The sequence below is a fragment of the Lactuca saligna genome, chromosome 2, assembly GCF_052625555.1.
Source record: "Lactuca saligna cultivar CGN05327 chromosome 2, ASM5262555v1, whole genome shotgun sequence".
NCBI lineage: Eukaryota > Viridiplantae > Streptophyta > Magnoliopsida > Asterales > Asteraceae > Lactuca > Lactuca saligna.
This window is the reverse complement of record NC_136418.1, coordinates 171,691,317-171,763,405: the sequence shown is the minus strand read 5'-3', so window position 1 is coordinate 171,763,405 and position 72,089 is coordinate 171,691,317. Positions and strand designations below refer to the sequence as shown.

Genomic DNA, 72,089 nt, shown 5'->3' with positions numbered 1-72,089 from the left:
GGACAGAGGAGTGCTAGGTCGTTGAAACGGGCAGTATAAGTTTCAAGATCAGTGCCTGTCATCCTGAGGTTCCAAAGTTCTTCTTCAAGTTTTTGTATTTCGCCCCTCGGGCAGTATTCCTTCAACATTAGAGCTTTCAAATCCTCCCAGCTGATCGCGTTAGCTACTGCAGGAGTAAGTGACTTAACTCGGCCATTCCACCAAGTGAGTGCTTTTCCAGTGAAAATGAATGCCGCATACTTGACCTTGCTCGCTTCGGGACAAGCGCAGATTTCAAAAACTGCCTCGGTCCTTTCGAACCATTGCACCAGTGTGATGACGCCCCCGCTTCCATTGAAAGGATCGGGTTTGCCATTCGTGAAGTCTTTGTAAGTGCACTCCCTCGTACGCCCCGTGCTGTCCCCATGAATGGAATTGGTAGCTCCGGATCCAGAACCGCCGGAACCATGGGTTCCCATTTGCGACATTGCTGCCGCCACGGCTGCCGTCACTGCAGCCTGGAACATTGCAGGATCAAACTGCGGAGGTGGTGGTGGAGGCGGCACTGGGTTGTTGGAAGGCCTTGGTCTTTTCCTTGGTGGCATGGTTCTGTCATAAAAAAAAATGACTAGTCGGTAAGACTTCAATAGTGATAACGAGTCGAGTGTTACTGGTTTCATCCCTCTTGTATTTTATCATAACTTTATTATTCGTAATTGTTTGTGTGATCAGGTTATGATGTATAGTGTCCAACATTCAATAAATAAAATACATGCCAAATTTCATTGATAACTTTTAGTACATAACGCTTAGAGAGAAAAGTTTGACCTCATAGGGGTCTACATTACATCGTTACAAAAGGTAGTTTTTTTTTTTTTTTTTTTTTGGCATTACAAAACCCCTTTGAATAGTGTAATCACATAATCGCAGGGTCGACCTACATACGAGGAGTAGCACCAACGCGTACTCATAAAATTCTACTACCTAGACGGGAGAATAGCAACGAGCTCTAATCACTGCGACCCTTCTTTGACGGAGGCTGCGATGATGTCGATGCGCCCTGTAGTTCCGCCAATTTGCGTTCGGCTGCAACCATTCTCTCTTCGAGTGCCATGTATCTTTCCCGATACTCTCTTGTTTCTGCTTGAGCCGCGAGAAGGTCTCTAATGAGTTGGTCTCGGTGGTGGGAGTCTCGTTCCAGGTTTCTGGTGCGATCCGTAGCAGACTGTACAATGGCACTTAACTCCCGGACCTGATCTGTCGTTGTCCTACCACGATCATCCATTCTTGCCATTCGTTGTATCGTGACGGGGAGAGCCCTATCAGCCGGTCCACCATGAGTGAGATCATAGTAACCTCGTTGGTAGCCATATGGTGACCGTTGGCGTTGTTGTCGGCTCCATCTTTCGATCGTTGTTACCCAAGGGGGTTCAGGTCCATTGTAACCAAAACGGTGCGCGGGTACCCTCGCGATGTAGGGAGGGTTGAATACTTCTGGTGGTTCCTCCGCTTCGTTCCCAACCATGACTACCTCATCACCTTCCTCTTCTTCCTCTTCTTCCTCTTCTTCCTCTTCTTCTTGGTTGTCTTCCTCTTCTTCCTCTTGTTCGTCTTCCTCCTCGGGCTCCTCCTCGGGATCCTCCTCGGGATCCTCTTCGGGATCTTCCTCGGGTTCCTCTTCGGGATTCTCCTCGGGCTCGTCTTCAATCCATCCCGCGTTTCCCTGATTGGGAAAGTAGGGGTCCCCGGGTATGTGAAATCCTGCCATGTCGTCTGCACGAGAAACGGGGTTAAGAAGTATGTATCGGAAAATAATAATTTGGCGCTATAGAAACGTACAAATACTCCTATAGTATTTTTAAATGTTTATATTTGGTTCTTAGCGTGTTCTTTATGGAGTGTTATTAGGTTTTCAGATTTGTCGCTCATTACGACTATTCCTTAGTGTGCGTAAGTTACTTCTTGGACGGATATAGTTGATCAGGCTATATCCTTCCCAGAACTGATTACACATGCTAAGGCGTATTAATAATGTTCGACTCCTCCTCTTTCAATTTACGTTCTCCTAAGTTATGACACCATGCTAGTATAGAATGCATGCAAGTATACTTTAAAACAAGAAATTATTTGTTTTCTAAAAGTACAACTCTTTAAATCACTTTAAGAATCAGAGACTTTTAGTCCCTAATGTGTTTATAGTTTGTATATCTTATGTGGTTGATATACTGAATTCACTATAAACCGTGCTCCGATACCAATCTGTCACACCCCCAAACCAAGGATGGCGGAAACGTCCGGGGGTGGAGGACTTCATGTATAGCATCATAACCACAATTTCAATAGTAATTCAAGCAAACACAACCAACATATATATAATTGAAAAGTTACATCACTTGCATGAATTACATGTTTCAAAATCAATTACAATATGTTGTCAAAATATGAAAAGTTTGACGCCTCAACGTCCCATCCTCAAAAGCACTTGGTAACACGATTAATGCTTTCCTGTGAATACAAGTTGTTTGAAAAGTGTCAACACAAGGGTTGGTGAGTTCATAAGCTTTTATTAATAATCTTATTAGAAGTCTTTCACATGTAAATGTCGCGTTGTTTCAGAAAAATCCGATATTTTCCTTGAAATCCGAAAAATGTAGCCTTACAACCAAAGACTAGAATGTATGAAAAGTCATCGTTTCTTAGTAGGAATGTTGTGAGTTTAAAATGAATTGGAAAGTAAATTTATTTTATCAACCTAAAACCTACTTTGGTTTTTATGCAACCCCGTAAACTTTATGAATTGTTGTCTCCCTAAGTGAGTCGCTATAATCATACTGTGACTATGTGAACCTGCCACAACGTTTCTCAGGCGTCGCGAAAATGAAATGACATTTGTCACCCGTAGACCTGCAGGTCCCACTGTAGCTAGCAGCAAGGTGTGGGGTGTCAAACCCAATATAGATCTATATACAAGTATCACGTTCTCCCTCAAGGAGATTCTGATTATAACTACCAGGAATTATATCCCGCACTCGGACGTACGGGGAGAGAGAGAGAGAGTCTCACAACATAGGTTAACAAGTTTACTTGAAATGTGTGTGAATATAAATCTTTCTTGTATGAATGTACCCTTTTTGTACGAGTGCGTTGAGTGATGTATCATAAACTATACCTATTATAGTTTATCTAAAATGTATGTAATATGTATGAATTCTTTTATGGAAATGTATTAGTATTGTGAATTTATCAAACTATACATTTTATAGTCTAATAATACGTGTTCCAAAATGAATGAATAATATTTAATATTTAATATGAATGTCTTAATTCCAGTTCATAATGATAAACTAACACGGAAACACATTCAAATATTAGAACTTATGATTATACACTTTGCTCAACATAATACAAAGTGTTACGATATTTACATGCTGTTGGCTAACTTTAGCCATTCTGCCCTGTATTTGGAAAAATCATAGAAAAATCATACGAAGTCGAAAACTAGATCCGTAAATTCTGAGAGTTCACAAAATGTGTCTAGTTTGCTCATAAATTTTATCTCAATTTATAATGACCTCTAACTTGGGTGAAAAAGTCCAAAATCACAGACTGGTCCGGATTGTTGTTTGAAATGATAGGCAGTTTTGTAAAAATCGCCATAAATTGTAGAAAAATCGTATGGAGATGTGCAAGTAGCCATTTTAAAGCTAAAAACTTGAACTATTTGCACCTTGTACAGTTTTGAAAACAAAAATGTGTAAGATGCCCAAAACAGTCCGTGAATGGAGTTGAACTTTTCTGATGAAGGCTGTTAGAAAACTTTTGATAGGTTCTTAGTGTTTTAACTTGTATTCACCCCCTGAAAACTTGAGAAATCATGAAAATGTAGGGGTATGAACTCACCTTGAGTGATTTCAGTAGATGATTGTTGAAGAATGGAAGTGTTTAATTCAAGAACACTTGGAGATGCCTTGAAGGTTTTCGAGAATCTAACATCATAGTTAGGGAGTTTGTGTAAGCAACCAAAGATTTGAGTAGAATGAAGTGAAATAATAATAGGGAGGATGAATTTTTACTTACTAAGTGTGGAAGAACACTTGAATCCAGCCTTGGATCTCGAAAATTTGTGTAGAAGAGTTTGAGAGAAAAAGTGATGTTTGTTACTTAGTGGAATGAGAGAAATGAGAGAAAATGAGGAGTGTGGTTGATTGTTCCAGCTCAAAAACGTGGGAGTGAGTGAAATTTGAGTGTAAGGGAACATTGAAGTGACATAGGTAAGGTGGGGAGGTATGGCTGGTCATAGAGTGGGTGTGGGGTGGTTGCTTGTGACTTTGATTTTTTTTTTTTTTTTTTTTTTTAACTTGCAAGGCACAATGGAATATATTACTCCTATAAAGGAAATTGACTCAATCAAGGACGATTTCACAATTAAAGTTCGGATCATACGTCTTTGGACTCAAAAGTCAAGAACAATGTCTTATAATTGTCTATATCCCATTTTTAGTTTAATTTTCTAAATATATGTGTGGTTGTCTATGTGTGTGTATCTCTTTAAAAATTCTGCAATTTCATCATTTTATGACCCCCATTTGCGAAGTTGAGTATTTATTTCCAAAAATGCGAAACTCCAGGGACAATATTTGAAATCTTCTGTTTTCTTCCCCAATTCGCATTCTACTGTGAAATACTTCGCATCTTCATTCTTACACCCTTCGCATCCCTTCGCATTAATCACCTTCGCATTTTAACCTAATTAATCAAATGCGATTCACAAAATTTTTCATTCCAGATGCGAACACAGTTTAGTTCTTGAACTCTAAACTTGCGAAATCAAAATTTTCATATGTTGAACCCATATGCGAATATTAACCCAATTGACTTCAAATTGATTCATAGATGCGAACACTCGATTGTTTTACTTTCGCAAAATGAGCATCAACAACTCCACAATCGAGTTTTTAAATTCTTGCAAACAACAATTTCATAGTCCTTGACTTCGCGTTTTTCTTCACGAATCATCCCTCAATCATCAATCCAATTGCGAATCAAAAACTCATATGTTCTTGCTTTATCGATTCATCGACTACACTCATACAAATGCGAACAATACTCAATTTCAAAATCGATTGAAACTTATAGCAAAGCTAAATCCAACTTCGCATTCAAAGCAGTGTTATTGATTGCATTCATGAAATACTAACAAGATAATATATTATAATACAAATATACATATTTTAGGTGGTGAAATCGTAACAGCCTAACAATTTGGTATGCAACTTTATTAAATCAATAAAAAAAGTTATGCAAATTGGAAAAATAAATAAAAATATATCTTTTGTTGTTTTAATTAAGGAAATAAATATTTTATATGAATACTCACCAGGAAAAACGCATATTATACATTCCCGATGAGTATGCAACATGGTTTTCATCAGTTTAATTCATTGATTAGTACGAAGGCTTAGGAAATTTTTAACACAAACTTTTCTCCTGTGATGTTTTCCCATTAACATAGCAAGTTATACAATACGAACATAACACTAACCCTAATACACAAGGTTTAATAGAGTTGACCGGCTTGACTTGATGACTTGACTTGACTCAAGATTGACGATTGTCACATCTTCCCCCCGTTAGAGGGAATTTCGTCCCGAAATTTAAATTCGGCTGGGACTTCAAGGGTTTGGGAAAAGATGTGGATACTTTTGCTTCATTTGATCTTCACGTTCCCAGGTAAATTCAGGCCCTCGTTTCGCGTTCCAACGAACCTTCACTATGGGAATGCGACTTTGTTTTGTTCTCTTGATCTCTCGATCCATGATCTCGACGGGTTCCTCCACAAAGTGGAGATTCTCATTAACTTCAATTTCTTCGAGTGGTATTACGAGTGTCTCGTCAGACAGACACTTCTTTAAGTTGGACACGTGGAAGATAGGGTGCACATTACTAAGTTCTTGTGGTAGTCGGAGTTTGTACGCCACCGGACCAATCCTAGCAAGGATCTCGAACGGACCGATGTACCTTGGGTTTAGTTTCCCCCGTTTACCGAAACGTATCACCCCTTTCCAGGGGGAAACTTTTAGTAGTACCCGGTCTCCGACCTGGAATTCTAAAGGTTTGCGTCGCTTATCCGCGTAACTCTTTTGTCGATCACGAGACGCTTTTAGTCTTTCCCGAATTTGAATGATCTTTTCTGTGGTTTCCCTTATGATTTCCGGCCCCGTAAGGGTGCTATCAGGGACTTGCCCTCTGGCTAGCTGAGTATCTCCAACTTCGGCCCAACACAGTGGCGACCTACACTTGCGGCCGTAGAGAGCTTCGAATGGGGCGACTCCAATGCTAGTGTGATAACTGTTATTATAAGAGAATTCGATAAGCGGTAGATGGGTATCCCATGCCTTACCAAAATCTATCACACAGGCTCTCAGCATGTCTTCCAACGTCTGGATGGTTCTCTCGCTTTGTCCGTCCGTTTGTGGATGGTAGGCCGTACTCATGTCTAACCTGGTTCCCAGAGACTTTTGTAGGGACTGCCAGAAACGCGAGGTGAATCTACTATCTCGATCCGAGATAATGGATGTTGGTACACCATGTAGTCGTACGATCTCCTTAATGTACGTCCTGGTCAACTTTTCCATCTTGTCTGTTTCCTTTATTGGCAGGAAGTGCGCGGACTTGGTCAATCTGTCCACAACCACCCATATGGTATCCATCCCACCTGATGTCTTAGGCAGTTTGGTTACGAAGTCCATGGTTATTCGCTCCCACTTCCACTCGGGTATATCTGGTTGCTGAAGTAGTCCTGATGGCTTCTGATATTCCACCTTGACCTTGGCGCAAGTGAGGCACTTGCTCACATAAGTAGCAACTTCAGCCTTCATGTTTGGCCACCAGTATAACCTTTTGAGGTCTAGATACATCTTATCTGACCCCGGATGAATGGAGTATCGAGTCTTGTGGGCCTCATCCATTACAACGTCTCGGTATCCACCGAACTTCGGTGTCCAGATTCGATTCATGAGATAACGAGCTCCATCCCCTCTGACTTCCAAGTTCTTATCCATCCCCCTTAGTGCTTCGCTTGCCACGTTTTCTGGTTTCAGGGCTTCAAATTGGGCGTCCTTGATCTGAGTGGCCAGTTGGGAGTGGATGGTCATGGCTAGGGATTTTACTCGGCGACCCGAGTATTCTTTCCTGCTTAAGGCATCGGCTACTACATTAGCCTTGCCTGGGTGGTAGCGAATTTCACATTCGTAGTCATTCAGTAATTCCACCCATCTTCTTTGGCACATGTTTAGTTCTTTCTGATTGAGAATGTGTTGAAGACTTTTGTGATCAGTGAAGATGGTGCACTTGGTGCCGTAGAGGTAGTGCCTCCAAATCTTCAGGGCGAACACCACAGCTCCCAATTCAAGGTCGTGGGTTGTGTAATTAACTTCATGTGTCTTCAGTTGTCTTGATGCATAAGCGATGACTTTTCCCTTTGCATGAGCACACAGCCGAGGCCTTGATTTGAAGCATCGCAATACACCACAAAATCGTCAGTTCCTTCTGGAAGAGACAAGACTGGTGCGCTGCATAGGGCTTGCTTTAGTGTCTGGAAGGCGGCTTCTTGTTTATCTTCCCATTCGAACACCACCCCTTTCTGAGTCAAGGTGGTGAGAGGCTTAGCGGTTTTGGAGAAGTTTTGTATGAATCTTCGATAGTAGCCTGCGAGTCCTAAAAACTGTCGGATTTCTGTCGGCGTTGTAGGTGTTGACCAATCTTCGATTGCTTTGATCTTCGAGGGGTCCACATGTATTCCTTCTTTGCTTATTACGTGGCCAAGGAATCCTACTTCTCGGAGCCAAAATTCACACTTTGAGAATTTAGCGTAAAGCTTTTCGGTCCTTAAAACCTCCAGAACTAGTCGTAGGTGATGTTTGTGCTCTTCTTCGCTCCTCGAATAGACCAGGATATCGTCGATGAATACGATGACGAATTTATCCAAGAAGGGTCGACACGCTCGATTCATCAAATCCATGAACACCGCGGGCGCGTTAGTTAACCCGAATGGCATCACTACAAACTCATAGTGCCCATAGCGAGTTCTGAATGCCGTCTTGGGGATATCCTCTTCTTGAACTCGCAGTTGATGATAGCCCGACCTCAGGTCGATTTTTGAAAAGTAGCTGGCTCCTTGGAGCTGGTCGAAGAGGTCATCGATTCGGGGTAGGGGATAACGGTTCTTGATAGTGAGTTTGTTTAGTTCTCGATAGTCTATGCACATACGAAAAGAACCATCCTTCTTCTTTACAAATAAGACTGGTGCTCCCCAAGGTGAGAAGCTTGGCCTGATGAACCCTTTGCTCAATAGTTCATTCAATTGGCTGGATAGTTCTTGCATTTCTGCCGGTGCTAAGCGATAGGGAGCCCTGGCGACGGGGGTAGCTCCTGGGATTAAGTCGATCCGAAATTCGACTTGTCTTGCGAGTGGTACACCAGGCAGATCGTCTGGGAAAACATCAGGGAAGTTGCATACTTCTGGAATTTCTTTGATGTCCTTCACCTCCTGTTTCTTATCTACGATGTGGGCTAAGAAAACATGGTATTGCTTTCGGAGGTACTTTTGGGTTTTAACACAAGAGATGATTTGTAGGTTCGCACTAGGTTTATTGCCATAAACGGTGAGAACGTTGCCATTCGGCAGATTGAGGCGGACGGCCCTTTCGTAACATAGAATGTCGGCACGATGAAGGCTTAGCCAATCCATACCAATGATTATATCGAAGCTTTTTATGGTGACCGGCATAAGGTCGATTTTGAACAAATGGTTGTCTAGAGTGAGAGTACACCCTATGTAAATATCATTAGCGCGCTCAACTTTTCCATTTGCCATTTCTACGATGTAAGAATCTTCTAGTGGTTGAGAATTTTGCTTAAGTATATGTTTGAATTGGTGACTTATGAAACTTCTTTCTGCCCCACTATCGAAAAGTACGCATGCATAAGAGTTATTGAGGAGGAACGTACCAGTAACCACAGAGGGATCCTTGACTGCTTCTCCCTGCCCTAAAGTTAGGACCCTCCCTACACCCCCAGCATTAGGGGCTCGTGCCTTGGGGCAGTTCCTCCTGAAGTGTCCCGTTTCACCACACCCATAGCAGGCTTGGCTTGCTCCAGTGTTGGCAGTCGTAGCGACTTGTGTGGTGGGTTGGGTAGTCGTTCTACAGAATCGTGCAGTGTGCCCCTTTTTGTTACAGTTATTGCAGTGTAACTCACGACAAGCACCGTTATGGTGGTAGTTACACTTGTTGCACTTGGGAAGAGTTCCTGTATACTGTTTCGGTGGCGCTGGAGCGGCAGCAGTAGTGGCGGCGCGAACAGCAACAATCGGTTGCTTTTTGGCGGGGTCCTGAATTGGTTGTTTCCTTTTATTTCCCCAGAACTTCCTCTTGTTGTTCCCTCCTTTTGTTCGGTCGGTGGTGGTTATCACGGTACCACGGCTAGCCCTGTGATCTATGAGTTGTTGTGCCAATTCCTTGGCACTCTCAAAGGTAGTGGGTTTCGAGGCCAAGACACTATCTTGAATCTGGGATGATAGGCCCCAGAGATATCGTTCCACCTTTTTCTCTTCTGGAGTGACCATTGTTGGACAGAGGAGTGCTAGGTCGTTGAAACGGGCAGTATAAGTTTCAAGATCAGTGCCTGTCATCCTGAGGTTCCAAAGTTCTTCTTCAAGTTTTTGTATTTCGCCCCTCGGGCAGTATTCCTTCAACATTAGAGCTTTCAAATCCTCCCAGCTGATCGCGTTAGCTACTGCAGGAGTAAGTGACTTAACTCGGCCATTCCACCAAGTGAGTGCTTTTCCAGTGAAAATGAATGCCGCATACTTGACCTTGCTCGCTTCGGGACAAGCGCAGATTTCAAAAACTGCCTCGGTCCTTTCGAACCATTGCACCAGTGTGATGACGCCCCCGCTTCCATTGAAAGGATCGGGTTTGCCATTCGTGAAGTCTTTGTAAGTGCACTCCCTCGTACGCCCCGTGCTGTCCCCATGAATGGAATTGGTAGCTCCGGATCCAGAACCGCCGGAACCATGGGTTCCCATTTGCGACATTGCTGCCGCCACGGCTGCCGTCACTGCAGCCTGGAACATTGCAGGATCAAACTGCGGAGGTGGTGGTGGAGGCGGCACTGGGTTGTTGGAAGGCCTTGGTCTTTTCCTTGGTGGCATGGTTCTGTCATAAAAAAAAATGACTAGTCGGTAAGACTTCAATAGTGATAACGAGTCGAGTGTTACTGGTTTCATCCCTCTTGTATTTTATCATAACTTTATTATTCGTAATTGTTTGTGTGATCAGGTTATGATGTATAGTGTCCAACATTCAATAAATAAAATACATGCCAAATTTCATTGATAACTTTTAGTACATAACGCTTAGAGAGAAAAGTTTGACCTCATAGGGGTCTACATTACATCGTTACAAAAGGTAGTTTTTTTTTTTTTTTTTTTGGCATTACAAAACCCCTTTGAATAGTGTAATCACATAATCGCAGGGTCGACCTACATACGAGGAGTAGCACCAACGCGTACTCATAAAATTCTACTACCTAGACGGGAGAATAGCAACGAGCTCTAATCACTGCGACCCTTCTTTGACGGAGGCTGCGATGATGTCGATGCGCCCTGTAGTTCCGCCAATTTGCGTTCGGCTGCAACCATTCTCTCTTCGAGTGCCATGTATCTTTCCCGATACTCTCTTGTTTCTGCTTGAGCCGCGAGAAGGTCTCTAATGAGTTGGTCTCGGTGGTGGGAGTCTCGTTCCAGGTTTCTGGTGCGATCCGTAGCAGACTGTACAATGGCACTTAACTCCCGGACCTGATCTGTCGTTGTCCTACCACGATCATCCATTCTTGCCATTCGTTGTATCGTGACGGGGAGAGCCCTATCAGCCGGTCCACCATGAGTGAGATCATAGTAACCTCGTTGGTAGCCATATGGTGACCGTTGGCGTTGTTGTCGGCTCCATCTTTCGATCGTTGTTACCCAAGGGGGTTCAGGTCCATTGTAACCAAAACGGTGCGCGGGTACCCTCGCGATGTAGGGAGGGTTGAATACTTCTGGTGGTTCCTCCGCTTCGTTCCCAACCATGACTACCTCATCACCTTCCTCTTCTTCCTCTTCTTCCTCTTCTTCCTCTTCTTCTTGGTTGTCTTCCTCTTCTTCCTCTTCTTCCTCTTGTTCGTCTTCCTCCTCGGGCTCCTCCTCGGGATCCTCCTCGGGATCCTCTTCGGGATCTTCCTCGGGTTCCTCTTCGGGATTCTCCTCGGGCTCGTCTTCAATCCATCCCGCGTTTCCCTGATTGGGAAAGTAGGGGTCCCCGGGTATGTGAAATCCTGCCATGTCGTCTGCACGAGAAACGGGGTTAAGAAGTATGTATCGGAAAATAATAATTTGGCGCTATAGAAACGTACAAATACTCCTATAGTATTTTTAAATGTTTATATTTGGTTCTTAGCGTGTTCTTTATGGAGTGTTATTAGGTTTTCAGATTTGTCGCTCATTACGACTATTCCTTAGTGTGCGTAAGTTACTTCTTGGACGGATATAGTTGATCAGGCTATATCCTTCCCAGAACTGATTACACATGCTAAGGCGTATTAATAATGTTCGACTCCTCCTCTTTCAATTTACGTTCTCCTAAGTTATGACACCATGCTAGTATAGAATGCATGCAAGTATACTTTAAAACAAGAAATTATTTGTTTTCTAAAAGTACAACTCTTTAAATCACTTTAAGAATCAGAGACTTTTAGTCCCTAATGTGTTTATAGTTTGTATATCTTATGTGGTTGATATACTGAATTCACTATAAACCGTGCTCTGATACCAATCTGTCACACCCCCAAACCAAGGATGGCGGAAACGTCCGGGGGTGGAGGACTTCATGTATAGCATCATAACCACAATTTCAATAGTAATTCAAGCAAACACAACCAACATATATATAATTGAAAAGTTACATCACTTGCATGAATTACATGTTTCAAAATCAATTACAATATGTTGTCAAAATATGAAAAGTTTGACGCCTCAACGTCCCATCCTCAAAAGCACTTGGTAACACGATTAATGCTTTCCTGTGAATACAAGTTGTTTGAAAAGTGTCAACACAAGGGTTGGTGAGTTCATAAGCTTTTATTAATAATCTTATTAGAAGTCTTTCACATGTAAATGTCGCGTTGTTTCAGAAAAATCCGATATTTTCCTTGAAATCCGAAAAATGTAGCCTTACAACCAAAGACTAGAATGTATGAAAAGTCATCGTTTCTTAGTAGGAATGTTGTGAGTTTAAAATGAATTGGAAAGTAAATTTATTTTATCAACCTAAAACCTACTTTGGTTTTTATGCAACCCCGTAAACTTTATGAATTGTTGTCTCCCTAAGTGAGTCGCTATAATCATACTGTGACTATGTGAACCTGCCACAACGTTTCTCAGGCGTCGCGAAAATGAAATGACATTTGTCACCCGTAGACCTGCAGGTCCCACTGTAGCTAGCAGCAAGGTGTGGGGTGTCAAACCCAATATAGATCTATATACAAGTATCACGTTCTCCCTCAAGGAGATTCTGATTATAACTACCAGGAATTATATCCCGCACTCGGACGTACGGGGAGAGAGAGAGAGAGTCTCACAACATAGGTTAACAAGTTTACTTGAAATGTGTGTGAATATAAATCTTTCTTGTATGAATGTACCCTTTTTGTACGAGTGCGTTGAGTGATGTATCATAAACTATACCTATTATAGTTTATCTAAAATGTATGTAATATGTATGAATTCTTTTATGGAAATGTATTAGTATTGTGAATTTATCAAACTATACATTTTATAGTCTAATAATACGTGTTCCAAAATGAATGAATAATATTTAATATTTAATATGAATGTCTTAATTCCAGTTCATAATGATAAACTAACACGGAAACACATTCAAATATTAGAACTTATGATTATACACTTTGCTCAACATAATACAAAGTGTTACGATATTTACATGCTGTTGGCTAACTTTAGCCATTCTGCCCTGTATTTGGAAAAATCATAGAAAAATCATACGAAGTCGAAAACTAGATCCGTAAATTCTGAGAGTTCACAAAATGTGTCTAGTTTGCTCATAAATTTTATCTCAATTTATAATGACCTCTAACTTGGGTGAAAAAGTCCAAAATCACAGACTGGTCCGGATTGTTGTTTGAAATGATAGGCAGTTTTGTAAAAATCGCCATAAATTGTAGAAAAATCGTATGGAGATGTGCAAGTAGCCATTTTAAAGCTAAAAACTTGAACTATTTGCACCTTGTACAGTTTTGAAAACAAAAATGTGTAAGATGCCCAAAACAGTCCGTGAATGGAGTTGAACTTTTCTGATGAAGGCTGTTAGAAAACTTTTGATAGGTTCTTAGTGTTTTAACTTGTATTCACCCCCTGAAAACTTGAGAAATCATGAAAATGTAGGGGTATGAACTCACCTTGAGTGATTTCAGTAGATGATTGTTGAAGAATGGAAGTGTTTAATTCAAGAACACTTGGAGATGCCTTGAAGGTTTTCGAGAATCTAACATCATAGTTAGGGAGTTTGTGTAAGCAACCAAAGATTTGAGTAGAATGAAGTGAAATAATAATAGGGAGGATGAATTTTTACTTACTAAGTGTGGAAGAACACTTGAATCCAGCCTTGGATCTCGAAAATTTGTGTAGAAGAGTTTGAGAGAAAAAGTGATGTTTGTTACTTAGTGGAATGAGAGAAATGAGAGAAAATGAGGAGTGTGGTTGATTGTTCCAGCTCAAAAACGTGGGAGTGAGTGAAATTTGAGTGTAAGGGAACATTGAAGTGACATAGGTAAGGTGGGGAGGTATGGCTGGTCATAGAGTGGGTGTGGGGTGGTTGCTTGTGACTTTGATTTTTTTTTTTTTTTTTTTTTAACTTGCAAGGCACAATGGAATATATTACTCCTATAAAGGAAATTGACTCAATCAAGGACGATTTCACAATTAAAGTTCGGATCATACGTCTTTGGACTCAAAAGTCAAGAACAATGTCTTATAATTGTCTATATCCCATTTTTAGTTTAATTTTCTAAATATATGTGTGGTTGTCTATGTGTGTGTATCTCTTTAAAAATTCTGCAATTTCATCATTTTATGACCCCCATTTGCGAAGTTGAGTATTTATTTCCAAAAATGCGAAACTCCAGGGACAATATTTGAAATCTTCTGTTTTCTTCCCCAATTCGCATTCTACTGTGAAATACTTCGCATCTTCATTCTTACACCCTTCGCATCCCTTCGCATTAATCACCTTCGCATTTTAACCTAATTAATCAAATGCGATTCACAAAATTTTTCATTCCAGATGCGAACACAGTTTAGTTCTTGAACTCTAAACTTGCGAAATCAAAATTTTCATATGTTGAACCCATATGCGAATATTAACCCAATTGACTTCAAATTGATTCATAGATGCGAACACTCGATTGTTTTACTTTCGCAAAATGAGCATCAACAACTCCACAATCGAGTTTTTAAATTCTTGCAAACAACAATTTCATAGTCCTTGACTTCGCGTTTTTCTTCACGAATCATCCCTCAATCATCAATCCAATTGCGAATCAAAAACTCATATGTTCTTGCTTTATCGATTCATCGACTACACTCATACAAATGCGAACAATACTCAATTTCAAAATCGATTGAAACTTATAGCAAAGCTAAATCCAACTTCGCATTCAAAGCAGTGTTATTGATTGCATTCATGAAATACTAACAAGATAATATATTATAATACAAATATACATATTTTAGGTGGTGAAATCGTAACAGCCTAACAATTTGGTATGCAACTTTATTAAATCAATAAAAAAAAGTTATGCAAATTGGAAAAATAAATAAAAATATATCTTTTGTTGTTTTAATTAAGGAAATAAATATTTTATATGAATACTCACCAGGAAAAACGCATATTATACATTCCCGATGAGTATGCAACATGGTTTTCATCAGTTTAATTCATTGATTAGTACGAAGGCTTAGGAAATTTTTAACACAAACTTTTCTCCTGTGATGTTTTCCCATTAACATAGCAAGTTATACAATACGAACATAACACTAACCCTAATACACAAGGTTTAATAGAGTTGACCGGCTTGACTTGATGACTTGACTTGACTCAAGATTGACGATTGTCACAGCAATGGGCCCATTAATCTAAATTAATCAATAGAACAAGGCAAGGGAGTAGTCACGAACATAAGCCGCAATTTGCAGCACTTCATGATCAATCGGCAAAGAAAAAAAGCAATCTGCAATTTGCAGCACTGCATTATTCGTTCGTTCAAAAAAAAGCAATCGGCAAAGACAACAACTTAGCGGCTCAGTGTCATTCACTCATTCAGCAAGGGTAGACGATCTTTTATGAGAAATTGAGGATTATCAAGGGTCAATTATCTGATTTTATCTCCTGCTAATCAACCAATCAGGTAAGATTTATGAGAATTGAGGATTATCAAGTTTATAGTTGTCAATTGCATACTTGAATGATTCATACTTTCATAGATTACGAGTTTAATAGAATATTGAATCATTTAATGAATTTAATATTATTTAATGAATTTAATATTTGATTATCAGTTTATCTACTATAGAAATCGGTTTAATAGTCAACAGAATAATGAATGAATGAATTAGTTTCTAAGATTCATAGAAACCGGTTTAGTAGTTTAAATTATGAGTTTATGTTTATTGTAAAATTGTTTATAAAATTATATTTATTGTAATTGCTTGAATGTTGAAAGGTTAAACTTATGAACTTGTAGTGATGAAGTCTAAACAACCATCCGGTTATCAAAAACGTAAAAAGAGAAAACTAGATGAAGAAAAGAGAAAGGTTGATGTCGGTGCTCTAGATAAGTTTATCCACAGACAACCTGTTGAAGAGCACATTGAAGACCATGTTGAAGAGCACATTGAAAAGCATGTTGAAAAGCACATTAAATAGCAAGAGCATGTAGAAGTAGAAGAGACAAAAGAGCATGAGCCTATTAAAGACCTTGTTGATATATATGATCTAAGAAGGTGGGAAAAACTTAATTCGGATGAAATTAAAATTTTGGTTGAGAAAGGTCCTAAAAGAGATCGTAGTATTATGTATGGTCCCTACGATAAATTTGGTACACGCTTTTCTGGAGCTTTGTGTACAAGAACTTTATCAAATTTGGAGAAGTGTGATAGAGAATGGCTAGTATATTCGAAAGAGCTAGACAGGGTATTTTGTTTTTGTTGTAAAGTGTTTAGAAAAGGGATTTCAAAAGGTAAATTGGATGGTGAAGGTTATGCAGATTGGCACCATGTTACCACTAGGGTTAAAGAACACGAAATTTCATTGGATCATCTTACAAATAGGAATAAGTGGTTTGACATGCGTAAAAGATTGAACTTGAATGAAACAATTGATAAAGTTCAACATGAGCAATTCAAGAAAGAAAGAGATTATTAGAAACAAGTGCTTTTAAGAATTATTGCAGTAGTGAAGTTTCTTGCTAAACATAATTTAGCATTTCGTGGATCCAATGAAAAGTTGTATCAAAAAGGTAATGGAAATTTTTTGGGTGTCATTGAAATGCTGGAAGAGTTTGACCCGGTTATCAAAGAGCATGTGCGACGGATCACAAGTGAAGGGCTTCATGTGCATTATCTTGGCCACATTATCCAAAACGAACTAATATCTTTTCTAGCCGAAGAAATTAAAAAAGAACTCATCAAGAAGATAAAGGAAGCAAAGTATTACTTAATCATACTTGATTGTACTCCCGATTCAAGTTACCAAGAACAAATGACTATAATAGTGAGGTATTTAAAGTTATCATATAATTTTCTTACTATCGAGGAGTCCTTTTTAGGTTTTTTGAATGTTGATGATACCTCCAGAAAAGGATTATTTGATATTACACTTGAGGAGTTAAAGTCTCTTGGTCTTCAAATTGATGATATGCGTGGTCAAGACTATGACAATGGGCAAACATGAAAGGAAAACACCAAGGAGTGCAAAAGAGATTTTTAGATATAAAGCCTAGAGCGTTTTACACTCCTTGTGGTTGACATTCTCTTAATCTAACATTATATGATATGGCTAACAAGTGTAATAAAGGAAAGAACTTTTTTGGATCCATCCAACGTATTTATACTATCTTTGCAAATTCTACTAAGAGGTGGGAAATTTTGAAAGATAATGTTAAAGCTTAGAGTGTTAAGTCTTTGTGTTAAACTCGTTGGGAAAGTCGGGTTGAGAGTGTAAAGGCTATTAAACTGCAACTTGTGGATGTACGAGAAGCTTTACTTCAAGTTAGAGAAAAAGATAATGATGCCGCAAGTGCAAGTGAAGCAACTTCACTAGCAGAAAAAGAACTTAGTGACTTTGAATTTTTGGTATCAACTGTTGTTTGGTATGAAGTACTAAACCATGTGAATATTGTGAATAAGAAGTTACAATCAAAGGATATGCATCTTGATAATGCTATTACAGAAATAAACAAACTGATTGGGTACTTCAAGGATTATAGAGAAACTGGTTTTTCATAAGTGATTGTTGAAGCTAAGGAGATTGCTATTGAAATGGGTATTGATCCAATATTTCCACAAAAGCGTTTGATTGAAAGGAAAAAAAAGGTTTGATGAGAGTTCAAGTAGCGAAGAAGTTTCATTTACACCTGAAGAGAATTTCAGAGTCAATTATTTCTTATACATTGTTGATCAAGCTATTTCTTCTCTTGAGACAAGATTTGAACAATTCAAAGAGTATGATAAAGTATTTGGTTTTTTATTTCCACAAAACTTGAGGGGAATTGAAGATAAAGATCTTAAGTTATATTGTCATCGTCTTGAAAAAGCACTCAAGTTTGAAGACAGATCGGATATTGATGCTGAGGAACTTTATACGAAGTTGAAATTATTTGAGATATTGGAAACCAATGAATTTAGCAACCCTATAGATGTTTTGAAGTTTTTGAAAGAACTTGATTATTTCTCAAATACAAGCATTGCATATAGAATATTGTTGACTATTCTAGTAACGGTCACATCTGCACAAAAGAGTTTTTCCAAATAGAAATTTGTGAAATCTTATCTGCGCTCCACAATGACCCAAAAAAGACTTAGCGGTTTGGCGATGATATCTATCGAGAACGGAATTTTAGAGAGTAAAGACTACGAAGAATTGATCAACCAATTTGTAATCAAGAATGCTAGGAGAGCTTCAAGGATCGTCGGTTAGTTGTTAAGGTATTTTATTAGTCATTAAAATACTTTGATTTTGCTATGTTTATTGCTATAAGGTTTATCGTCATTTTAATAAATAAATTAGTTTATGTAATTTAATTCGTTAAAATGTTACACGTTAAGGTCTAAGGGCATTTTTTCTCCATTTCGTCCTGAATATTTGATTCCTCAGAACCGGTCATGTTTTTTATTATGTTGAGTCGCTTTGTGTTTATGTAAAGAAGTGTGCAAATGAGGCTACGTTTTGACCATGTGGTGGCACATTTGGAAGTATCGCAAGTCGGTTACGTTCGGTGGTAATAAGGTGACAAAAGATATATTCTTTGATAATGTTGTGATTAAGTTGTTAATTTGAAATTTCAGAAACTAAAAGTTAGCTGGGTCGGGTGGATGCGAAACCTATAGAGGTTTATTACTTTGTAATGTTCGTAGCTTATCACTAGCTTTTTGTTGAGAAACAATAAAAAGTTACAACTTATCATAATCTTTGTTTTGTTCTTAGGACATTAATTCTCAGTAACTTCTTTTTTCGAAAATGATTTCGGGAAACAACCACATTTTCCAACTATTTATAACATTTTTTTTTCAAAAATTCCAATATTTAAACAATTTTCATATTTCCGAAATATTTTTTTTCTCTCCATCAATTTTTAATTGTTACTTTTTCTCTTTCCTATTTTCTCCTATCTATTATATATTTCAATGTGTATCTAACTTGCACAATGATATTGGTTCGAAAATTATAAACGAGTTAACTAATTCCAAAAAGACGAAGAAAATTTTGAAAACTACGAACAAATTATTTAAAAAAAATTACAAATTTTCGAAATTAATGTTTTTTTTGCTTTTTAAAACATATGATTAATATACGTTATGAAATTTGGTTATTTGTGTAAATATCTTTTACTTTTTGTAGACCTACCTTGTTAGTCGTTCACCGCAACATATTTTACATAAGTTCATGATTATGTTCCTCCAAAATTATAAATAAATGTCAAACGCATCCCCATAATTATCTTTTTTTTTTTTTATCGTATAAAAACAAAACAAAAGAAAAAATCGAAAGAAAAAATAATTAAACAAAACAAACTGATAAATTTAAACCCACATGAAGAAACAAATCTTGCAACTTATAGCGACTCATAATTGAGATCTTCTAGCCGATGCCCCAAAACGTGCTCGCTGGATATTACTCCGGCGCTTCATGTACACAACAGTAGCAAACCCAATTAAACCAGCACCCGCCAAAACCCCAAGAGTTATCCCCGCCTTCTGTCCCCCGCTCAGTCCAGAAGACCCTCCACCATTATCCTTTGTCGGCACACCACCACTACCGCCACCACCGCCTCCTCCGCCTCCGCCAGTCGAAGGTGGTGGAACGACTGGTGGTTGGATTGGTACCGGTGGTCCTTGTGAAGGAGTCGAACCAGGCGCAAACCGCCAGTATGGAATTGGAGAGGGGGCAGATGCAGGTGCTATGGCATGGAGTGTTCTCGCAGAAACAAAAAGAACTAGAATGAAAAGGGGAAATGCTTGAAATTGTTTTGCCATTGTTGTATGTAAATGTAGTGTTACAAAATTCATCTGAAACGTGTTTTTTATATAAAAAAAGATGTGATAAAAACTATGGTTTTGGCGACAAGAAAACAAAATGACAGGTAAATAGTATGAATTGGAGAACCCGTCAAACAACACATAACAACAAAAACATAATACAATGCTTATATGTCGACAGGCAGAAAGATAATATATAAATATCCTATAAAGCTTTGACATTTTACATAAGTCAAAAAAAAAAAAAAAAAAAAAAAAAAAAACTGAAAATTTGACTTTCGAACTTTGACCACTACATTATTCGATTTTGGTAGAGCAACAACATATGCTAATTTTTGAAGTTAGAAGATATGGAAAACCTCATAAATCATAATTCATCCTTCAGATCTTGATTGCTACTTTCCTGTGTTAACTCGGGTTTCTGAGTTGACTCAGTTTCGGGTTTCTGAGTCGACTCAGGTTTCTGGAGCTTGAAAGGAATGGCTGCGTGTTGCTTGAGAAACTTGTAGAAGGCTTTCACTGTTCTATCTGTATCAACTGTGATCTGCAAAACCCAAGTAATAAATTTTAATGAATGAGTAGAAAAAAAAAATTAAAAAAAATGGTGGATTTTGTTAGTTGTTTAACGGATACTTACCGGGTCAAAACTCTTATTGCCAGCCGGGAAGAAAAGAAGAGTCGGGAATCCATCGGACTGGAAAAGGACAAAGTGTAAAACATCAATACCGCAAAAATCATGAAATACTACGGAATGGAATCACGAATTCCAATTCCATTAAAAGTACCTTGGCACGAGGGTGTTCATTTGTGGTGCCATCCATTTTGGCTATAACAAGGGAATCGATCCCTCTAAGATGTTTTGCAAGTTTATTGTATGTTGGTTCGAGTGCTTGGCAATGGCCACACCATGACGCGTATATCTAACATGAAAAAAAAAAATGTAAATTATTTCATCATAATCATAATCATTATTTTTTTTTTTAATCTTTTTAATGGTTTGAACAAAAAAAAGTACCTCTAGAAGAACATCCTTTGACTCGTCCAAAACTATTTCATCGAAGTTATTACCAACAACTACTTTTACATCCTCATCATTCTGGAATAAACAACATGAAGAAAGTTACAATTAAGAACATGACTTAATCTAGTAAGCTATATATATGTTGTCCTTTTCAATTATTTTTTAAACATCATTTATTCAGAAAAAAATTTATTCATACAGATAGAAATACTTACAGTCTCTGGGATTGGATCTGACTTGTAGAAGGGCTTGAGGTTGTCTTCTAGGAAATTTTCACCAAATGACTAAGAAAACACATAGCAAGCAGTGTTTGTTATCTTTCATTTGTTTTTTCTAATTTATATAAATCAATAACAACATGATCAAATGTTATGTTGCAAACTGAAAACCTTGATGTTGTTCAAAGTCAATTCTCCTTCCAAAAAGAACTTTCTGGAATCTTCATTTCCAGTGAACGCTATAACCTGAATAAAAATGATGTCATGACATGATCATGTTCTGAAGGAAGTGAGGTGGAGAATGCATGATGATGATGATGATGATGATGATACTCACTTTTGGAGCACTTCCTTCAATGCCAAAGTATTCTGCAACTGGTTTACCAGCATCTTCTTCGTCCATTGGAACGTATACAAAAAGAGCCTGTGTAAACAACCGAAGAATAAATGTAAGATTTGAACAAAAATGAAAAAAACATTATAGTATTGAAGCTTCAAGGCCATGTGATTAAATGAGAGACTATAAACATTATACTAACCTTTCCCATAAAATATTTTGCTGCTTCTTGGAATATAGGAAGGTACTTCTCGGTTTCATTCAAAGTAGTAAAAAGAATCACCTGTCAAAGAACAAGATTTAAAACATACAAAATTAAGCACCCTTTTGTTAGAATCAACAATCACATAAAAAAGTTTAGAATATAATCGTATATAGTATTTGGTAGCACATGATACCATTTATAAGCAAAAAATTCTACCTGATTTTTGATTGGGTTCTCAAATACTTGTGAAGAACTTGCACGAGTGAAGTAAATCACAAGAGGGAGCTTGTTCTTTGAGACAAACTCTGTTATTGCTGAATTTACAAACTGACCCCCTGTAGTTTACATATTGGTTAAGATTTTGCTTGAAATTTCGTGATTTGGAGAAGAAAAAATGGTAAGAAACGAACCAAAGTGGCTAACTTTCTCGTCTTCCTTCTTTACCAATACCAAAGCTGGTCGTTTCCCTTTTGGGTCAATGTGGAAAAGCTTTGCCACATCAGCACTGGATGTTTGGTAGAAGCTTACTTCATCTTCTTGTTTTGAAGCTGCAGCAAGTTCTTCACTATCTGGACCCTACACAAAAACAAAATTAATCATGATCTAATGTTACATTTGTGGATATTTGACACGGAGTCGAACCCTTTAATGTTGTATTTACTTTAAGATTGAAGGTGCAATGTTTTAAACTCGCTAATAATTGAAAATTTAAGTGGAAAATTTCAAGTGTAAAAGAAGATATACCACTAAATTTTCCACAAAGGCCACAACTACTGGTGATTCGCTGGTTAATATGCTTTCGGCTTCCTCGGTTGTGGTCAAATTGTGTAGACCAGGACCAATCTTCTTCTTCACCCAAGTCACAATAGCATCCCTATGAAGAAAGAAAGAAAAAAAAAACACAAAAGAGCAATTAATTCTAAAATTCTATATTTATTGCTTGATAGATATCTTATATTAACCCAAAATTACAATCTCTCTTTGCTCAATGGATACAAAGCATGCTAGATGTACCAATTGCATTTCCTTTGGTGCTAATTGATCACAGATTTACCCCTCTTCTAATTTCCGTTTATCAAGTTAGGCAGAAAAGGAACTCCAGATTAGATCACAAATAGAAGTCACATATGAATTGACTGTTCTTCACAGCAGAATCAAAGCTACAGACTATAATTTTTCAAGAAGATAAAATCAATTCACAACGAGAGAGATAGAGAGAGACTAACTTGTTCCTCGCACCGTTGTAGGGCTTATGAACACCATCAATAAAGAATAACACAGTAGGATACCCTTCAACATTGTACTTTTGGGCCAGTTCAGTCTCCTCTCCAGCGTCCATCTTCGCCAGCGCTACCTCATCCGTCTTCAACTCCGTCGCCGCCGCCGCATACTCCGGTTTCAGAGCTTGGCAATGCCCACACCACGGCACGTAAAACTCCACCATGGCATACCTATTTTTCTCCAAGAAATCACTGAAATTTGACCCATTTAGCACGACTACATCACTCTCGTCGATCTCAGCTTCGGGAGCCGATTCTGAATCTGGGTATTCTCCCTCCCCGTCTCCGAAATCATCCAAATCATCATAGTTCTCGAAATCATGGTCCTCGTAACCGTGAAGGGATGATTCGGCGGCGTCGTGTTCGTCTTCCTCGAGGAAACTAAGATCTTCTTCATCAAGATCAAGGGTATCTTTGCAAGAAGCGTTGAAGCAAAGTAGAAGTAGAATAGACAAAGAAAGAAGAAGTGATCTCGTAGCAGCCATTGTAGCCGTTGAGACCTTGAAAACACACAGAGAGAGGGTAGAAGAAAGTGTTGTAGTTTGTGAATTTGATGTGAATATGTGTACATCTAGCCCTTCGATAATTTTTTCAAAAATTCATTTCAGCCTATTAATTTTAAGAAATATCAGTTGACACCCAAACTTAACATTCCTTCCTTATTTAAGGCAAACTTCATGTCCCTTGTTAGAAAGTATTTGGTAAAACATTTGATAATGTGTTGGAATATCACGTGCATTTATAAATGGCTAGTAACATAAACCAGAAAGATGCATAACGTGCAACAACCAATTATTTGAAATATACATCGAACTAAATAAATATGAGGATAATTTTACTAAAAAAAATTTAATTATATTCAAACAATACGGTGGAAAGGCAAACTTAATAACGAATAGCTATAACGAGAATATGGAATTGAACTAATAATATAAACACTTAAAATTTATTAAACTGGATGTAAATTGCAGTATATTTTGTTTCCTTATTTTGTGATGACAATCAAAACGTGGGTTATACATCAAATAAACTAAGAGCCAGGGACTGAAACTAATATATGGTAAAAGTGAGGGATAAAATGTGCATATTTGGTTCTATACATTTGATGCGAGAAAGTCGGTTGCATTTGCACTTCTTTCACCGCTTCAGCCGTTCAGCGTTAAGGTTGATTATTTTTATGTCCGACGTGGCGACTAACGTTTGACCTTAAATGTCCATAGCATGTCCATTATAAATCTTCAACGAATAGGCGTCTGCCACGTTGTCATAGTGAGTCACGATTTTGTGAGAAACGTAGATTTGACTTCCGGGAGATGGAAGTGGACCTGTCTTTAGGTACTGTTCCAGTTATGATCGTCGTTAAGTCAGCCGGGTGAAGCGTTGTTTAATTCGGTATCTTATGATATTAATTTTTTTAAATAGAAAGAAAATATAGGATGATGTTTACTCTCTCATATATTATTTCAACTAAACAAAAATCAAATAACTGAAAATTAAAAAAAAAAATTAAAAAATGCAGACAAATAACTGTACTTAAAGTTAAAGATGTAATTGGCAATGAAGTTAGTATTGGGAAAGGGGGAATAGGAGAACATGAAATGAATGGAAGGGGGAAGTTCACATATGTGAAATTTTGTTATTTACATGCTAAAACTTGTGATTACACTAAAATCAGAAAATAATAAATAATAACGGTAAGATCTTATATTAAATATCGTACTTATGCAATACACTTACGTATAAAGATCATACAGTTTGAGAAAAATCTCAAGGGTGATAGACGCATCTGAAAGAACCTTTGGTAATTGAAGCCTTAACGTCTAACTTCAAAAACAAAAACATGAATAGTTAATTTAATATCATAGAAGAAATTACATAAAAACATTAAACCTTATTGTCTTTGTATCATCACTATATGTTCTTTTCTATTTTCATTTAGGTGAATCAATTTTTTTTGTCTTACAATATAATATCCTAGTTATTTTTTAGACTATCTATCTTCATAGCTTCAACATCTTTTAAGATTCATTAAAGTTACTTGCTTTTTTTCTCAAAGAATTCCAACTCAACTAAACTAAGGTAGGACAATGAATGAGGCTCCATAGACGAGGTTGGAGTGAGCGGGTTTTATGTTGTTTTTACGAAAAAAAATTGTTACTATTTTCCTTATTTTAAAAGATATTGTTAGCTTCGATTCAAAATGACTTATTAACAATCAGGTCATTTTCATATATACTTAAAAAATAATTTAAAATAAAAATTAAAAATGTTCTTATATTTTCTTCTTAGTCATCTCTTATCCGTGTTAAATGTTAACATGTGTCATATTTAATGGAATTAATAATATTTTAATACATTTATCACCATTTAACATTAATAAGAAGATAGGTAGAAAGAAAATATAGGAATATATTTAATTTCTCATAATATATGTGTATCGGTTCGTTGGTGTCATAATATGGAAACGTCAACACTTGATTAGATGTTTGGTAGATAATTACCGCACCAAATACATTCTTTTGGTAAATAAAGGCACAAATAACATTAAATGTTATGGGTGGTGTGGTGTGGGACCGCTTTAGAAGCTATGCTCTCAATAATTTGAAGTTAATTTCTCCATCCTTTGATTCAACAAGCATAAGGGTATAGATGGAAATGAGATGAGTATGAGGCGGGATTGATCATCTTTGTCTTCATCTTCGATCTGTCGTCGATCTATCAACATAATAACCTCAACTTATATAAAAAAATAATTTCAAGTCTAATAAGTTATCAAAACCAAAGGTCATACTTAGATTATTTTTACATTAATTATTAAGTTTAACACGTATAAAAAACGAGAAGTAACGATTTACAATATGGACCGTCAAACGAAGTGAAGATTGAATATCTCTTGTAATTGGGAAGATAATTTGATGTAGAGACTATATCCGTGATGGTCTAATACAAAATAATTCATGCTTAGTATATTTATTTCAAATTCAGTAAATTATCAATATACTAATATTATATATATATATATATATATATATATATATATATATATATATATATATATATATATATATATATATATATATATAATTTCATCAAAGCAGGATCGGGGCAGGTTGGAGAATGGTATAAGCGGCCCCACCTCATCCTCGATTTTAGCATGATGGGGATCCCAGACCCCATACCCGTACTCGTTTTTGCAATGAAACCTCGTTCCCGATTGGGGCGGGTCAATCGGGTTCCCCAACGAGTCGGGTAAAAATTCCATGCCTACATAAGGGTAAATGGAGTCATGCATCAGGTCGGAAGATTGTATGGGATGTATCGATGATACCTCCAAAGCACCCATTCTTTAGTGGGTTGAGAGTGGTGGGTTGAATGAGGTTTGATATCCGGCTTCACTAACCCGATCCCTCCATTTTCAACCCATACAATGACCGGCTATACATTATGTTTATATATTTGTACTGAAGCAATTTTGTATGTTTTTAAATTAGTTTTAGATGTTTGGTAAATTAGTTTTGTATGATTTTTATTAATTTGTGTTTAATAAAAATTAAAAATTGAGTGGGTTGGGAAGTTACCATTTTCATGTGTTGTGTTGTGGTTTGAAAAAAATGAAAGAGAGAGAAGATAAAATCTGATGCGACAGTGGATTAAGTGAGTTTGAAAATATGGAAAAAAGAGAGAGAGAGAGAGAGAGAGAGAAAATCAAGCGATATTCCTTTGAAAATCCGTTATTTGCTAATTTTTAGCGCTAATTGCAATTTAGCAAATATCAACATACTTTTTTTGCCTGCAAGCGAATATATTAAAAAAAATGGCAATAAGCGAGAAACTCAATCTACTATAATAAATGAAAATTTTTGCCACATATCATCTTTTCATTCATTTAGACACATGATATTTTCTAAAATTTTTAAATTTTCTATTTTCCACTTGTCATTTTATTGTATTTTTCATTTTGATAAATTAAAGTTCTACATTTAATATATAAGGTATTTATTAGAAAATGGTTTATATATGTAATGTATTCAATACATTAAAACCTCATTAATTTTAATAATTCAAAAAATTTCTCATTTTTCTTATTAATTCAAAATTTTCAAATTGTTAAAATTTTAAAATTAATTTTTTTTAAATAAACTCATGTAATACATAGATCTCATACCTAGTGTAGAATACAACAAGAACTTGAATACATGAGACATTCACCATAAAGACTAGTCAAACATAGAACAATTGGACATATTCTTAAGCCATTTACTTTTATTTAGTTTCTATAATAGCATCTTATTTCCACTTTCCATTATATATATATATATATATATATATATATATATATATATATATATATATATATATATATATATATATATATAGAGAGAGAGAGAGAGAGAGAGAGAAAGAAGATCGGGTGATTTTTTTTTTTGTGTGATGACTCGTGAGGACACTTTAACAAAATTGAAAAAAAAATCTAAAAAAAATACAAATCATAAAATTAAACATAGTACTATAACGGAGAGAAAATTGGGGAAAAAAAAGGATAGTTAAAATTGAAGCATAAATCATTTTTATAATCCATGATTCACTTTTTATTATCCATGATTTAAATTTAATGATCCAAAAAAAAAATTAATTTTTTTTTCTCTGATATAGTATGCTCGATTTTATAATTTGTATTTTTCTATAGAGTTTTTTTATTTTTTAAAGATGTCTTCACGAGTTCTTACCGAAAAAAAAGTTATCATCGGAACCGGACTATATATATATATAGCGAAGTTTATGTTTTTACAACTTTTTTTGTGATTTTTTTCATTTCGGTATGTCACTAATCTACTAATCTTCAAACATAATGATTTTTATTATAAATTTCATGTTAATCAAGTGTATATGATTTTTCTAGGGTTTGTGTTGGACGAGCTTTTGTTACATTTAGGGTTTTTTTTTGCAATTTTAACATGATCAACATAAATATAATGTTTTTTTCAGTCCATAATGGATTTCATTCTTTAATGGATTTGATTCTTGTAGAATATGTATTTAAAAAAAGGGTTTTAGTTTTTTTTTTCGATTTTAACATGACCGACATCTGTAGAATGGTCTTTCATTCTGTGATGAAATTAATTGTGTTATTTTTTTTAAGGTTCATTAAAAAACCAATAAATGAAAGTAAATGATTTTTATGTGAATTTCTATTTATGAAGTTAAATAATATTCTTGTAGAATATAAAGTGTGAAATTCTAATAGAATGATTGTAGGCAATTTGTTGTTTAGTTTGTGATAATAACATTCTAACATAACGATTGTAGCATGGGGTAATATATCTAAATCTTGTAGAGTATGTAATTTCGTTTAAAATGTGTCTTAATGAGATTCTAACATAATCATACTATGATTTAATCAGATTCTAACATAATCATACTATGATTTGTTATTCTGTGTTTTTTTATGGTAAATAAAGGGCAAGTAAATTCCAAATGAATGATGTGATATTCTAATAGAATGGTATTACTTAATTATTTGATTATTTGTTAAATATTTTATTGTGTCAAAATATATTATAATATGTATTATGTTCTTTATCAAGGAAATTAAATTCTAAAAGAATGAAGGATGTGAAATTAAATTATATTTTTAATCATTTTATGATTACAGTAGAATATATTTTAATATGCATGTTGTTCTTTATGTGGAGTAGTACAACAATAATAAGAAGTGGACCAAGAAATAAGGACAAAGAGAAATTTTGAGAAATCAACTCTAGAAAAGAACGCTCCTAAACCTTTAAATGTGCTTCTCATGGAAAGAGAGATAAGGTCGAAGAAGAAGTTTGAGAAAGTTTCGGTTATGAATAAGTTAAAGTGTAACAACCATATTCCAGGTATTTTCATTTATGGCTTTAAGGTTAAATTTGTTTGCAAAATGGTCCTTTCGCATGGTGTAGGAAGGCCCTTACACTAGGCGTAATGCATTGAACTAAAGACGGGATTTAATTGATCTACACTGGGCGTAGATCAGAGTATGCAGCGCGTACTCGCCCAGGACCAAAACCATAATTTTTAGGGTTTAGAACCTATTTAAAGGACCTTAAGTCCTTGAGACATGCCTTATCACTAGCCTTCATCCTCTCCATCAATCCTCTCGAAACCCTAGCCTCCTTGTATGGTATTTGAACCTTTTGAGTGAAACCCTAGCCTCCTTGTATGGTATTTGAAACATAAAAACTAACAACCACGAGAGTAATGAACTATCAAACTATCAATACTACACGAAAGTAATGAAGTCTCCAAAATACGACTTGTTTTCACAGATAGAATTTGAACAAAGTAATAACATGAAATGAAATTGAACTGATTTTAACAATAAATCTTTAGGATTAATACTTGATTATTATGATCGTTCCAGTAACACCTGCACCAATTCCCAAATTCCGCAATTGAGCCCCAATCTGAGCAACGATACCACATTGGTCCTGATTGGCAGGGTTATCAACTGATGGTTCTTCTTTATTCACAATTGTAATGTTTTACAGATTCATGATGGCGACGTTTTCCTGATTCACGGCGGTGACATTACTTTGTTAACCTAATAAGATTTTGGGTTGTATCTTGTATTGAGTTTTATGATTCGGCCTTTTAGCTAGGATACTCTAATTATCTAGTCTATATATTATGTCTTTCCCTTTCTTTGTACTTCTACTTATCTTTGATAATAATATGAAACTCTAGTTGTTGTATGTTTTTCACTTGTTAGTTTTCATTCTTCACTCAGATTATTTTCTGCTGCTTCCATTCCTACTTTGTAAAGCTGTATTACTATAAAACCCTCTTCTTCTTCGCCTTATTATTCTTGATTCAGACATTTAGGGATCAATTCAACCATAATGAGAATGTAAGGTGCGTCATTTCCCTTTGGGCATCATCTCCAACGCTAATCCATGTTGGATTTGTGGGAATCTCTCGAATCGGCCCTGGAACTGGCGCTTGGTTATCAGGATGAATGTTAACAACAATGTTCGGGGAAAGTGGAACATGGAACGCTTCATGGCAAAGTTGTCTAAGTTCTGCGATCTCGTTTAATTGATCATTGAAAAACCTTGCCTCTAGATATCTGATACGCGTTCGGAGTACTCTGTGTGAGAATCATAGCTCTTCATTTGGAATGCCCATGTCAAGGTTAATATTTTTGGAAATTATATGAAAGGATACATTCTTAAAATGAAACTGAATCTTTTTCCGAGTTTGTTTTTCCTTTAGAACAAACTGCATAAATCCCATGTCGTTAAGACCATTCATTGGCATATATGGATCAAGCTCGTCATCAACCATAACCAAACAGGGGAGAACTGTGAGTTGAATAAAGAAGACTATCGATTGGCATAATGGAAGAAGTTTGTTATAACGGAATATATATAGAGCAGTTCAAATAAGAACAAAAAAATATTAAGAACTCTAAAAACCATTATTTTATTTTATTATTAAAGACATTTTGAATATATCAAACATTAATTTTATATGAAAAAACTCTCATTTTCCCAACTTTACAATCGGCTGCTAACAACTGCTGTTGAACCACCTCCATACTATCACCCAGAATGTTGTCGGACTAACAACAAATTCAATTATATTTTTCTGGTCGTATTCAGATTTTAACAGAACAAACACTATGAAAAAACTCTCATTTTCCCAACTTTACAATCGGCTGCTAACAACTGCTGTTGAACCACCTCCAGACTATCACCCAGAATGTTGTCGGACTAACAACAAATTCAATTATATTTTTCTGGTCGTATTCAGATTTTAACAGAACAAACACTATAACTTCCATGTCTCTAATAATATCTTTAAACACAAAAATCATTTCCTTTTTGCAACCAAATATACAAAAATTTAATTAAATAAAGAGAACTATATATCTTGATAAATTCAAATCTTTCTTAGAATTTAGATCTCTTTAAAAATATTATTTTATAAAATATATTTATAATTCGAAATATCATATTCACAGTTTTAATAAAGATATTAATTCACTCATTCACATTTCAAAACAGAAATTTATACAAAATTCATAAGTTAACACAATCTATTCATATTTTAATATACAAAATTCACAAATTACAACATAAATATTCACACCTTACAACATTTACAACATAATAAAGAAAAAAGACTACATTCACAGCTTAATAAAAAAAAATACATTCACAGCCTAATAAAAAAAAAATACATCCACCGGTAGCAAAGTCCAAAAATCAAATTTGGAGTTAAAAAAATAGAAATCACAATTTAATATTACATTATAGAGTTTAGACACTCGTTTACATATTCACAACTTAATAAGACTACTTCAAACACTCACTAACAACTTAAAAAATAAGTTCAAACATCAGTTCACAACTTAATAAACTAGGTTAGACACTGATTGATCGTATTCATAACTAAAAACATACATTCATTTTATTACGATATTTCATCAAACACCTTCAATGCAATTTGTTTCTAGATCTAAGAGTATTTCATATCTTCATATCCATGACCACCGTTAACACAAACCATTGGTGTTGCTACCGCCAACATCCTTCTCTTAAAAATCAAATATGGATACAAAGAAAAAAAATTAGAATTCACAATATAATTAAACATTCCAGATACTAATTTGGAGCTTAATACATCAATTCATAGATCATTCACTCTTTAATATGCCAATTTATATGTCGTTCACAATTTAATACAAAAATTTATACACCGTTCATTCTAGCAAACGCCAAAAACCATATTTAGATAAAAAAAAAAAAATCATATTTGGATATTTAATACAAGCATTCATACACTAAATCTTAGTTCAATATATCAATTTGCTTTTAATTCACAGTTGAATACACCTGATCAAACACTAATTCACAGTTTAATTCACCAGTTTTGACATTTATTCACAATTTAATACATCAATTCTCATACTCACTCATAATATTCACAACTTATCATCATAGTTCGTACTTATCTCATTATGCAACAAACACATTGTATGTATATGATTTAATAACCTTTTGACAAATTCTCAATAATCTCTCACAAATACTCCAAATTAAATTAACATAAATGAATTTGACTGTTTAAGTGGCCAACTAAATAATTAAATAACTTCCAAATGAAATATTTTGTAAAAAATATAAATTAATGAAATCTCTATTTAACTAGCGTCACTCACCGGTTAAGCACACTTGCACTAATTCCTTTATAACTAAAGCTAACAAAAGCATAAGCCAAATCATACCAATAGAAAAGGAAGTATTTATAATAATAGTTTGAGGATGCAGAAAATCATGAGCCATTAAATTCATAATAAATTAGGTTGAAAATTAGTAAAAAAACTGAATGCAACAACTTGTGCTCATGATCTAAAAACTTGATCTACTTTTATTATTTTATTTTTTTGTAATACTCCATTGCATCATTTAACACTTACGTAAACATTCTATCAAGATTTTTTTATTTAATAAACAATTGAAGTATATATATATGCCAATTACATCACAGTTAAAGAGCTTAATCGAATTACTTACTTGTCGTTTCTTCTCATTCTAAGCTGTAGTAAAATATTAGGCAACAAGATCCAAGTGTTATTCCTAACAAAAAATAAAATCCACGTTAGTCTTCCATTTAGATATAAGTTGTAAGAGTAGGAAGACTGTGGTGAAGAAGAGGAACGACAGTGGAGGTTGCGACTAGAGGAGAAGGGCGGTGGTGATGGATTTTGACTAAGCCTAAGAGTAATTCCCGATGGCTAATAAATCTCAATCTAAACTTCGATTTAGATCCAATTTGTTAGAAGAGAGAGACGATAGTGAAAAAGAGGTGCGTCCGCAACGGAGGCAGAGAAAGGTTGTAGTGGTGGATATTGGTGCAACAAAGGGAAAGGATAAGATTGAGGATTTTCTGGAAAGATGAAGAGAAAGAAACAGAACGAATGAGACCGAACATATAAGATCAGGGAAATAAATTAATTTCACTTTATTTACAATAATGCCACCGATATTTATTAAGGTCCCGTTTGATAATTGCTGACTGAGAAATGTCTGTCTGAGTAAGAAATTATGACTGAATAAGAAATCATGATATTTGATTATACATCTGACTGAACGTACCGATTAATACAAAATAATTATTTTACCTTGAAGCATTATTCATTTTTATGCAATATAATAATAATAATAATAATAATAATAATAATAATAACCAGTGTTACACATTATATAAAATAATTGAACAAATATAACAAAAAAAAAACATTTTAATGTAGTGGAAAAGATGTGGTTTTGTGAATGTAAGGTTATGAGTTTTATTCTTATTGCCCTCTTTTCTGTGCACTAAATTTTTAAGGGTAGAATTGAAAAGTCTTTATTCCTTTCTAGTCAACCATTCACCCATCTCTTTCCCAATTAGATCTTGGTGACTGAATCATACACCAAATCAAACACTTTTAGCTGATCGAGTCAGCCAAAAATATCTGATTTGATTCGGTCAGATGCATATCAAATATGATCTAAATAATTTAGAGTGGTTCTTAAGATTCTTAAAGTTCTTAATATTTTTTAATTATTATTTGAACCTTTACCTTCTCATAAAACAAACACCTCCTAAACAAAAATAATAAAACAAACACCTCCTAAACAAAAATAATACAATATCAATGTTTTGGAAAAATGACGTAAACCTGACTTTTGGAAAATAAACTTTTTGTAAAACCTGACTTTTTCGACTTTTCCTTAAAAAAAAAAAAAAAAAAAAATTCACCCCTTGATGGTTTTTACATACCCCTATCGAAATAATAAAGGAAAAGTGTCAAAACGAGCCCTTGAATGCTTCAAAACCTCAAGAATTCATGTTGTCCCACTGAAAAACCCGCTTTAGAATCACGAGCAGTCGAATACCTAACCCTAGTCATGATCGCCAAACTTGATAGAATCGGAGAAAGCTTCACTGACTAATCGGAAAAGCTACATACATTTTTCTTTTCATCTAGGTATCATTCTCTTTTCTTCGAAACTTTTTTCGATCATCGACTGTCGTACTTCTTATGTTTTAGAAAGATAATTATATTCTTTGTTCCTCGCGTACTCCTCCAGCTACTTTTAAATACGAGTAGTTGTCGTTGTTTTTCCCATTTTCGTAAATCGTTTTGATTTTCATGGAACATCCCGCAGCAAATTCAATACTTGCATGTGAATCATTCTGATACGTGGTTACCATTATTTGTGTATTGTTCGAACTTGAAATTGTGAAGATAACGGTTGTTTGTCTTTTGGGTTCATTCAATATGTTTTGCTTTAGTTGTCGCGACTATGTTGTATTTGTAGAAATTTCACCAAATTCATCTAAACTCGTATTCGATGAAATTAAATGTGAAGCATGGCTCCGATTACCTTGGGCTGTACTGATTAGAGTAGCAAAAAATTGTTAATTGCTTCATTGACTGTTTGCTTGCCCTTTTTTGTGCTTTTCTTTTGGACAAAACTCGGGATTTGATATATGTTAGGGTTTTAAACCACAAATATATTGTAGAAGGGCTGAATCATTAACTTTTCATTGTTCTCTGTTTCAGCATTGGGCATATTTGGTAGTGAAGACTGAAGAGGTTTTGAAAGAAGCTGTATGTATTGATACCAATGGACACATATTGTAACACTAACGGTGTCATGGAATCAAAATTAACACCAGATCTAAGTGAAGAATTCCTAGAGGATTTCTGTAAAAAAGCATCAAGATCCTTTTTCAAACAGCATGGTCTTATAAGCCACCAGATCAACTCTTACAATGAATTCCTCAAAACTGGAATTCAAAACGTCTTTGACTCATTAGGTGAGTTCAATGTTGAGCCTGGATACGACCCATCTGGAAATGAAACCATAAGGAGATGTGCTTCAGTCAAAGTTGGAAAAGTCAACCTAGATAGACCAATGTTTTGGGCAGGTGATAGCTTCTCAACAGAAACTGGTAAAGGATACTTAATCCTCTTACCCAAACATGCACGCCTTCAAAACATTACTTATTCATCCAGGATGAGTGTTCATATTCAATTTCAGGTTAGTAATAGTAAACCTTTGTGTTTTCCTTCAGTTTCTCTTATTTCAAGTCATTTCTAGCTTTTTGATCTGTAATGTAACAAACATTTTAGGTATATACTGAAGAGCTGGTTAAAATTGACACTTTAGAAGCTGGAAAAGAGCTTATTGAAAAGAAGGTTTCATTAGATGATAGTAGAGAAATCACAATTGGCAGATTGCCTGTTATGGTCAAATCTGACTTGTGCTGGATGAATGAAATGGAGAAAGGAGACTGTGAGTTTGACTATGGAGGATATTTCTTAATCAAAGGAGCTGAAAAGGTAACAATATTACCATTTACCCCCTCCTTTTATGTTCTCAATTAAAAATTTGTTTGAAAATAATTTATATCTACTTCTTGGATCATACATCTTATTGCAGACTTTTATTGCACAAGAGAAAACTTGTCTGAAGAGACTTTGGTTGGTCAACAGTCCAATCTGGACAGTCAAATACCGGTCAGTTTCTGGAAGGGAAAGGGTGTATGTAAAGCTTGTGGACACTCATATTAGAGGGGGCGGAAAGGTCATTACAGTGTATTTGTTTAACTCAGTAGAGATTCCTGTATGGATGCTATTCTTTGCTCTTGGTGTCACCTCAGACAAAGAAGTCATTGATTTAATTGATGCTGATGCTAATGACAACACTATCATGAACACACTTCTTGCATCAATCTACGATGCTGATCAAAAGTCAAAGGACTTTAGGAAAGAGGGGAAAGCTTTAAGTAATCTTTCATATGCACTCAAGCAAAAATGGACCTATGCACCTAAAGGAACATTCAAAAACTGCATAGAAGATTTACTATTTCCAAATCTTCACGGGTTCAACCGAAAAGCTAGGTTTCTTGGGTACATGGTGAAATGTCTTCTAGAAGCTTATACAGGTCGTAGGAAAGTTGATGATAGAGATAGTTTTAGAAGCAAAAGGGTAGAATTAGCAGGAGAGTTACTTGAGAGAGAACTTAGAGTTCATTTAAAACATGCTGCTAGAAGAATGGTGAAAGCTTTACAAAGAGACCTTTGGGGAGATCGACCTTTACACCCAATTGAGCATTATTTGGATGCTTCCGTTGTTACTAATGGGCTTTCAAGGGCGTTTTCGACCGGTGCGTGGGTCCATCCTTATAAACGGATGGAAAGAATTTCGGGTGTGGTGGCCCACCTTAGAAGGGCAAATCCTCTACAGATGATGGCTGATATGAGGAGGACACGTCAGCAGGTTCAGTATACAGGAAGAGTTGGAGATGCTAGATATCCGTAAGTAGTAATATTTTTATTTTTTCTTATTACTTTTTGGTTTTATAAGTTAATTGTGTAAGTTTTTCAGGCATCCATCACATTGGGGGAAAATCTGTTTTATGACTACTCCAGATGGAGAGAACTGTGGGTTGGTGAAGAATTTGTCTAGTGCTGGTATTGTGAGCACAAATGTCCAAGAAAATCTGGTTGGTATATTAATGGAGTCTGGAATGAAAGAATTGGCTGATGACACGTCACCATTATTTGGTGGAAAACACAAAGTTTTTGTCAATGGAGATTGGGTTGGAATTTGTGATGATTCTGCTTCACTTGTTGGTGATTTCAGAAGCAAAAGGCGCAGAAAGGAAGTTCCTTATCAGGTTCCCACTCTCTCTATTCCATTCCCACTTTTTTTCTTTTATATCAGTCTCAGTCCAATGCATGTCAAACACAGTATAACTACAACATGTTCTGACATGAATTTGTTAGGTGGAGATAAAGCGAGATGAGAAGAATAAAGAAGTGCGTATATTCTCGGATGCAGGAAGGCTCATGCGACCTCTTTTATGTGTCGAGAATTTAAAAAACATTAAATCTTTAAAAACGGGAGATTATTCATTCCAAAGTCTTGTAAACAACGGAATCATCGAGCTCATTGGAACCGAAGAGGAAGAAGATTGTTACACAGCATGGGGAGTCAAACACCTTTTTAACAAAACTTCACCTCTTTACACTCATTGTGAACTCGACATGTCATTTCTCTTAAGTTTAAGCTGTGGAATAATCCCATTTGCAAATCACGATCACGCGAAACGTGTCCTTTTTCAATCTCAAAAGCACTCCCAACAAGCAATCGGATATTCAACCACAAATCCAAACATTCGAGTCGATACGCTTTCACATCAACTATTTTACCCTCAAAAGCCGCTTTTTCGCACGGTTCTTTCCGATTCTCTTGCAACACAGAAACACGGGAATAATATTAATGGAAATGAATATTACAATGGACAATGTGCGATTGTTGCTGTGAATATCCATTTGGGATATAACCAAGAGGACTCATTGGTGATGAATCGTGCTTCTTTAGAACGCGGGATGTTTAGATCAGAACATGTTAGGAGTTACAAAGCGGATGTGTCTAATAAGGAATCGTGTGGGAGTGGGAAGAAGGGAAGGTTTGATGATGATATAATATTTGGGAAAATTCAAAGTAAAATCGGACGTGTTGAAAATCTTGATGAAGATGGGTTTCCGTTTGTTGGTGCTAGATTGAACAGTGGTGATATTGTTATAGGAAAGTATGCGGAATCTGGAGGTGATCATAGTATTAAATTGAAGCATGGTGAAAGAGGATCAGTGCAGAAAGTTGTTTTGTCTGCTAATGATGATGGAAAAAACTTTGCTACTGTTTCCTTGAGACAGGTAATTTTCTCCCTAAACACCAACATATTTATATTTCTTACAAAACCTCTGTTTCATGGTTTCTTGATTATATTAGGTACGCACACCAAGTCTTGGTGACAAATTCTCAAGTATGCATGGGCAAAAGGGCGTTTTGGGGTTTTTGGAGTCGCAAGAGAATTTCCCTTTTACCATACAAGGAATAGTCCCGGATATTGTAATAAACCCTCACGCCTTTCCTTCTCGACAAACGCCAGGTCAGCTTCTGGAAGCCGCATTAGGTAAAGGGATTGCCATGGGTGGCCCACTAAAATACGCGACCCCGTTCTCCACTCTCTCAGTTGACGCCATAACCAACCAACTTCACAGGTAAATAAAATAAACAATTGGTTTAATTTATCCAGTCATCACTTAATGTCTTAACCCATTCAGCACAAGTGATTGACCGATTGATTTTTCAGGTGTGGATTTTCAAGATGGGGAAACGAGAGAGTTCACAACGGGCGAACAGGGGAGATGGTGGAGTCGTTAGTGTTCATGGGTCCCACGTTTTACCAAAAGCTGGTCCACATGTCGGAAGACAAGGTGAAGTTCCGGAACGTGGGCCCGGTCCATCCGTTGACACGTCAGCCGGTGGCGGACAGGAAGCGGTTCGGCGGGGTGAAGTTTGGGGAGATGGAGAGGGACTGCATTATAGCGCATGGAGCAACTGCTAATTTGTATGAGAGGCTTTACACGTTGTGTGATGCTTCACATATGCATATTTGTAGGAAATGTAATAATATGGCGAGTGTGATTCAGAGGTCGGTCCCACGTGGGCCCAAGATCCGTGGGCCGTATTGTCGGGTTTGTGAGTCGGTTGAGGATGTTGTGAAGGTGAATGTGCCGTATGGGGCCAAGTTGCTTTGGCAGGAGCTTTTTAGTATGGGAATTGGTATTGAGTTTGAATCTGAGCCTTGCTGAAAGAAAGGTATTTTGTATTGTATGAATTAGGGTATGTATGTATGTAAGTGAAATATGGTAACTACTCGTTTTGGTGCCCTAATGCAATGCTATCTATGATGCTATGTTTGTTGATTTTTATTGTTTCTCTTCATTTGTTAGTTACTTGTGGGCGATAGCATGAAAACAAGTTTAAAAAAGGAAATTTTGTCTAAATGGTACTAGCATTGTTTGTTGGTAAATCATGTGGTGATTAAATATATACATAAATTGTTTTATTATTTTTTATCAAATGGAAAATTGTTTACAAATTTTCAATTTTAAACATTTCTTAAATCAAGTCATTCATTAGTCAACATTATTTTAAAAAAAGAGAAAAAATATAAAATTTTCTTGATCACCTTTGATAAAATTACCAAAAATTATGAAAATTCCAGTTTTAACCAGCAAAACTAAAGGTGAGTAGGCCTTGCGTTTAATCTCGGGCTGCAGAATCGTTAAGTGGCTATAAAGATGCTTCATTCAAAATCTTGAAAACTAAACAAAATTTTCTACCTAAAGTCTTATGAAATTCATTCAAAGTTTTAAAAATGATTAAGAAAAGTGGCTATAAAGATGCTTCATTCTTTTTGGTCGAAATGAATACCCAAGTTCATATGATATATAGTTTCCATGGGACTCTTTCTGTACTATTTCCTATTTTCCTAATTCAAAGTTAACTGCTCAATTATATTTATACCCTTCGACAAAACACATCTTACTAACCAAAAAACAAAACAAAAAACAGAATACATATATGGGCAATGATCAACTTTCAAGTCAACAACTGTATTAACAAAATAGACCTTTATACATTCATTGTAATTGCAAAATCAATAGCATTCACATATGGTCACCAACGAGAAGGTCTGAAGAAGACTAAAATACGACACTCTATCATTTCATCTAAAATCTTGTTTGTACAAAGCTGTTTCCACTTTCCATGGTCAGCATATCACTCACTAATCAGTACAAGCTGCAAAAACAAACTTACATGGGTCAGATCCGATCATCCGAATATCATATCACTTATGATGTAATTTAATAAGCTTTAACAGGATCTAAATCATCACCAACCATTTATAGCTCATCAATATACAAAATTAATGCAGTTGGTATTCTAGCACAATCAAAATTTACGTTTCTTTATGATTTCAAAGACCGGTTGATTTCTAACAGAAAAATAGAAATCAATTTCTATCAATATGATCTTATTCATACAAATCGGCATAGAACCCCTTTGCTTCTACTCTAAATTCAAAGAACGAACGCCGACATGACATAGGCTTGGTCGTAAAACGAGATTGCAACTTTATTTATTCATCACAAAAAGCTAGAATTCTAATGGAAAAAAAAGCACAAAGCACACGGGAGTAAATTTGGATTTACCTCCACAGCAGTAACAGCAAGAGAATATGATAAGAAGATCCCTGAGAACAGCACCACAAGCACGAGAACAATTCTTACTATTTCGATTCTGACTACTGGTATCATCACTTAACAATTTCTCCTCGTTGCTGCTCCCCGAAGATTGATTCTTGTTATTTTTCTCACTTTTCATCCTCCGTAAGTTCCATTCAAGATTATTCAAGTACTCTAACTTGAACGAAGCCCTTAATGTCTTCGATGGCCATAGATGCATCTCTTTATCTTAGTAGACACCAAGAAAATGAAATAAAATTGAATAGATGTTTAGGATTTTAGGGTTTTATTTTGTATGTTGGGAATTTTGAAAAACTGGAGCAAACAAATGAATAATTTGTTCGTTTGTTCCCTTATGTTTGAAACTTTCTCCGTTTTTGCTACTTAATGATGTTATAAATGGTCTCTCAACACGTTATAGCCAACGAAAAGGATAATGAAGCAAGAAGTCATGTCCTTTATCTATCGATTCATTAATTATCCATCAGTCCATCTTGACAAATGAGTAAATTATAGAAATTGTGTCAGTAAGGATTCGAATAACAATAAATGTTTGGATAATTTCTTAGATCGTGTTATAATACGTTATGCAATATGATGTTCGACTTTATATTTGGAGTTACACGAATTTTGATTGTGGGATAATCTGAAAAGAATAGAATTACGGTTCTAATTCGAATCTCAAATAAAGAATACTTGTTGTGTTTAGAGGGTGTTTGAGATTACTTTTTAAACCTAAAAGTTGTTTTTTTTAGTTTAACTTTTGAGAAAGCAAAAGCAAAAAATTGTTTTTAAGAAGTGTTTGGGTAGTATTTTTTAACTTTTAAATGTGATTTAGCTTTAAAAATCCAACAGTTACAAAAAATCACATTTTTTTAATTTTTGTAAACCCACCATTTTCTTCTTTACAAAAGTTATTTTGAAAAGAACTTTTTTGCATCTTCCAAACATCTTTTTAACTTTTTAGAAAAGTTAAAAAGCAAAAACCATTTAAAAAGTAATCCCAAACACCCTCTTAATGTTCTTGTGAGACCAAAATCAGACAAAATAACAATATAAATTTTTTTAAGAGACAACAAACACCTTTTCTATCCTATTTTTAAACTGTTACCCTCAACTCCATATAGGAAAACACATTTTCAAATGCTTTGATAGGTTGGGCCAAAAGCTCTTTAGTACTTCATGACACAGAATAAAAAGATTGTTTTGTCTTTTTTATCAAAGGTTGTTTCGTCTCTTTATCTTTCATGATTCCCATTCCCAAACCCAATCCTTGCAAAACTAAGGGGCCTTTTTGCAATGCAACAGTCGCTTCTTTAAAAGAAAGCAAGAAAAGTGTTGCATACAAAAGCTTCCCTCCACAATCCGCATAGGAGCAAGTGCCATTTAACATGTCAATAGATATAGATGAATGTCTTCTTGAGTCACATCTTATTTTATTTTAAAGATACAAAATGACTATATGTTGTAATTTTTATTCTGTATAACATAAATTATAAATTTTGTTTTCTATATCACAGTTGCATTAATTTTCCATCAATTTACAACTACACCTAAATCCATAACAAAAATATGGTAGAGGAGAGGTTGTACATAATTAACCTCACCACCACATGCCACTTCCATAGAAGTCCTTCCATGGTGCACCAAACAAGGGAGGATAACATGTGAGAATTGAAAATCGTGTACAAATTAACAATAGAGCAAACAAAAAAAGATAACTAATTAACCTTAACTTCAAAACAATTACAGTATATGGTATTTGAAGATCAATTATATATACTCAAATTCTTGATCTCAAGATCAAGATGAGGCGGATGGTTGGTGTTACACTAACATGAGCCATCGACATCACCAACAAAAAAACTGTGGAAAGATGTTTTTTTGGTGATAAACCAAATACATGACTTTAATTCAGAAAGGATGTATAGCATCAAAATGAAAATAAGCATCACCAATTAGAGGATTGTTAGCAATATGGATCAAGTATTGTCGAGCAGAGTGATAGATTGAAGTAATTGAGGTGATGAAACTGAGTAAGAACGTGGTGGCGATTGGTGCCATTGTTGAGAGCTAATTGATCAAGCGCGTACTGTGTTTTTGTGTGTGTTTCATGATATTCCTGGCCTTTAAAATAAATGTCAACTACCTGCTTCAGTTCGTTGTGTGTATTTGCACTTTATTGCCTTTAAATTCGATTTCAACTACCTGCTTTTGATAAAGAAAATGAAAAGGATAACTGGGGTTCGCCTTTATGATATTCTGAATTCAGAAAGGTGTTTTTTTTTTTTTTGAATAATTAAGATGTTGACATATGCCTTAATCCATCCTTATAGCTTCTTTTCTAGTGGATAAACATTTTGATATTGACATAATCTTATTATTTCAACATGGCGTACAATGGAAGTGCAAACATTGGTTTATTGGAATGTAATGTAATTGGGGGATTGGAATCCAATTTTGGTGTTTGATTCAACTTTTTGAAATAAATTAAATTTTCAAATGAAAGAACTCTCAATCATAAAAGTGAATTCGATGAAATTAATTTCAAATCATAGGGAAAATGCAAGATTACTATATTATATTCTACCACCAACCGGCAACCGCCACTGCCACCACCACCGCCCCTACAACCACCACCATTCACCACCACCGTTACCACCACTACCAACGCTGCCAATACCACCACCACCCGCCACCACTACCACCACCAGATCGACATCATTGGCTCGGTGTTATCGTATTTTACTTAGTTTTTTTTTTCCTTATGAGTGTTTATTTGTTTTATTTGAATTATAACTAAGTATAAGATAATAAAATGTTGTTTAGAAAACATTTGGAGGTAAAAAAACAAAAAAACAAAAACTTTAACAAATGAAGATGAAAATTGTCATACCAAAGAAATAAATATTGTTAAGGCCTCATTTTTTGTTTTCCACCCCGAGATCTCTAAACCAAATTACCTTTTTTCTGTTTTCACATGAAGATAAACAAAAGATCATACAAGTCAAATTTCAAATAACAACTAGAAGCAAAATTATTACTATTGTAAATGAATACGATTCTACAAAAACAAAGGCGCGGATGCAAATACTCACACTCACATGTGCATTTAACCATCCATGTACACGAACGAGACTTGAATAATGTGTATATACACATTACTTTATGGTTATTTTTTAGCATTAATATTATATTGACAAAAAGTTAATATTAAAAACAATACGCTCAAATAGTTAACTACCAATAAGTATTTTAAAATACAACACTAAAAGAAAAATACAAAATCCATTTCGTGAACACCAACTTTTACAAATTAAGCTTAATATTAATTTTTATAATCCAGCAGAAGATTAACTCGACGTGTAAACGTTTTGAAAATAAACTACGTTAAAGAACCTGGGATTTGAATATCAACGTATGACGTATTTATACTCGGATTCCCGATCTGAAGATCACGATTAGACGATCATGGATACTTGGTTTGAGCCACTAAAGTCACCATAAAAACTCGGTCCAAAGATCTTAATTTTGGCTTAGCTATAAACTGAAGTGAAGTATTTCAGAAAAGATGCATCACGCCAAAATGAAGATAAGCATTTCCAAGAGGACTGTAAGCAACATGGACTGGGTGTCGACGAGCAAAATCGAAGATGGAAGAAATCGAGGTGATGAAGATGAAGAAGAAGGTAGTGATGGGTGCCATTGTTGTTGAGTGTGTGTGTGATATTGGAATCAAATTTTTTTGGGTTTAAATTTAATTCAAATTGCTTTGCTTTAACATAAACAAATGAGGGAAAAGATTTAAGTGGGGGGGGTGCTTTAATTTTAGTATTGTGAAAGTCGGTATTTGAATTATGTGGATGCTTACACGAATTGAATAATGTCATTTTTATCAATCCCATTAACTAAGTAGATGTTGGCACGATTCATCCTTGTTCTATTTTTAATAGGCATATTAAGTTTCTTAAAGAATTTTCTTGTGCTAATTCTAGTAGTTTACGTTTTGGCAACAACCAACAACCAGGTTTTTATAGTTGAATCGTTTTAGTGAACATATAAATAAATAGGTAAATCACCTACTCTTCCTTAGAATATATATAACCATAGCTTTTTCGAATAAAAAATTATTGAAAATTAAATTAAACTATTGAAAGTAGCTTTTTCAAACTGAAGGTTTTTTTTTTTTTTTTTTTTTTTTTTTTTTTTTTTTTTTTTAATATAAATTTTCTTAAATAACAAACTCTTAACATGAATTTCTCAATAATTGTGCGGAAACATTGTAAATAAGACAACACATACAGACAACTTATCTTAACTAATCTTACCATCTAATTAAAACAAATTCTTTACTTAAACCTATTCTTATTAATTGAATTTTAAAAAGCTCTTAGATTAAATTGAAAGACCGCATAGAGTTTTATGAAACATTCACAATAATGTCCACTTTCTTTCGTAAGCTCAAAGGTGTTAAACATGTAATTTCAAGTTTACAATTAAAGTTAATCCTAACCTAGAACGTATTCTTGTTTGTTACTAACTAAAGAAGAATCTCGCGTTGTGGGTGTTAGAGTTTGGTCCTTAAAGTTTTTTTTTAATACATTAGGCCAGTAAACTCGTAAGTGACCTTTTAATTATACAATTTTATCAAGTTTTAGAAGGTTTCCCGGTTGACCTTTAATATATGTGAATTAATATATATTTTTTGTCTAGTCCAATGCCACGTGAGATATGCCATGTCAATTAATGATATAAGAAGCTTAAATCCTATCGTCTTCAACTATCGAACTTCAGTCGTCTTCATTAATCTGTTGTAAAAGAAACCGAGTTAGGGTTTGTGAAGCATTCCTGTGATCGAGCTGAAGAAACAAAGTAGTCGCAACAATGGCACAATCGGAACCTAATGGATTGTTTGCGATGGTGGAACTGAACTACCAAGGGGTATTTAATCGAAATCCTTTCTCTTACAATGGTGGTGTCAAAACCATGTTCACTGATGTTGACTTTTCTTCCATGACTTATCATGAGTTTGTTAACTTCTTCGAACGTTTCATGCATGAAGAGTGTAAACACTTTTACTATTGTGAACCAGGCAATTCCCTGATGGAAGGGCTTAATTCCATTTCAAATGATGTGGAATATGTTGCTTTTATTTTTTATGCTTATGGAACAAATGGTATAATTTCGGTTTATGTGGATCATATTGGGGTTGGTGTTGATGGGTGGCTTGATGATGAAGATAATGATGATGATGAACATGAGTCTTGTATTGATGGTGAAAATGAAGACAACATAGATGAACTTAGAAATGTTGCCTTTGAATTTAATGAGGATGTAGTACATATGAATAGGACATCAAATGATCCTTTCTTGAGTAAGTTATGTGCTGATGATGAGGATGAAAACAACATTGTAGATGATGGCAATGGGAGAGAAGTTAAAGTGAACATACAAACTCATTCCATATTTAATGAGCTATTACACTGGAAAAAACAAAAACCAATTCTAGGGATGAGATTTAAGGGTCCAGGGCAAGTAAAATCAATGTTGTGTTTTGAAAAAAATGATAGGACAAGACTTTTGGTGAGGTGTAGCAAGGGTGCTTACACATTTAGATTATGGGCTTCCTGGATGAGTGATGAAGAGAGTATCCAAATCAAGTCACTAAAAGCTGATCATAATTGTGCTAGGAACTTCAAGTTTGGATCATTGGTGACATATGCATGGATTGGGAGTCACTATACCAAAGATATTGTAGAAAGTCAGAAAATAAGTGTAAGGAAGCTTAGGTCAAAGGTAATGGCCAAGTTTGGTATCCAAGTTAGTATGGGGCAATGTAGAAGAGAAAATAAGTATGCACTGAAACTTGTTGAAGGTAGCCTTGTTGAACATTATGGTAAGCTATGGTCATATGGTCATGAGATTTTAAGGACAAAGCCTGGGTAACTGTGAAAGTAGATATGGAGGCTGGTCCAGATGGAAAGAAATATTTTAGCAAGTTCTATTGTTGTTTTCAAGGAGTTAAACAAGGTTGGATTGAAGGGTGTAGAAAGGTAATTGGTCTTGATGGATGTTTTCTTAAAGGTGTTTGTAAGGGAGAATTGCTTTGTGCTATTAGGAGGGTCGCAAATGACAAGATATATCCTATTGCTTAGGTAGTGGTTAATGTGGAGAACAAGTAGAATTGGAAGTGGTTTTTAGAGCTTCTCATTGATGATCTAAACTTGAATTTAGGCAATGGTTTCAGTTTAATGTCAGACCAACATAAGTTTAGTATTTTACATAGTAATGCATTTATGTTTATTTTACACTATCTGAATTAAACCTTTATACTACTACAGGGTTTGATAGAGGTTGTTAAAGAGTTGTTGCCATATGTAGAGCACAGGTAGTGTGCTAGACATATTTTCCAGAATTTGCAGAAGAGATTTACTGGTGCCATATATCATACCTTGTTTTGGAGAGCATCTAAAGCCACAACTGAGCATGCTTTTAAAGTTGCGATGAAAGAAATTGAGACATTGAACCCAAATGCCTATCAATATCTCATGGAGAAAGATCCTAAAACATGGTTAAGAGCTTTCTTTCAAACTGGAAGGTGTTGCGATGCAGTTGAAAATGGGTTCTCAGAAAGTTTTAATGCTGTAATAGTAGATGCCAAGAAGAAGCCCATAATAACCATGTTAGAGGAGATAAGATTATACATGATGGAAAAAATCTACAACATGAAATTAAAGGGACAACAATGGGGAAATCATATTTGTCCAGAGATAAGGGATAAGGGGAATTTGCTTAAAAAAACTCAAAGGCATTATCAGGTTCTACCAAGTGGATTAAACCAATTTGAGGCAAGGGGAGCAATAGATGTATATGAGGTGGACTTAGAAAGGAAAACATGCTCATGTAGGTTGTGGCAATTGAATGGATATGGATGTGCTCATTCTGTAGCTAGCATATCCTTTCTTAATAGGGATGTAGAAGCCTATGTAGACATCATGTTTTAGCACAACCACATTTAGGAAAGGATACAGTTACAAAATTAATCCCATGAATAGCAGTGACATGTGGCCAGAGACAAACTATACTCCACCATTGCCTCCTATTAATAGAAGGATGCCTAGTAGGCCAGCTACTAAGAGGAAGAAATCCACTACAGAGAATACATGAACACACAGGGTTTCTAAAGCTGGAAAGAAAATCAGATGTACTATTTGTTGGGTTTTAGCCATAAGAACTTTCCTATGTGCGCATGCAAAACCCTATTGCTTGGATCTAGGCTTTCTAATAAACATGCTTTTGAATCCAAGACTTCTAATAGCTAATTAGGTTAAACAACAACATTAAAACAGATCTAGAATCATACCTTTGAGTTCCTTGTTGATCTTCTTGTCTTGGAGCTTCTAGAGTCACAATTGTCACTCCTCTAATGGTTTACAAACACCAATAGCAAGCAAGATGATTTAGGAGAGAGGAGAGGGAATGGAATTCGACCAGAGGTTCCTTGCTTTAGGTTCTGAAAGGTTGTACACGAATTCCACATCCCAAGGGCCTATTTATACTTGTAGACTCCCTAAGGGTTTCACCCTAAACCCTAATTGGATAATCTTCACTTAAGGCTATCCAAATCCATTCCATAGATATCCTTATGGACTATTTTGAGCTATCCTAAAGCTCTTAGAAACCGTCCAAAGTCAACCCTAATGGATTTACAGTCTAAAGCTTAACTATCAAACAATTGACAGTTTATACCCTCTTATTTAATTAATCTCTTTAAGTCACCAAATTAATACCAATTAATTTATGACTTATATCAATCAAATAGCTAAATATTATTCCTTATAATATTTACTCTCTTAACAAATCATCCTTCAAGTTGCTATGGTGAAGGCAACCCAAAAGGACCATGCACAACCGAATATAGTTACAGCCTTAGACACTATTCCAACAGTCTCCCACTTGGATAAGTCTAGTAACCATACAAGTACAATTCGGTTTGCAATCGTAGCTCTCAAAGACGCTGTCAACTCTGATCTAATCAATCTTGTCCTTTAGATAAGGGATCGTACAGTCCTCTGTTAGATATCATGCTGACAATCCTATGGAATAGTTAGTCTAGCATTTAGATTTCTCGATCTTCGATTTATTTGACATAGAACTTAATCGAACACATCAATTCAGTTCTGACCGGGCCCGGCACATAAGTCAAATCAAATCATCGAGTGGCCAAGATATCTCTTCTACCCTCTTAGGATAAAATTTACAGATAAACTTCGACTTATATGCATTTACTTATTCATTAACCAACTATACACAACAATGCGTTTTATAACATCAAGTTACTGATGCGTTTTCGCATTATCAATGCACAATCAATTAACAAATAATAAACCATATATCTAGGTTTTAAGACCATATGATATTATCGTCTCGCGATCACCTTGTATATCGTATTCCATAAGGTGATTCCAGCAAGCGCGGGTTTATTCCAATGCTCAAAACTAGTTCGTAAGCACTCATGAACGTTGCAGCAACTCTTGCTATGTCTAACACCATTTAGACACTCTACACACCAATTCACGACAATCTTCATTCATATCTACTCCCAACATATGAACGATTGTGGACCATTTGAATAATTCGATTATTCCTAATAAACTCAATTATTCTGGAAGTCAAAACATGCAAAGTGAAACAATAGTTAAACAACTAACATGTGATAGTAACTTTACTCATAAATAAAACTTCTTTATTTAATCATCAAATGTTAATTACATTTATCCATTATACGTTTCTAATACTATCTAATCTATGCTAATATCATCCTTCAGCCCAATACTCCTAGCATGCTGTAAGTGCTTAACCCTACTCAGTCCCTTCGTAAGCGGATCTGCTGGGTTATCTTCTGATGATATCCTCTTCACTACGAGTTGTCCTTCTTCTACACGATGTCTAATGAAGTGATATTTTCTGTCGATATGTCGAGATCTACCATGATCCCTCGGTTCCTTGGTCAAGGCAACCGCACCTTCGTTATCACAGAAAATCTCCATGGGCTCCTTTATGGCCGGCACAACTCCAAGATCACCGATGAAGTTCTTCAGCCATATTGCCTCCTTCGACGCTTCGCTCGCTGCGATGTACTCTGATTCGCACGTTGAATCAGCTACGGTTTCCTGCTTGGAACTTTTCCATGTCACTGCTCCTCCATTTAGGGTAAAGACCCAGCCCGACTGCGAACGATAGTTGTCCCTGTCGGTTTGAAAGCTGGCGTCACTATACCCTCGCACCTTCAAGTCATCACTCCCTCCAAGGACTAAGAACCATTCTTTCGTTCTCCGAAGGTACTTAAGGATGTTCTTCACCGCAATCCAATGTGCTTTGCCAGGATTCCCTTGATATCTGCTAACCATGCTCAAAGCGAAGGCTACATCAGGGCGAGTACAAGTCATAGAGTACATGATTGAGCCAACTGCGGAAGCGTATGGTACTCGGCTCATTTCTGCTATTTCGGCTTCGGTACTCGGACTTTGAGTCTTACTCAACTTGGCATTTCTTTGTATCGGTAGTTCTCCCTTCTTTGAGTTTTCCATACTAAAACGTTTTAGTACCTTCTCCAAGTAAGTATTCTGACTAAGTCCAATTAGTCTCTTACTTCTTTCTCTTACTATCCTTATTCCCAAAATGTAAGAAGCCTCTCCGAGGTCCTTCATAGCGAAGCACTTCCCGAGCCAGGATTTGACCTCCTGCAGAGTCGGGATGTCGTTTCCTATGAGTAATATGTCATCGACATATAGAACGAGGAAGCTTACTACACTCCCACTGGCTTTGACATATACACAAGATTCGTCTTCGCTTCGTACAAATCCAAACTCTTTGACTTTCTCATCGAAGCAAAGATTCCATCTGCGAGACGCTTGCTTAAGTCCATAAATGGACTTCTCAAGCTTACACACTCTATTCGGATGCTTCGGATCCACAAACCCCTCTGGCTGAGCCATGTAAACATCCTCAGCCAACTTTCCGTTAAGGAAAGCGGTCTTGACATCCATTTGCCAAATCTCATAATCATGAAATGCGGCAATTGCTAGCATCACTCTAATAGATTTAATCTTCGCAACTGGCGAGAAGGTCTCATCATAGTCAACTCCGGGAGTTTGAGTAAAGCCCTTCGCAACCAATCGCGCTTTGTATGTGTGTACGTTCCCATCCACGTCGGTCTTCTTCTTGAAGATCCACTTGCACCCTACGGTCTTATGTTCGGGCACGTAATCAACCAAATTCCAAACTTGGTTATCGTACATGGATTGGATCTCGCTATCCATCGCCTCTTTCCATTTCGCAGACTCCGGGCCTGCCATGGCTTCCTTATAGCTATTAGGTTCATCAAGATTTACTAGTGTACCATCACTAATATACGTGTCCCCTTCGGTAGTAATATGAAAACCATAAAACTGGGGTTGAACTCTAAATCTATCGGAACGTCTAAGAGGTAAGGATTCGTCAATCGGTTCAACCGGAGTTTCCTCCTCGGGTTGAACGCCAGCGGTGGAGGTTCCTTCATCTATCGATTCTTGAATCTCTTCAAGTTCGATTTGCCTCCCACTGTCTCCTTGGCTTATGAGTTCTCGCTCTCGGAAAACTCCTCTCCTCGCAACAAAGATAACATTATCTTTCGGTCTATAGAAGAGATATCCAAAGGAAGTTTGCGGGTAGCCGATGAAAATACATCGCTCACTTCGAGGTTCAAGCTTGTCGTGAGTATCTCTTCTTACGAAAGCCTCGCAACCCCAAACCTTGATATGTGCCAACGAGGGAGCTTTCCTCGTCCACATCTCGTGAGGTGTGTTGGCAACCTTCTTAGTAGGGACTCGGTTAAGGATATGGGCGGCAGTCTCTAAGGCATACCCCCAAAAGAAGATAGGTAGTGAAGCACGACTCATCATAGAGCGAACCATATCCAATAAGGTTCGATTACGCCTTTCTGCCACACCATTCAGTTGCGGTGTCCTAGGAGGCGTCAATTGCGAAACTATTCCACACTCCTTGAGATACTCGTGGAATTCAAGACTTAGGTACTCTCCTCCTCGATCGGATCGAAGCATCTTGATTTTCCTGCCCAATTGATTCTCCACTTCACTCTTGAACTCTTTGAACTTTTCAAAGGTTTCTGACTTTTGCTTGATTAAATAGATATACCCATATCTACTATAATCATCGGTAAAGGTCACATAGAAGCGGTTCCCATCCTTCGTGGTTGATCTAAAAGGTCCACATACATCGGTATGTATTAGGTCTAATAGTCCCTCACCCCTTTCACAAGTACTCGTGAAGGGTGATTTAGTCATCTTTCCAAGTAAAGAAGATTCGCATGTGTCATCTTCCCTAAGGTCGAATGACTCCAACACTCCATCCTTTTGGAGTTGGGCTATGCGTTTCTTGTTGACATGTCCAAGACGACAATGCCACAAGGATGCTTTATCCATACTAGTGGAAGAATCAATATTCAAAACATCATTTCCTAAGTTATCAACAATCATAACAGTTTCATATATTCCATTACATGGTATAGCTTCAAAATAAAAGACACCATTCAGATAAGCCAAAATAGAACCATTCTCATTATTAAAAGAAAATCTAAAACCTTGTCTATATAAACCATGAAATGAAATGATGTTTCTAGCCATTTCTGGCGAATATCAACAATTGTTCAAATCTAAAACTAAACTATTCTTAAGCACCAAAGAATACACTCCATTCTTGGTCACAGGCGACGATCTTCTGTTCCCCATGATTAGATTGATCCTTCCTTGCTCCACATCCCTACTTCTTCTTAGTCCCTGCACATTAGAACAAATGTGATAACCACAACCGGTGTCAAGAACCCAAGAAATAGCATGATTAGAATTGTTAGATTTGATTGCATATATACCTGCGAAAGATGGCTTGATCTTTCCTTCCTTGATGGCTTGCAGGTAGTCCGGGCAGCTTCGCTTCCAATGTCCTATCTTGTGGCAGTGGTGGCACTCTGCCTCCTTCGGGTTAGAGCAGGGCTTAGAGGGATCAACTTTTGTCCCACTAGAAGAGGAACCATCTCGGGCTTTCACCTTTCGATAGTTATTTGAAGAAGCTTTCCTCTTCTTTCCCTTCCCTTGACCAATAGCCAAGACAGGAGCAGTAGACGGATTGGGAGTTGGTGCAACAGACTTGTCCTTGAAATTGCTCTCAGCAACCCTCAAGAGACCTTGGAGCTTACTTAGAGTGACCTCCTCTTTGTTCATGTGGTAGGTCATTCTAAATTGATTATACATCGGAGGCAAAGAGTGAAGCACCATGTCGATCGCCAAGTCTTCGCCGAAGTCAACGTTTAACTTGCGAAGGCGGTCGACATACCTTTGCATCTTTTGCAAGTGCACGGTAAGAGATTCTCCATGACCCATCTTAGCGGAAATCATGTTAGTGAAGATCTCGTAATGCTCTTGTCTCGCGTTTTGGTGGTACCTCTCCAACAAGTCTTGATGCATCTCGTATGGATACATGTCCTCGTAGGACTTTTGGAATTTGGAGTTCATGGTGGCGATCATGATGCAATGTACTTTCGTTGCATCTCGCTCATGGGTTTCAAAGGCGGTGATTTCAGCGGGAGTAGCAATTTCGGGGTTGATTTTCTCGAGCTTCTCGTCGAGGACATACTCTTTATCCTCATAGCGAGCAATGGTGCGAATGTATCTTATCCATTCGCCAAAGTTCGTTCCATCGAAGGTGACCTTTTGGCAAAGGCTCATCAACGTGAAAGAACTAGCAGCAGCGTTGTTTGCGTTTGACATCTATAGAAAGGACAAAGATAGATTAGAACAAGAATCCCTAATTATCACCCAATAAGAAAAATTAGGGCTAGGATCCAACAATAACATTTACATACTAGAAAAGGGATGCCGTAATCTAACATGCAAATAAATTGAAGGTAAGTGAATGACGATTCACTAATTCTCCATCACAAAACTTAAACTTTTAGTCCTAAGTGTTTTTGAGAATTCCTAGGTTCGGATGAGATTCATTGAACTATTCAATGGCATGTTTAAATCTCGATATGCCCCTCTTGTTTGTGACTGGGATGCCGAGGATCACAAAGCGGGTGTGAATTACCATGCAAATTTACATGGTGCCTTCATTGTTACGATCACCTATTCGATGTGCCGGTAAACCACACACGCTCCATCGAACTATGATAAACAATGAATCACCCTTTGCCACCTTCGCTTAGAACCAATTAGTGTGCCGGTAAACCACACACGCTCCACTAACATCTTAGCAAGGTGCAAAGTGTAATTTCATGGGATTGCATCAATTCACTTTTCCTAAAGTAACTAAGATTGGGAAATTTGAAAAAGATTTAGTTACTTCGTATTTCTTATTATACTTTTAATGAGAGGATGAGGTTGCCCTATCCTACCCGTTCGGCTAACGACCCTCCACCAATCAAGCAAGCGGTGGGTGTGAGTGTACACCCATTAAGCGCCATTTTATAGGCCGCAACCTTATACCCACCTTATAGATCGGCTTTGTGAATGAGGCCTACTAGCGGTAAGACTAGCATTTAGTTATACATATATATATTATCCTAGTAATATCATATAAGTATAGGGTTGTATTTTAAACTTTTCAAAATCTAGGGTTTGAAATTTAAGTTGTCTAAATTAATGCTTTTAATCACAAATATAAATTTCAAAACTATAGGGTAGGTTTTAAACATTTAAAACATGGAGGATCAAATAACAAATAATTTCAATTAACAATTAATATCTTAATTATCTTTATTTGATTTATCTCTGATTTCTTTGAAGATAATTACCAAAAAATAATCAAAATAATTAATTAATTATCATATAAGGAAACTAAATATTTAATTAGTTGATAATTACCTTTAACTAGATCAAGATAACACTTATATTTATCAAAAAATCGGATTCATATTGATCTAATTAGTTTATGGAAAGTTTGGATAAGATAAACACAAAGAAATCCCGAATCTGGCCCTTCCTGACGCTTGGACTCGCCGAGTGCACAAGGGGACTCGCCGAGTCAGGCCTACTCGCCGAGTCCACCATGGAACTCGACGAGTCAGTGACTCAAAACCCAAAAAATCGAATTTTTGCAGGTTTGTTTCAGTTATTCAAGCAACAATTTAAAGAAAACCAATCTAGGCTCTGATACCACTGTTGGGTTTTAGCCATAAGAACTTTCCTATGTGCGCATGCAAAACCCTATTGCTTGGATCTAGGCTTTCTAATAAACATGCTTTTGAATCCAAGACTTCTAATAGCTAATTAGGTTAAACAACAACATTAAAACAGATCTAGAATCATACCTTTGAGTTCCTTGTTGATCTTCTTGTCTTGGAGCTTCTAGAGTCACAATTGTCACTCCTCTAATGGTTTACAAACACCAATAGCAAGCAAGATGATTTAGGAGAGAGGAGAGGGAATGGAATTCGACCAGAGGTTCCTTGCTTTAGGTTCTGAAAGGTTGTACACGAATTCCACATCCCAAGGGCCTATTTATACTTGTAGACTCCCTAAGGGTTTCACCCTAAACCCTAATTGGATAATCTTCACTTAAGGCTATCCAAATCCATTCCATAGATATCCTTATGGACTATTTTGAGCTATCCTAAAGCTCTTAGAAACCGTCCAAAGTCAACCCTAATGGATTTACAGTCTAAAGCTTAACTATCAAACAATTGACAGTTTATACCCTCTTATTTAATTAATCTCTTTAAGTCACCAAATTAATACCAATTAATTTATGACTTATATCAATCAAATAGCTAAATATTATTCCTTATAATATTTACTCTCTCTTAACAAATCATCCTTCAAGTTGCTATGGTGAAGGCAACCCAAAAGGACCATGCACAACCGAATATAGTTACAGCCTTAGACACTATTCCAACAGTCTCCCACTTGGATAAGTCTAGTAACCATACAAGTACAATTCGGTTTGCAATCGTAGCTCTCAAAGACGCTGTCAACTCTGATCTAATCAATCTTGTCCTTTAGATAAGGGATCGTACAGTCCTCTGTTAGATATCATGCTGACAATCCTATGGAATAGTTAGTCTAGCATTTAGATTTCTCGATCTTCGATTTATTTGACATAGAACTTAATCGAACACATCAATTCAGTTCTGACCGGGCCCGGCACATAAGTCAAATCAAATCATCGAGTGGCCAAGATATCTCTTCTACCCTCTTAGGATAAAATTTACAGATAAACTTCGACTTATATGCATTTACTTATTCATTAACCAACTATACACAACAATGCGTTTTATAACATCAAGTTACTGATGCGTTTTCGCATTATCAATGCACAATCAATTAACAAATAATAAACCATATATCTAGGTTTTAAGACCATATGATATTATCGTCTCGTGATCACCTTGTATATCGTATTCCATAAGGTGATTCCAGCAAGCGCGGGTTTATTCCAATGCTCAAAACTAGTTCGTAAGCACTCATGAACGTTGCAGCAACTCTTGCTATGTCTAACACCATTTAGACACTCTATACACCAATTCACGACAATCTTCATTCATATCTACTCCCAACATATGAACGATTGTGGACCATTTGAATAATTCGATTATTCCTAATAAACTCAATTATTCTGGAAGTCAAAACATGCAAAGTGAAACAATAGTTAAACAACTAACATGTGATAGTAACTTTACTCATAAATAAAACTTCTTTATTTAATCATCAAATGTTAATTACATTTATCCATTATACGTTTCTAATACTATCTAATCTATGCTAATATCATCCTTCAGCCCAATACTCCTAGCATGCTGTAAGTGCTTAACCCTACTCAGTCCCTTCGTAAGCGGATCTGCTGGGTTATCTTCTGATGATATCCTCTTCACTACGAGTTGTCCTTCTTCTACACGATGTCTAATGAAGTGATATTTTCTGTCGATATGTCGAGATCTACCATGATCCCTCGGTTCCTTGGTCAAGGCAACCGCACCTTCGTTATCACAGAAAATCTCCATGGGCTCCTTTATGGCCGGCACAACTCCAAGATCACCGATGAAGTTCTTCAGCCATATTGCCTCCTTCGACGCTTCGCTCGCTGCGATGTACTCTGATTCGCACGTTGAATCAGCTACGGTTTCCTGCTTGGAACTTTTCCATGTCACTGCTCGCTGCGATGTACTCTGATTCGCACGTTGAGTCATGGGAAGCACCGAGGTGGTGCTCGAGATGACCGAGAGGATCCAGCAGGTTCGGAGCAGACTTCAGACTGCTCAGAGTCGGCGGAAAAGTTACGCCGACAAGCGTCGATCTGACTTGGAGTTCCAAATCGGGGATATGGTTCTCCTGAAAGTGTCGCCTTGGAAAGGCGTCATTCAATTCAGGAAGCGGGGCAAGTTGGGCCCAAGATTCATCGGACCGTTCAGGGTTGTAGCCCGGGTGGGCAAGGTGGCGTATAGGTTGGATCTGCCAGCCGAGCTCAGTCAGATCCACAACACTTTCCATGTTTCCCAGCTGCGGAAGTGCCTAGTGGACGATTCAGCGGTAGTACCGTTGGAGGATATTCAGGTTGATGACAGCTTGAATTACATTGAGCGCCCAGTCGCAATACTCGACAGGAAGTCGAAGGATTTGAGGAACAAGAGGGTAGAACTAGTGAAGGTGCAATGACAGCACCGCAAGGGTTCGGAATGGACTTGGGAGCTGATGGACGAGATGATGGAGTATTACCCCGAGCTGTTTCAGGATCGAGCAGCAGACTTCGTGGACGAAGTCTAAAATAAGTGGGGGAGATTTGTAGCACCTGGTTCCTGGTATGTAAATCTTATTTGAGTATTTCCCATTTTAGCCTTGGACTCGACGAGTCATAGGTCCGACTCGCCGAGTAGGGATGAGACCCAAGACACGTTTAAGTTGGCGACTCGGCGAGTCCATATCCTGGACTCGGCGTGTTACCGCTGTTGGATGAAACCTTAAGTTTCAGGGGTTTGCACCCTATTTAAACCTCATATCCGCCCCTTGCCAGCCCCCATTCACCCCCAGAGCTCCCAACCCTCGTCCTAAGCTTGTTCCTTGAGAGTTTGAGGCTCTTGTGTGTATTCTTGAAGGTTTTGAGGCAAGAAGGGGAAGAAGATCAAGAGGAAGGAGAGCCATCCAAGCATCATTATGTTTTTCAGCTGTTTCATTGAGGTATATCTCATTTCCCCCTGTTTCTATGCTTAAGATTTCATTTAAGACACTCTTGAGCAATTCCCCAAGCTTGTTTGTGCATAAGGTTTCGTAATAAGTGAATTGGCCTTTAGATCTAGGCAAGATTGAGCTCCAGGAGCTCAGATCTGTTAGCTTTATGGACCCATGTGGCTTGTTCATCCTAGATCTACCCTTTTGAGGCATTTTGAACCCTAAAATCCATATTGGTGAATATCTACACGTAAAGTTGGAAACTTTACGTGTGATTCGTGTCTTAGAAGCCCAGATCTATGAATGGTATGGACTGAAATCGAACAAATCGGTGTATTTAATGGATGCATGGCGACGACTCGGCGAGTCGTTCATGTGACTCGGCGAGTCTGCTCGCGAGTCACCGAATTGGTCCCTTTATACTGTATCGAGTTTGAGCAGTGAGTCACAGGGGGTGACTCGGTGAGTTGGAAGCTGAACTCACCCATGGTAGGACTCGGCGAGTCATGGCCTGGCTCGGCGAGTCCAAGGCAATCTTCATAGATCAAGAGCAGACTCGGCGAGTTGTTCATACAACTCGGCGAGTCTAAGCATGAGTGTTCATCGGATGAAGATGAACTCGACGAGTTCTTCATACAACTCGGCGAGTAGGACGAAGAACTTCAATGTCAGTTTAGAAGAAGAACTTGTCGAGTCATAGCCTAACTCGACGAGTAGAATCAGGGACTCAGGACAATCGTCTAAATAGGGACTCGGCGAGTTGGAGAGCCTACTCGGCGAGTCGGGTCAACTGAAAGTTGACTCTGATTTTGACTTAGGGCTAGACCAGGGGTAAAATGGTCATTTTACCCAAAGGACAGTTAGCAGTGTGTGATTGAGTATGTTGTGGGAATTGCAGTCGGAGGAGTTCCGGAGCAGCAGCAGCGGTCAGTCAGTTCCCGATCAGTTCAGCAGCTACTTTGAGGTGAGTTGCCTTCCAGTAGCGGTGGGTCTAAGGCCACAATGCCGACCCACCAGTAGGAGATGTGTGATTAGATGATTGTCTTTGTGATATTCATCTAGGGTTGCTAGACTATGTGATATATGTGTTATGTGGTAGTAGTAGGGGGTGAAATAGTCCCCAGTATCCGGTCGAAAGGACCGAAGGGGAGGCCAGCACCCAGATATTCTAGGCAGTATCCGGTCGAAAGGACCGAAGGGGAGGCCAGCACCCAGATATGCTAGGCAGTATCCGGTCGAAAGGACCGAAGGGGAGGCCAGCACCCAGATATGCTAGGCAGTATCCGGTCGAGAGGACCGAAGGGGTAGGTCGGGCACCCAGATATGCCTGACAAATTTACGTATGTTATGTGATTATGTGGTATGTGGTACAGTGGGGGAACTCACTAAGCTTTGTACTTACGTTTTACAGTTTTGTTTTCCGGTACCTCTTCTTCGAAGGGGAAGGAGCTGGCGCGGTAGCGGCACATCATGCACACACTCTGGTTTCCGCATTTACGAGATTCACTGGGATTTGTACTCTGATATTTTGATGGGTTGTATGGTTTGGCTTTTAAACATCGTTTGCGTTGTGTTTTGGTTTGATCAAACAATGTTTTAATTATAAATGTTTTCTAAAGTAAGGTTTTAAAACGAAATTTTTGGACGTGAAAATTGGGACGTTACACCCCCTAACTTCAAAACACATATGGCCAAGCAAGCAAACAACAGGGCAACTATCATCCTGTACCTACCTATTGCCTTCCTTGCATCATGAACTTCTTTCTCACTCTTTGCCACCTTATACTGCTCCTGTGACAGTAGAAACTCCACTTCAGCAATCCTTCTCCTCAATTTGTTCATCTCAGATAGTTCATCTTTGGCATCCGGTTTCTGCTTCAGAGAATATAGCAGGTTTTTGTAGTACCTGCCTGCTTGTTCTTCATCTTTACATTCAAAGAAGCTACATTTCCTCAACCTAGTCTATAAAAAGCCAATAAAATTAGGGTTTGACTGATAATCACAAATCAACTACCTTTAATGTACCAACGAAATGGCTTTTATTCACATTGGTCGTCAAGAAGCAAATAAAATTAGGGTTTTATTCACAGTGATCGTCACACATCAAACCATAAAATACTAACTTATCAAAATCAAGAGAATCGGGGACCTACCATAATGTTTTGACAATTCCAGAATCTCTTCCTAGGGTTTGTTATCTTCCAACAGGTTCGTTCTTTAGATGGAATGGCACAATCACAAACCTTTACCCCTTCTTGCGACTGAACATGAGTGACTTGTAGCTGATTTCGTGACGTCAATGAGCTCGAAGACATTCTTCTTCAGGACAGAAATAGTCGGGGCGGGAGAAGTCTTTGACTTTTCAGAGAAGGGTAAGTAGAGGTTTAATGCAGGTCCGAATGAGTGTTTGAATTAATAAGCTTATATCGATAATTGGACTACTTCGACACATAAGCTTCCTACGTAAGCTTATTGGACACATTAGCGTGCCACGTAAGCATTGTAACCGGGAAACCTTCTAAAACTTGATAAAATGGTGTAATTAAAAGGACACTTACGAGTTTACTGGCCTAATGTACCAAAAAAACTTTAAGGACCAAATAAGTCAATTGATGAAAGTTCCATGTGCTACAGTGACATTATCAGCAAATAACAACAAAATATATACAATGATCTACATAGGCTCTAATTTTTCTTAGGTCCTATAAGAAAAAGTAATGTTAAATGTTGGTAAATTTAGAAATTCCAAAAATGAATGTCAAAGAATGGAATGGAATTGAAACAATGGAATGGAAGAGAAGGGGCATTGGAGACGAAGTTGCCCTATTTACCTAAGAGATCTAAGAGATGGGAGAGTCAAAAGTATGACTACGCTTTAGGTAAGAATCCACTATCTAACTCCATTAAGTTCCTATTCATTGATTCTTAATACATGATGTGATAAGATTGCATTTGAATGTTTTGAAGGATCGGTGAAAAGAAAGGAAGCTTGATAAGAGAGCAAGATGAATCTAATCACAAGAGATGGATCTCGATCTCATGGACTTGAAGATTGGATTTTGAGCTTAGATAGTTATGATAGAGTTGTTAGAATTTTTCTTTTTACATAGTTTTCAATAGATTTTGCATTGTAAGGACAAATGTTTTTCCGCTGCTTTTATAAATAAAATAAATTTTGTTTGACTTATTTATTTGTTTACTTCCTTGCAATGAAATCATTATGAAAATTGATGTTTGCATATTTCTACAACGAATGGATATGATTCTTAGTTATGTTATTTATGGAAATGTCAAGTGAAGGACTAGGAGATCGAGTACACAAAGTTGTGTGTTGATCGAGTTCACCATAAGAGTAACAAAGATATTCGTCATGATTTACTAAAGGCTTAGTAAATATGATTACACTTACAAGATTAAGTGTAATTTTGAATTGATTAAAGGGTTTTAGATCAATAGAAAAACGAATAAGAAGAATCAAGTAGGCAGAAAGATAAGAGTTTCTCCATTCTAAGAAGAAGGGAGGGTAGCTTTTATGCTTTATGATAGGTCTCAATTGATCCTCTAAGTGAGTCTTGGTACAATTGTATGTCCAAGAAGAGGAATCAAAGATTGATGAAATGGTCAAATCAAGAAGACAATCATACTTCGTTCCAATAACAAGTCTTAAAGTTAAGATTGTGACAATGAGTGAAAAGTATCAAAGGTTTATAACATTCATCAAATGTGGAAAGTTGTGATATCTTGGATAAGACAAAGACCAACTATGACCAATTTATGAAGTGTTTTGATACAAGCTACACTAACTCTTGAAAATTTGTTTGTCAAGAAATGTTTATTGACAAAAGAATCTTATATGTCAAGGAGTCAGTGGGAGTCTTAATGGTCTCGAAAAGTTTCAAGAACAAATCAAATAAACCTTATCGATCATCACTAGCACACGAGTTGAGGTGTACAACCTATCGTGAAGACATTATTTTGTTTCTGTGCCAATCCAATCGAGTTAATTATGCATGTGAGTCCTATGAGTTCTCATTTGAATGCATAAAAGGCAAGGACCTTGATCAATGGAAAGTACATTGATAGGAAAAGGTGCGCTGCTTAACTACTTGAAAGACGTGGTGGGCAGCTGTGCTACCATAATGCAAGAAATCAAGATTAAGGAAGTTCGATCCATATGAGTTTGAATTTGTCGTAAACTTTGGTTTTAACAAATTCACATGGATAGGAACACATACACCGTTTAAATCTAAGTGTCATAAGATTTCCTCCTTCATGAAAATGATTGTGAGGAAATGCTTTCACTAAGAAAGATTTTAAAAGATAGTGATTGTAAAATTGCATTCTCGAATTCAATCATGGTTACGGCATCCCTTTCCATAATTTGAATTGTGAGGTTTGGCAATTAGTCTTAATTGTTAAGACACACATATGAACTATCTAAGGCAAAAGTGTATAAGTTCAAGAAGCCTTGATAAAAGATTATCAAAGCACTAAGTATTAGAAACATGAACTTAAGAAATTCAATAAGTATTGTTTTTCTGAAAGTTAAGATGTTTATGAATACATGTCGAAGCTAGTGGGAGCATAAGTGTTATGTTTTATAATAATCATCATGATAGTGGGAGCATAAATGTTATGATTGTATGATTATTAAGGCACGTATTGCATAGTTGGCAATATTAATTATAGAAAACAAGAGTCATACTTTGCAAAGTTGTAAGAGTTGAAAGGTTGTTTTGCTATAATTAAGGGAGAAAATATTATGCTTCATTTCAAATCTAAAGGATTAGGTTGTGAAATGTTAATAAACTTAGTCAAGGGTACATAGTGTGTTCTTAAAATTTCGATTATGATTACGGCATTCCTCTTCACAATTCGAATTTTGAGAACATAGAAAATAAAACATTGTGAGTCGTGTCCCATACGCTTCGAGTATAGGATCGATTGCAAATGCTTTAATGTTTGACCATTCTAAAATTTTCCAAATGTCTAGTGCATTTAGAGGGAAAATGGACTAGAATCGGTTTTGACTAAAATAATTAAACAACTATCAAAGGACAATCCAAAGTTCGACGAGGATTGGTCGCTTGTGAGTAGTTGGAAGTATAGTATTGGAAATTATGGAAATGTTTCATATTGGATGGACAATATCAACATCATTACGAATAGATAAGATTCTATTAAGAAAAAGAGTTGTCATATGGAAAATATGGAAGCGTGTCCATATTAGGAAGTAAATATTGAAAATCTATGTCTAGATTAGAAACTTTTATGCAAAAGGATGTTCAAAGGAATGTACTTTGAGTGAGAGACATCGTATCTAAGGAATTGTCTTGCAACAATATCCGATAGAGGACTTTGTAATATCATTGGCAATAGTCTTTGTGACCTTGGTGCAGTGACATTACGAAAGGATCGTTGCATAAAGTGTTAGAATCTAGCATATTCTATAAGTAGCGAGAATTTGATATTCTTACACTTAAGAAAGCGGATTTGGAGTTGTAAAATGAGAAGGATTGGAAACGTGTTCAATTTGTCTATTTCACAAAAGTAAGAACCATAGGTAAACATTGTGTGCATGCTAGGAGCATGGGACAAGTGTTGGAATTCAAGTAAGAAGTTGATTACCCGAAACGACAGATAATGAGTAATCGATATGGTGATAAATAAAACGTGTTTTGTTTATACTCAAAGGTTTGAGGCCATATGGGATTAGTATTATTCTTGTGTTTCACTTTGCATGTTTTGACTTCCAGAATAATTGAGTTTATTAAGAATAATCGAATTATTCAAACGGGCCACAGTCGTTCATATGTTGGAAGTAGATATGAATGAAGACTGTCATGAATTGGTGTGTGGATTGTCTAAAAGAGTATTAGACATAAGCAACTGTTTGCTGCAACGTTCATGAGTGCTTATGAATATGATTTGAGCATTGGATTAAACCCACGCTCACTTGGATCACTATCTCAAGTGATTAGTGAGACGATAACATCTTATATTCTTGAAACCGAGATGTGTGAGTTGTATCTTGCTAATCGGTTGCACATTGATAATATGTAAACGCATTAGTAAATTGGTGTTATAAAACATATTGTTGTGTGTGATTTGGTTAGTGAGTGCAAGCGAGCATTGTATCAAAGTTTATCCGTTCCTTTTATCCAAGGTAGGATAAAAGCGATATCTTTGGGCCCCTCGATGGTTTAGTGATGACATACGTAAATGCTCGGCCGGGCTAGGGCTAATTTGATTTGTTCAATTAGTCTGTCGTCATAAATCGAAAATCGAGAAGTAGTACAAAGAGAATGATTTGAAATCATATCTCATACGATATCTATAATGGAGGAATATATGATCCCTTATCTAAGGACACGCGTATCTGATATGATCAAAGTTGACAGCGGCTTTGGAAAGCTACGATTGCAGATCAGGATCTGAAGTCATACGCAGAATAGTTGTTAGACTTATCCAAGTGGGAGACTGTTGGATTAGTATCTAAGTCCATAACTATTTTGGTATGTACTTGACCCGATGGTGCATGGTCCTTTTGGGTTGCCTTCACTAAAGCAACTTGATAGGATGATTTATGGAGAGTAAGGATTAAATATGATTTATTAATGTATTATGAGAATAATATATTAAAGGAGAAATCATATTGTTTAATTAATATTAGTCAATAATTAATTGGTACTTAGTTTTTGTGACTAAAAAGAGATTAATTAAACTTAAGGGACTGGAATTGTAATTATAGGATAATTGCAATTTGGGCCATGGATTGCCTTGTATTAAGGGATGGACGAATTCTAATGGGAAACCCATAAGGAAATCGTCCATGGGCTTAATAAAAGGAGTCTATGGGTTGCTTAGGGCTTAAGCATCCAAATTAGGGTTTCCTTGTTAGATAACCTTAATAGCCCAACTATATAAAGACCCCTTAAGGCTCAAAAACGTGGCTAAGCTTCTTGTAAGGGTTTCTATACGTTTTTGGCAGCCTCCATCCTTTCTCCTTTTCATCAATTTGCTTATGGTGTTTGTGAACCATTAGAGGAGTGACACTTGTGACTCTAAGCATTCCAAAGTCAATACAAGGAGATTTGGGATTGTTATTGCTACATAACAATCAAGGTAACACTATAAACTTATTCTCATGTTAATATGATTATATGTATGCTAGAATTAGGGTTTATAGTCTTGGATTCAAAGCATGTACAATAGAGAAACCTAGATCCAAGCATTAGGGATTGTATGAGCACATAGGATGTCTTATGACCAAAACCCATCAAAGTCTTCATCCATAAGAACATTGGAAGTTTTAACATCACGAAAAATCAACTGCATTATATAAAAAGTGCAATTTGTAAACGTGTCATCCAAGAAAGAGGAGAATGGATACGTCCCAAAAGATGATCTTCTAAGCTTTTATGGGACATGAGTTCATACACTAAAAGCTTTTCAATCCCTCTTTCGTCATCTTCTGCACAATATCCCACTAACTTTACAAGATTTGGATGGTTGACTGCACCCCAAAAGTTGACTTCATTAATCCACTCCTTATGCTCCTGGACAGCAAGAACATATAATTTCAAGAAAAATCTGTAAGACAACATAATAACACTATAAAAAAGTACCCTACCTAACAAATCTTGATTGCTTTACGTTTATGTCATAAATTTAATGTTTTGAAAGAGTTTCAGGTGAACATAGTGTAAGAAGGTCAGATTTAAAAAGGTTATCCAATGGTAATTTTGATTTAAAACTGGTCCAATGATGTACAAGTCTATGGTGGACAAAACAATAATTTTTTTCAAGTCTAGTCAACATTAAAGAAAAAGAAAAAAAATTTATTAGTGGAATAAAATTGTTATCAATATTTTATTCAGAAGACAAACATTTACATTCAATACAGAAAATTATCAATACCAGGGATCTGAATTACTTCTTATGATTGATGGGTAACCAATCGATCAAATCTTGCTGTAAGATGAAAACAAACCCTTTTAGATATTTGGTGACAAAATAAATTCAATTCTTAAATATGTGGTACTAATACTGAATTGAGTTGAATTGAAGTACACCTCCAAACAGTAAAAAGTTGTGTTTGATAGTTGGTATATAAAAAAAAAGATAATATAGTTCATAGTTGATACTCTCCATCTATTAATAGTCTATAAGCATCACTAAGTAGATAATTAGGAGGAAATGTATTTAATTCCCTTACATGACCAATTTCTCTAATCCAAGTGCCAATTGGAAGACGACCAACCGAATGTGTTAGAAGAGGTAAATATGGTATACGATGTTGAAAATGTTTGTGTATATCTACATTTTCAAAATTAAAATAAGATTTAGAACATAATCCTTAAATCTCGTATTGTGCATTATGGGGAAATTAGGAACAAATCAAGAGGAGTGTTAAACACAATTTTGAAAAAAAATGAACTTGAACAAAAAGATTAGAGAGAAAATGCAGAAACCTGGTTGAAGAATTCCATCGAGCAATTAGAATGCATCATCTCTCCCCAGCTACCTGAACAGTTGGCTAAACAGTTATCTCCAATGGTCTTTTGATCGCTTAGGGTTTTTGGATAATGGCTTCCAGAGCAATTTTGAGACGAAGAAAGCTTCTCTCTGATTACCTCAATGTTTTTGGTCGTTCAATTCAAGCCCTGAGCCATAGCCACTATGCCAAATACTCAGACGCAGGTCACTCAAGCTCTACAGCAGATACCCCTTTCATAGACCCGGTCACCACAAAATTCGACTCTGCAACATTTACAAGACATGAAGAAATCAGAAACGTTTCCACACTCCCATTCTTTATCCCACATAGATTCTATCCCACTATTGGATATGGAATTGGGTTACGAAAATCTTACATTGTGGCGAGTTTCGTGATACTTGTTGCCAGGGTTTTCCAATCTGACAATTTAGCCATTATTTTGAATTTTGGAATGGAACCTCGCGTTGTTTGTTTGTGTTGAACTTACATGAACATCGAAACCTAAGTATGTCCTGTTTATGTAGAATGAAATAGGAGTAGGTAAAAATGGAACATGTAGGAAACTGTTAGAACTGGAGTTTTCATACCTATCATACGTCAACTAAATGGGTTCCTTTGTTCTTCACCTTCTCTATCTGAAACTTCATAGTAATTAGGTCAAAACAAAAGTTGATGGAAATCTAAATGGAAAAGAAAAAAATAGATTCCAAATTGTACCCAAATCGAACTCTATCTTAGAAATCACATATTCATAGCATCCAAGGCTAAAAGGTAAGGAAAACCGATTTCAGAAAAGCACAAAGCCAAAATATTAGGGCTGACACATACCTTAATCAGGATGTTGGATGTAAGTGAGAGAAAGATACAGCAAATCGAGTTTTGTCTGTGTGGAATTGAAGAAGGCTTCGGATAGAAAAAAAGAGGAAGCACAAATGGTTCCCTCCGTCATTGTCTGTTTGAGAGAGAGAGAGAGAGAGACTGTGCAGTCGTTGAAACACGCATACATACACAATCGTTTGCAGAGGGAAGTATACGGTGGAGTAGGTAGTGGAGAGAAGCGAATGATAAAATAAGCACACAATTGGTTGATAATGAAGCTAAGCAAACGTGGGGGTGGGCGATTGTCGGCCTTGTCTTCACCGGTGAGACGTAGGGCCCGGATGGTTGATGATCAGTTGGGTATGGAGGAGAGTAGATTTGGGCGATCGGGGGTGGAAGGTAGACCGATTTGGCGGATGAAACCAAAAGAAAATTTTGATGCGTATGAAAGAATGAAGCATAAGATACCAATCAGATGGTGAAAAAGCAAAGGAAGCGGTGAATGGAGACGTGGCAGAAAACAAATGAAAGTAGCGGTGGGAACGATATGTGTTTGACAATGAACAATATCACTAATGCTTAAAGCGGACCACGTAGAAACCATTTCTCCAAAAGGATAAAACAAAAAAAATAAGAAAAAACAAAGAAATTGATGTTGGTCCAATCACATGAAAGTACTGTTCATCTCCTAATTGTAAATTAGTATTTTATATATATATATATATATATATATATATATATATATATATATATATATATATATATATATATATATATATATATATAAATTTTCAATGGCATTAGAAATAATAACTTTTTGATACTTCATACTTTTGACACATTAGTTTGAATTGTTGACAACTTTAATCCCTAGTCAATATGTAGGCTTATTTCATCGGCTTAGACTTAAGTTTCAAGCTAATAAAAAATGGCCCCTGTAATGTGTTGTCTTCTGCTCTAACTGTCTTTCTCCACCAATATCCTTCTCGCACCACTCTCTAACTATACGACCATGAAGTTTACGTGTTTTCTTATACCAATTTCGGTTCTTTCGAAGACATATGCCCTTTTATTCTCCTCCGTCTTCATGCTTCCTTCTCTGATCCGTTCTTCCCATTAGATTTATCCCAAAATTTGTTTGAAAATTTCACTCGTTGCCAGTGCTCGAAAAAACCTCTACCTCGCTAGAAAGCCTCATTGGCGGTGCCGCCACCAATTGAGGATGATTTTCCTTCCAATCAAATGCTTACAAAGAGCCGTCACGTCCGCCTTCATTATACACATCTCGAATTCTGTTTACATCGGCCACTGAAGATCAAAAGGTTTCAATTGGAATATTGGATGGAGAGGAACAACGGTGGGAGGCTAAGTGAAAGTCTCTATTGGATGACATTATGCCTTTAAAACTCCAAATTGATCCAATCCATTCACTGGTTTTTTACCCTAATTTTTTAAATTTGATTATAGAGACCGAATTGTTTTTCCATTCTATTCAGCGTTGGTTCTTTTTTTCGATTTCTTCAGGTTTCAAGTTGAAAAACATGTAATAGTGAAGCATAACTGCACAAGCTTCATCTGTCCAATTGTATAGAAAATATGACGCATCCACCTACCTTTTGCTACCTAGGGTTTGGTATTTCCTCTGCATATTTCATTAATTTTGGAAATAAACCCCATCGATCGACAATGAAGAACTTTAGAAAGCAATTCTAGTTGTCATTCAGGTAAATTTAAACTTGCTCTTTGGATCCACTTTGCTTCACTCTAAACGTCTCGTTCCCGAGTTTAACAAAACAAAAGAAGAGAAGAGAAAAGAAAGACATGAGAGAAAAGAAGAGAAAGGAAAGGAAAACAAAATTTTCTTTTGTGTTCCCGAGTTGGAGAGAAGTGGAAGGAAAATGAATCATTTTGTTCTTTCTTTCCAAATCCTCCCAAATCGGAAGGAAAATTAGGAGGGAAAGTGATCCTCCCATTTCCCTCCACTTCCTTCCACTTCCCTCTTTTCATGAAACTCGAGAACACCAATTTCTTTTATTGTCTTCTCATTTCCACTCATTTCATTTCCTTTCTCTCGTTAAATTGAACTCGGGAACGGGGTGTAAGAGCATTTTTTTGAACAGCGGGTTAGTGGTTGGCAGATAATATCACGAAAGCAGTTAGTATCACAAAACAACATTTGGATTAGGCAAAGCCTCTACCAAGTGGGTTAGTCCCACTTGGCTCACACTAAGAGAACTTTTTTTTTTTTTTTTTTTTTTGCAGTTAATGAAGAAGATGAGGTTTCAATAGGAACAATAATTTGAGTTTTGTTAGAAATATGGATTTAAGGGCACTTGGAAATCTAAGAATCGTGATTATCACTATCAAATCGAAGTATTTGGGTGGTACTCCCAAATCCCTAATTGGATAGGACTCAGAAAATTTAGAGAGAAAGAAAGAAAGAGAATGAGAGTGTATAATTTTGTGAGTGCCAGAAAAAGAGACCAAAACTAACTTTTAGATCATTGTCTAAAAAGTGTCACATGACAGTTTCAAACTATCACAAAACCACCAAAACGGTCATAAAAACGGATATTTTGAATAAAAGTCAAAATTGGTCAATTCTCTAAAATTTAGGATTTTTAATAGATTTTCCCAGCCATGGGCTCTGGCCATTGGACCCCGCTCCCAGGGGCGCTGCCCCCAGACCCCCGTTCGTTCAGGGGCTTTCGCCCCTAAATGACATTGTACTTTGATACTCGATCAAATTTAAACAAGTGTGTACTCCACACCTTCCTTACTTGTTTAATATTTATCGATATCACTTTTGGTCAACAACGTAATCCTATTACACTTAAATAACATTGATAATAACAAATCACCAACAAGTTTTGGATGCACGACCAAACAATCCATCACCGGCAAACCTCTTTTGTTAACCTCCACTACCAAATCTTGTCCTCCATCATATGTGTTCGCAACATGTTATCTTTCACAAATATTTCATTTCTATAATTAACATTAGAAAGATTCAGTTTTTAATGTGTCAAAGAAAACATAAAGAACAAAATCTCCAATTAGAAAAAAAAAGTAACTGAAATTCAGTTAGTCTTCTGATGATCCCAAAGATAGTAAAAACATTGAGTTCATAGATCAAAATGGTTGATCTTTTGAGTGTTACTTAATATCTTGGTTGATTATTTCTCATTTCTTAAAAATATTAATCAATTATGCTTAACAAAATTTCAGGATATATGATGATGATGCGAAAGCAGATAAACGACATAGACAAGTAGAGAAAATGTTGTTTTCTCCAAGGAGAAAGGTTTCATATATTCTTCAAAACTGAATATATATATTCAAAAAAACATTGAAATGTATAATTAATTATGTATACTTTTCCTTTAATATGATGATATGACAGGGAGAGCCTGATTGAATGACATTTATAAATGATCAGGACATACCACAACAATAAAGAAGGGTAATGGATAATTCTCAACGCCTACTACCCGTCAATGACACCTGAGAAGAAAGACAAATGTCATTATCGAAATGTTACATAGGTCTAATCCATTAGTGAGATACTATTTTAGAACAAAAATGTAAGTTTTTATGCATTTTTCTAATTTCTCTATGAGTGAGTGTGTGTGTGTGTGTTTTTAAAGCTAGACGTGCTATTAAGTTAATGGGGTGCAAGGTGAATGAGTTGGTGGCGGTTTAATCTGCTAATGATATAGGCAAACAATTAACTTTGCAACATGTATGCCAGTAATTGTGTAAAAGACGTAAATACCTTTCGTCTCATTATCGAGTATTGATTATTTGTTTTTAGGCAATTAATAAAAAAGATGCATTGGCAAAATTTGCTTATTAGAGCTTGTGCAATTCGGTTGTGGGAAAAATTGATAGATCCTTGAAGGGGACAAAGACAAAAAAAACATAATCCACACACAATAAGCATTCTTGACAGATATAAATTTTTGTCATTTCAAGTAATTTATTGTATAATTCCAGAACCCATGATTATCTTAATACGACGGGTTTGTTGTTTTAATTTCGTAACAGTTTTTCCCAGTTGTGTATAAGTTATGCTGATGAGAGGGTGCAGCAGCACTTCATTCACCAACAAGTGGCATATAACTATATATAAAATATTTTAATTATTATAGTTCATAGCGTATAGATATTAATTATATCATTATTAGGAGTACAAACCAGAAGAAATTCACTGGAAAAAGGTAGAGTTCGAAGACAAGCATGAGTGTTTGGATCTTTTTGAGAAGGCATCAATTTTGAGCTCTTTTTCTTTATTTTATATTTTTATGTCGTTTATTTATTTTAAATCCTTTGCTTGTTACAAAATCCTTTGGAACTAAATGATTAATATCAATGCTTCACGAGGGTTTAAATTCTTCCAAAGTCATTGATGTAACATTTAGTAATAAAATTAAACATTGTCGGAGTTCTAATTCATGCTTTAGTGTTGAAAAAGGAGCTACCAAAGTTCATCATTATGCTGGAGAGATATTATTATTATTAGTTATTACTATAACAATGAGTATATTTTTATATATAATTTCATATGTTTTCTCTCAGGTGCAGATTCAATATGATGTCATTCTTAGAACAAATTAGTGCTACTTTACAGTCTGATATAATCCAAATCCTCTCAGCATCCTGTAAAAATGTCCTTAATCGTTTTGTCTCAGGGTGAACTTCAAGGTAATAGTTATTTAAAAATGATACAAATTTGAGGCACTAGTTAACAAAATTTATGGATGATGGATCGCAAGAACAAGGGAAATCTTCAAAAAAGTCCCAAACTTTTGGGAAAAGTTACACTTTTGTCCCAACATTTTTTTTTGAACAAAAAAACCCAGGAAACCGGGTAAATTGAACATTTCGGCCCTATTTTACCGGTGACCTTCATTTAGCCGGTTAAATTGGCTTATGTGGCAAGGACTTGTATACGTGGGTTTAATCGTGTCTTTAATCGATCTCATTTACACACATACATACACAGTACAACTTACCTCTCTCGTTTCACTTTCTACCTCCCCTCATTAAACTAGGGTTTTTTACCCCCGTGCAGTTGAAATCATGGATGACATCCATGATTTTGATACAATAGATGTGGAGCTGGATGCGTACTTCAAAAAGAAACAAGCTTCCCGATGCAAAGACGAATTTCTCAATATTCTATGTGAAGAAGACGATTACGAGGCAGTAGATGATGCTCAAACTGAAAATGATGCTCAAACTGGAAACGATACTCAAACTGGAATCACTAAAGAAGAATCAGATGAAGATTATCTGGAAGGTAGTAACGAGGAAGGTAGTGATGAGGAATTTGAGTATTCCACCCACAATCCAAAGGTGAAATGGAACAAAATGAGACCAATGCTTGGTGAAAGGTATGAATCCCCACATGAACTGAAACTGTGTTTGACGAACTATGCTGTTAGTAAGGGTTTTCAAATCCGTTTCAAAAAATGCGATAGTGTTAGACTAGTGGC

General features: G+C 36.3%; 4 protein-coding genes and 3 long non-coding RNA genes across 8 annotated transcripts; 3 read left to right on the top strand and 4 right to left on the bottom strand.

Moving 5' to 3' along the window:
- Positions 1-16,640: 16,640 nt before the first annotated feature.
- On the top strand, positions 16,641-18,125 carry LOC145030385 (uncharacterized). The gene is made up of 4 exons (XM_078978763.1): positions 16,641-16,870; positions 16,949-17,035; positions 17,299-17,588; positions 17,677-18,125. The coding sequence occupies exons 1-4, from the start codon at positions 16,641-16,643 to the stop codon at positions 18,123-18,125; spliced, it is 1,056 nt and encodes a 351-aa protein (XP_078834889.1).
- Positions 18,126-19,874: 1,749 nt separating this feature from the next.
- Positions 19,875-23,461, bottom strand: LOC145032785 (protein disulfide isomerase-like 1-4). Its single transcript, XM_078981705.1, has 12 exons — positions 22,857-23,461; positions 22,375-22,504; positions 22,041-22,206; positions 21,847-21,965; positions 21,628-21,708; positions 21,426-21,512; positions 21,260-21,334; positions 21,086-21,154; positions 20,865-20,945; positions 20,635-20,769; positions 20,487-20,543; positions 19,875-20,393 (listed from the first exon to the last, which is right to left on the bottom strand). The coding sequence occupies exons 1-12, from the start codon at positions 23,393-23,395 to the stop codon at positions 20,217-20,219; spliced, it is 1,716 nt and encodes a 571-aa protein (XP_078837831.1). The 5' UTR covers positions 23,396-23,461; the 3' UTR covers positions 19,875-20,216.
- A 7,682-nt stretch (positions 23,462-31,143) lies between these two features.
- On the bottom strand, positions 31,144-32,870 carry LOC145032784 (uncharacterized). Its single transcript, XR_013677210.1, has 2 exons — positions 32,471-32,870; positions 31,144-31,490 (listed from the first exon to the last, which is right to left on the bottom strand). It is a non-coding gene; the product is annotated as an uncharacterized LOC145032784 (long non-coding RNA).
- An 876-nt stretch (positions 32,871-33,746) lies between these two features.
- Positions 33,747-38,730, top strand: LOC145032783 (DNA-directed RNA polymerases IV and V subunit 2-like). Its single transcript, XM_078981704.1, has 8 exons — positions 33,747-33,930; positions 34,510-34,990; positions 35,083-35,292; positions 35,393-36,270; positions 36,341-36,632; positions 36,742-37,674; positions 37,751-38,022; positions 38,115-38,730. Exons 2-8 carry the CDS (start codon positions 34,574-34,576, stop codon positions 38,614-38,616), a joined length of 3,504 nt encoding a protein of 1,167 aa, XP_078837830.1. The 5' UTR covers positions 33,747-33,930; positions 34,510-34,573; the 3' UTR covers positions 38,617-38,730.
- A 626-nt stretch (positions 38,731-39,356) lies between these two features.
- Positions 39,357-40,604, bottom strand: LOC145032782 (uncharacterized). Its single transcript, XR_013677209.1, has 2 exons — positions 40,024-40,604; positions 39,357-39,610 (listed from the first exon to the last, which is right to left on the bottom strand). It is a non-coding gene; the product is annotated as an uncharacterized LOC145032782 (long non-coding RNA).
- A 5,412-nt stretch (positions 40,605-46,016) lies between these two features.
- LOC145030384 (uncharacterized) lies at positions 46,017-47,060 on the top strand. Its single transcript, XM_078978762.1, has 3 exons — positions 46,017-46,109; positions 46,398-46,444; positions 46,520-47,060. The coding sequence occupies exons 1-3, from the start codon at positions 46,017-46,019 to the stop codon at positions 47,058-47,060; spliced, it is 681 nt and encodes a 226-aa protein (XP_078834888.1).
- A 17,438-nt stretch (positions 47,061-64,498) lies between these two features.
- LOC145029341 (uncharacterized) lies at positions 64,499-66,419 on the bottom strand. 2 transcript variants are annotated; one of them, XR_013676480.1, is made up of 6 exons: positions 66,360-66,419; positions 66,149-66,284; positions 65,909-66,035; positions 65,747-65,799; positions 65,491-65,591; positions 64,499-64,831 (listed from the first exon to the last, which is right to left on the bottom strand). It is a non-coding gene; the product is annotated as an uncharacterized LOC145029341 (long non-coding RNA). The 2 variants fall into 2 exon arrangements; XR_013676479.1 differs by having other exon boundaries at positions 65,747-66,035.
- Between the last annotated feature and the right edge of the window lie 5,670 nt (positions 66,420-72,089).

Bases quoted from the DNA above. Each gene is read 5' to 3' on its own strand.
- LOC145030385 (XM_078978763.1), top strand. From the start codon at position 16,641: ATGCTGGAAGAGTTTGACCCGGTTATCAAAGAGCATGTGCGACGGATC. The intron at 16,871-16,948 runs GTATTTAAAGTT...TGATACCTCCAG, and splicing joins CAAATGACTATAATAGTGAG to AAAAGGATTATTTGATATTA. The intron at 17,036-17,298 runs GCAAACATGAAA...TCGTTGGGAAAG, and splicing joins GGTCAAGACTATGACAATGG to TCGGGTTGAGAGTGTAAAGG.
- LOC145032785 (XM_078981705.1), bottom strand. From the start codon at position 23,395: ATGGCTGCTACGAGATCACTTCTTCTTTCTTTGTCTATTCTACTTCTA. The intron at 22,505-22,856 runs GTTAGTCTCTCT...CTTTCTTCATAG, and splicing joins TACAACGGTGCGAGGAACAA to GGATGCTATTGTGACTTGGG. The intron at 21,513-21,627 runs GTTAGTATAATG...TTGTTTACACAG, and splicing joins CAAAATATTTTATGGGAAAG to GCTCTTTTTGTATACGTTCC.
- LOC145032783 (XM_078981704.1), top strand. From the start codon at position 34,574: ATGGACACATATTGTAACACTAACGGTGTCATGGAATCAAAATTAACA. The intron at 36,633-36,741 runs GTTCCCACTCTC...TGAATTTGTTAG, and splicing joins GAAAGGAAGTTCCTTATCAG to GTGGAGATAAAGCGAGATGA. The intron at 37,675-37,750 runs GTAATTTTCTCC...TGATTATATTAG, and splicing joins CTACTGTTTCCTTGAGACAG to GTACGCACACCAAGTCTTGG.
- LOC145030384 (XM_078978762.1), top strand. From the start codon at position 46,017: ATGGAGGCTGGTCCAGATGGAAAGAAATATTTTAGCAAGTTCTATTGT. The intron at 46,110-46,397 runs GTAATTGGTCTT...ATACTACTACAG, and splicing joins GGATTGAAGGGTGTAGAAAG to GGTTTGATAGAGGTTGTTAA. The intron at 46,445-46,519 runs GTAGTGTGCTAG...CTTGTTTTGGAG, and splicing joins TTGCCATATGTAGAGCACAG to AGCATCTAAAGCCACAACTG.